This window comes from Callospermophilus lateralis, chromosome 15 (assembly GCF_048772815.1).
Source record: "Callospermophilus lateralis isolate mCalLat2 chromosome 15, mCalLat2.hap1, whole genome shotgun sequence".
Classification (NCBI taxonomy): Eukaryota; Metazoa; Chordata; class Mammalia; order Rodentia; family Sciuridae; genus Callospermophilus; species Callospermophilus lateralis.
In genome coordinates, this window is record NC_135319.1 from 16,581,588 (window position 1) to 16,653,499 (window position 71,912).

At 48.6% G+C, this 71,912-nt stretch overlaps 1 long non-coding RNA gene across 1 annotated transcript; it reads left to right on the forward strand.

The window, feature by feature from the left end:
• The first annotated feature begins 6,499 nt into the window (after nt 1-6,499).
• Nucleotides 6,500-49,327, forward strand: LOC143381602 (uncharacterized). The gene is made up of 4 exons (XR_013088826.1): nt 6,500-6,633; nt 14,545-14,747; nt 41,117-41,325; nt 49,237-49,327. It is a non-coding gene; the product is annotated as an uncharacterized LOC143381602 (long non-coding RNA).
• The last annotated feature ends 22,585 nt before the right edge of the window (nt 49,328-71,912 follow it).

Below are 71,912 nucleotides of genomic sequence, written 5' to 3' on the forward strand. Positions count from 1 at the left end.
CCTACAGGCAGCACTTAGGACCAAAGACAGGCACAGGGGCAAAATCAGCCACCTCTACGGCAAGGGGCTGTGTTCTAAATGCAGCTGCTCTCACCCCTTCAGTGGGGACATCTGTGGCTTGCCTGCTTGGCTTTCATCTCCCTGTCTCATCATTTACCCTTGAATATTTTTGGTGACTCTTTCTTTCTCTCACACAATGATTCAGCCCCTCCAGGCTTGACCACTGAGATCAATCCATCCCACCATGATGGGCAGAAAGACGCAGTGACCCAGGCTGGCCCATGACTTTCACTATCATCATTAGGACACTGTCTTTTCCTCCAATGCCAAACTAGAAGATTGTGTCTCTAAAGATGCTTGGCAACATGCCACCACCCCCAGAGACAGGGTGGGCAAAGAAGGCATTGCAGGGAGATGGAGAGAGGCAGTGTCCTGATGATGACACTGCAACCTCTGGATAAAGCTGTGCCTGAATCTGTTCAGCCCACAATTCCCAAGCATGTGAACCAAAGCAATCCACTTGTCAGCCTTTCTTTCTCCTGTAAATTTATGCTTGTTTACTTATTGATCTAGCTAACATTGTTAGGGTTTATCCAATTTGAAAGGTGGACCACTTTGCTGCTTCATAGCTGTGTGGCCTTGGCTCAAGTCCTTAAACCCTCAAAGCTTCAACTTCCTTGCTAATAAAGAGGAGTTGCTACTTTCACCTACACAAGAGGAAGTCAGCCTTGTAGATTACATGAGACAAGGCAAAGCACTTAGGATTGATGTTTGATGAACTGGAGATTCTATAATTCTAGTCTACTAATTAAGCATAATTTACTGAAGAATAGCTGCAGGGAATGCTTTCAAAGACCCAAGTGTCACTGAGTGTCTGACTCCTAGGGCCTCAGCTATCTGATTTTTCAATGTGGCCTCGGTATGGCAGCAACTGTCACATTCCTAAGAACACCCTCAATCTGAGCTCCTAAAACATCAGGCCCAGAAAAAGCATAAAAATATGAATCTTCCATCTTCTCATATCACTAAAAGAAAATCACAGTGACCCATCTGAATTTAGAACTCTGAAACCCCTCACCCAAGGGCTCAGGACAACTCCATGGCAGGATCAGGAGGCTCCCCCCAAAGAGCTTGTCCCTTTGGACATCAAGAAATACCCCTGCATTCAACATATAGCACAGCTCTGGGGCCTGCAGCACCCCTACCCAGGGCTTATCCAGGTGATCAAGCTCATGCTCTGAGAGCATCTGCAAAGTCATCTGTGAGCACAGGGCAGAAACTGACCCACTGCAGCTGAGTCCATCTTGCTCCCACTGGAGTGAGTGAAGCAGTCCTTTCTGCATACAGATGGCACCACGAGAACAGGTCAGCAACACTGCTGCACAAGGGAAAAGAGACTGTCATTCCAGAGGTTCAGGTGCTACTAAACAGGCAGGACCACAATTTGAACCCAGGACTGTCTGATTCCAAAGTCTGACCCTTTGCCAAATCCAACTCACACTCCCAGCATAGGTCACAACTACCTATGGGCTGTTGGTTGCAGCTGCAGAGCATTGTAAAGCACGGTTTGCAGCCAGATCCCTGGGTGAACCACTCACTATCTCTGTGGCCTTAGGCAAGAATCCTGCCATGTCCTTGTCCCAGTTTTCTAATGCACCAGTGGAAGGTGTGTTGTTCACTCCACAGAGCATGGGTGTGGTTAAATGAGATTGGCTATTGAACAGCTAAGTATCATATGGTAATTTTTTGTTTTGTTTCTTTTTATGCCTTTATTTATTCAGGGTGTCTTTAATTGAATTCTGGGCTTCCTGGAAGGGAGCAAACCTTATTAGCTGTTGTTTTATTATATCTTAAGTACAGCCTTGGCAAATTCCAGGGAGGGCCCGGTCACAGAGCGTGGTGCCAGCTGGTGGCTAGAACCTAGGGCTCCCCAGAGGTGGTGGTCAGCTCTAGAACCTCCTGTGCTTAGAAAGCAGGAACAGGGGGATGTGATCCAGGACTCTTTTGGAATCACATGGTTGTTAGGGATAGAGGCCTGGGGAAAAGGACTCAGGCCATGTCCTGTTGCATCAGGTGCCTGAAGCCTTAGCAATTTTGCAGGCCCATGGGGGTGACAAAAGTGCCCTTTCCTACTTGTTAGCCGATGACAAAATGCTCCCAAAAGCTACTACAGCACCTCATGAGGCTTCTGCAGGGAGACCCAACAGCATGGCACAGGAGACACAAGCAAACAAGAAAGCCAGGGCCCTCTTGCCACTCTCACTACAGATAACCAGGGAGATCAAGGCTACCAGACACCCAACACTATCCAAAGCTCCCAGGAGCTGTGCTGTCAGAGTCCTGAAACAGCCTCAAAACACATCATGTGGGTGGGACTGCATTATTCATGAGAAGTTCTGCCCCCATGAGCCTACACACAGGCTCAACTGAGTCAATCCTACAGGACTCAGGGGACCCAGAAATGTCCTTCTTGGAAGTTCTGTGCCCATTCAATGAACAAGGATTCTGCAACCCCTACTCTGAATGCTGAAAAGTAGAGGCTGAGCCTGGGGTTCCCAGCCCAGAGGCAAAATTCTGAAAAGAATAGGCCGAAGTTTCTTCTTTGGCCTGACACCCTAGTGACTGTGCTTCCTTACTACTGGTCCCTGATACTTCCATGTTCCTCCTCTGGTCCAAACTCCCCCAGGGCTCCCATCTTACCCAGAGTAAGGGCCAAAGACCTCAGCAGCCACGAGACTCTGGAAGGTGGACCCTGTTCTTTCTCTGACCTCATCATCACTCTCCTTCACTCTGCTCTGGTTTCATTGGCCACCTTGCTACTCTGTCTTCCCAGCTCAAGTTCTTGCAGGTGTTGATAATTCTGCCAGGAACACCCTTCCTGAAGAATTGTATGTCCTCCCTTCCTTCAATGCTCTGCTCAAACATTATCCCCTCAGCGAGGCCAAGCTGACCACCACCTCTGGTGGGCCCTTTCCCTGTCTTTCTGACCTTTATTTCTGCCATGGAACTTATTATTTATCTACCTGTCCTCAGGCTGGATTGTACTCTCAATGAAAGCATGTGAGTAAGTGCTCAATCTGCATCTGCATGGGGAGGGGAGCCTCAGTGGTGCTCAGTTTGTCCACCACATGATGCCACCCTTAACACACACACACACACACACACACACACACACACACACACACACAGACCAGGCTGGGCCAAAATGTCTACACCATGCAAGATCTCGAGCTGACAGCTCACAAGATGCAAACATGGCTGCAAAGGGGTGCCAGGCTGAGCAATGGTGGGGGGTGACAAGACAGGGGCAAATCTCACACACACATACACACACACACACACACAAAAAAAAAAAAAATCATAGTCTTATTTATTCATATATACTCATGCATTACACAAAACAGACTCACAAAAACAGTTCACACCGATTCACATGCAATGTCTGGAAATGCACTTGGACATCTGCAGACAGATGCACATACATTCTCATACTCACACGCTGCAGCCCAAACTCCACACATATACACACCACACACACACACACACACACACACACACACACACACACACAAACACATACACACACAGCCATGTGTGCACCCATGCACACTCAGTCCAGACCTGCAGATGCCATCCTTAGCCCCGCCAGTATACATGTTCCGCACCTCTACAGGGACCTCAGAGGTGACTAGCTATAAATCCAGAGACTGGACTAATCTCCACCATGGCCTAAGGGACAGTAAATGGGCAGCAGGGCAGCAGAAGTCTGTTTGTCATTCTCCTTTGGCAGGCTCCCTGCCTGCCAAAGGAGCAGTTCACAGAACTGAGACCCCCAAGAAGTGGCCTCTGTCTCCTGGTGGTGGTGGCTCTGGGGACTGCAAATGTGTGGGTGCAGGAGGGAGTCTTTTTGTCCCCAAACTGAACCTCTCCTTTGCTGAACACTGGGCCCTCTTTGGCAGGCCCACTCAACATGGACCTCCCCAAACAGGCCTACCTGTCCCCAGAAGCTTGTCTCTCCTTTAAGGCCCCCTCACTGAGACCCACACAACTGTTCCTGCACAACAGGGGGTCCCAACCAGACACCTCAAGCTATGCCCCCAACCTGGAGGATCTTCACACTGCATCCACCCCTGCACACAGCTTAAAGACACCACAGGTACCCCATACCTCCAGCCCCAGAACCCTAAACATATGGGTCACCCCTTCAGCCCTCCAGAGGTAGATGCTCATCCTGGGTGAGCCTGCCTACAATGTGGCAGCTCCTGTCACAAGGGAGCACCCCTCCAGGAACCATTGCCCCCCACCCAAGTTGGCTGTGCCTTCCCAGATGTGCGTCCTGCACCTACCTTCTTCCTCAAGGTCAGCAGCAGCTTCAATACTCTGCAGCAGCTTCTGCCTTATGCCAGGTCTTCATCTCTAGGGAACAAGCTGGTGGGCATGGGTGACCACATGGTAGGAGCATCCACGGCTGTCCACTCCCCAGCCCACCTGGACCTTCCTTACCTGAGGGAGCAGCAGCCATGGCTCTCACAGCATCCTCTGAACAGAAAGGGATGGGGGACCCTTGGGAATATGTGCCTGCTAAGGGCAGTGTGTTTGGTGTGCTACAACTCAGGTGGGCATGGGTAGAGCCAGGAATTACCAAGTTCTGAACTCAGAGCCAGGTGCCTCCCACTACAGTTGGACCATTCACTAGGAGGGCACCATCACCTAAGTTCAGCTTGGAAAGTGTTGGGAAATTTTCCTGGAGACCAAAGCCTTTCTCAGGATCTGAGGATCTCCTCGCCTGATCCACACTGCCCTCACATGGACTCATACCAGCATCACAGAGCAATGGTGCAGTAGCTTAACCAAAAAGAGGCCTCTGCTTCCTGCAGTGTCACTTCAGCGCCCTCTACTGAGGAAGCCGACATCATGCACTGTGTACATGGGAAATGGTGTAAAAGCCAGGCTATGGTGGAGGAGCAAACACTGAAGGAAGGAGGGAAATAAAATGGGAGCCAATATTAAGGAACTTGACAACAAACATAACAACACTAAGGACCAATGAAACAGTTGTTTCTTTAAAAGGGTAAACAAGATTGATAAGCCCCCATGCTAAAATAACCAAGAGAAAAGGAGAGAAAAGCCAAGTGTATAAAATTAGAGATTAAAAAGGTGAAATCATCATAGATATCACAGAAATCCAGCGGATCATTAGAGACTAGTTTGAAAACTTGTACTCCAATACATTGGAAAACCTAGAAGAAATGAATACATTTCTAGATAAATAGGATCTACCAAAACTGAATCCAGAGCAAAAGAAAACCCAAACATACCAATGACTTGTAATGAGATGGAAGGCTTTTCGTTACTGTCTCTAACAAAGAAAAACTCAGGGCTGGATGGACTCCCAGCTGAGGTCTACCAAAAATCTTTGAAGAAGAAGTGATGCCAAAACTCCTCAAATTACTCCATGAAATACAAAGGGATGGAACACATTCCAAATTTATAAAGCCAGCATCACACACATACCCAAACCAGATAAGGACACATCAAGGAAAAAAACCTACACATCAACATCCCCAAAGCACTTAGATGCACAAATATTGGATGTACGTTTTCTCTGGTATGCAAAATATAAAGAACAAAAAGGAAAAGAAATGTGGGAAAGATGAGTAGAGAAAAGGGACCAAGGGGTAGGGGTAGGGGAGCTGAGCCATACTGCATCAGTAAAAATATGGGGAAAATGATAAAGATTTCTAGGAAATCTTGATACTAACGCCAACAACTGAGACAACCAGTCATTAAGAGAATGGAACAGCTCTCAAAAACTGAGAGGTATCACATTTCACATAAAACCACTGTTTGCTTGTTCTGGGGGGTTGGGAGAGAGGGGACTTGTCAATTAGCCTACCCTTTAGTATAGAAAAAATGCCACAAGATATTTGTTTGATGACATCGGAGGAAGCCCAAAAAGGAACACCAACACAAGTCTTCACAGGTGTCAGCCTTCTGAGGCAGGCAACATGGCTCTCAGTAAATTAAGTGTCCTGGTAGAAATGTGAAGTGATCCAAATCAAGCTAAATGAGAGCTGGAATCCTAGAGGTGATGACCCAACCAAGAGCTGCTCCTGGATACTACATTCCCCCACTCCCACTTTTGGTAGTAGTTATGACCGTTTCATTTTCCCTCATGAAATTTATAAAATAGGTGCAGAATAACCATCTTAGTGTATTCTACTGTGATTAAGTTTTTTGTTCACACACAAAACACTCTACTATCATCCCAATTCCAGAAAGTGGGAAGATGTACTCAGGGGGCACTCTTTCTCTGTCAAAGCAGAATGACACCAATGCCTCAAGAATACGTTACACCCTTGAAGTAATTTTTCCCTAGGTTCAAAAAAAAGTGAGTTTTCTTTTCTTGTTCTTCCTGGCCCAGGTGTTCTGATGCCAGGCCTGCACTCTCTGTGGAAGATGTTCGTGATGGTGATTGGCCCAAGACTCACAAACTGCACAAAAGATCAAAAAGAAGAGGCCACCTCAGAAAGGGCAAAGTGTGGACAGTGGGGCCCCTAGTGGATGTGACAGATGATGCAGACCCTTCAAGACCAAGGAAGTGGGTGACAGGTGGCAGCTCGTACAGCAAGTGTGAGTCTTCCCTTTACACTTATAGTTGGGGCACTAGATCAGGGGCCAGCATCCCTTCAACTCAAGAAATATTTTGAATAGGCCAGAAAGGGGGATGCTTTATTTTGCAAGAATGCATCTATAGGCCAAGGCACATGGTCTCCTTTGGAGTGATGGTTGCATTCCACATCTTTGGGGAGCCCAATCTACTCGGTGGAGAGTCCCACAAAAGTCATGTAGTGTACCAATACATGAGGTGGATCTCTCACCCATTCAGCTTCTCCTGCCAGTAGCCATCTGGCTCCATTACCTACTCCATTGCCTTTGTCTGGAGTGGTGTCGAATACTTCTCTTTCTAGAAGAGACATATTTTCTCTTCTCAGCCTTGATTTTTAACATCTCAGAATTCTCCTGGTTAGAAGGAGGAAGGAGGCATTTTCGGTTGAGCATGGCAGCATTCCCCCCTGATCTGAGCCAGTTAGGAAACTGCTGCCAGGTACTTTGAATCGCTGCCTGAATGTTCCAAGTTAGTCAGTGTCCAGCAGAGGGAGCTCTCTGAAGTCCCAGCCATCTACCTGATGGTAGAGATCAGAAACTGAGAGCCCAATCTGTAACCAGGTGGAAAGGAATCTGACCTGGATTGAGGGAGGGAGAGAGAAGGTCAAGTGGAACAGTAATTGAACACATGAAAGCTTGGTATGTTCCATCTGGGGCTTGTCTCCTGAACAGACATGTGAGATTTGTAGAGGGGTTGTCAGCTAACCAGGGACTGTGGATTCCCAGGATGAGCAGGACAATCATCTTCTGGTGGTGTCCTTCCTCTTCAGATGTGGTGAATGAGGGTTAGAAATGTATGAGTGCGTGGTTAGGAGAAATTCATGAGGGCCTGTCCACTTATCCATGAGTTGCACTTCTGATCTCTGGCTTTTCTATGTCTTAAGTAGGATTGAGTCTCCTGCCTAGAATGTATGAGAAGGGTCCTGAGGAGTGGGTGTTGTCCTAGAAGAAGGAAATTCCTGCATGGAGGTCAGAATTAGTTTCAGCAGCTGTGAAGAATATTGAGTGCTGTCTTCATATTTTCAAAATGGAGAATGCATTCTTCTTAGTGAGGTCTGAATGACCTCATAAGGGTTCAACTGCAGCCCCACTCTGGGGACAGACAGGATGTGGAGCTGGGCAGTAGGTAATATCATTTCCCATATCAATCTAGACAATTATTCAAGTTTATTTAAAATTAAATTCAGAAGATAGGCTTCTGTTATAAAGATTACTATATTCCTAAAGTAAACAAAAACACTATATATAAATAAGTAAATGCTTCAAATTATGAAAAAAGATATTCCTTAATTTATAACTATTATAAAATTAAATCTTTTACTCTTATTCGTTTTATATTGTATTATCCTTACAAGTTTTAAAACTATTATCTCGTAAAGCCTTATGCAAGTACAAATTTTAATGTAACAACTGAAGGTAATTTATAATAATAAGGTGATTACTTATAAGACAAACAAGTTGTAATACTGTATTTTGGTAGCTGACCTTGGGATTGCTCCCATGGGCTGTTGTCTTTGCAGGTATGGCCCTGCTTCACTGGGTGGATGCCCTGGCCAAATTGAGTGCCCTCACAAGTCTTCAAGGCCTACAGCATGCCAGACTCACCATCCTATGGTGGAAGTGATAGGATGCCCAGTGGCCCCATGGAGTGGAGGCAGGGCCAGCTGAGGCCCAGCTGAGGGCAGTGGAGGACTGTTGGGATCTAGGCAGTGTCAGTCCTTAGAGAAGTTAGCATCATCCTATCTGGGTAGGGGGGCTGAAGGTGTTAAAGCCCAAGTGTGTTCTTAGCGCTTTTTTGCGCTTCTTGTTTCTCCACGTGGGCTGATGACCATGGCTCCAAAAGCAGAGATCAGATCTGGGAGCCAGTCTGGGCTCCCAGGGCTCATAGATGGACTATGGGTAGAGGTCCAAGTAGAGGTTGATTTTGAGGATGTGGTGTTGGTTCCCCCAGGAGAGCTTAAGCCTTTCTGTGTGGGCAGGCTTTGGGGGATGGCAGTAACTGTGGCCACACCAGAGGTTGCTTTCCCTGGGGTGTGCCTTGCTTTCTGTCCCTTGGTCCCCATGGTGGTGCTCTGGCTAGGGGCACTGGAGGTGTTCTGTTCTAACTGTGCCCCATGTTGCTGCCTGTTGCTTGGGGTACCTCCTCTTTTGGAGGAGATACACAAGGCCTCAAAAGCTATAATGAGTTCAGGGAGCATGTCATGGCTCCCAGATCCTCTCGATGTCATTGGGACCAAAGGATAACTAGAGTTATCCTTACTGGCTGCACTGCTTGTCCCGCAAGGTGAGCTTGGGTGTTTCTGGGTGGGCAGGCTTTGAGGGATGGCAGTCAGGGTAGGAACACGAGTGTTTCCTTGTCCCTTTGTTCCCTTTTCTGTGTGTTTCCCCAGTGCCACGCTGGTACTCTGGCTAGGGGCACTGGAGGTCTTCTGTGCCCCATGTTGCTGCCTGTTGCTTGGGGTACCTCCTCTTTGGGAGGAGATACACAAGGCTCCAAAAGCTGTAATGAGTTCAGGGAGCCAGTCTTGGCTCCCTGATCCTGTTGATGTCAATGGGACCAAAGAGAAACTAGAGACACCCTTTGTAGTGCTTGTCTCCTGAGGTGAGTTGTGGTGTTCCTGGGTGAGCAGGCTTTGAGGGATGGCACTCAGGGTAGAAATTCTACTGTTTTCTTGCCCCTTTTTACCCTCTTTTGTGTTTTCCTTGGGTGCCATGGTGGTACTCTGGCTAGGGGCACTGGAGGTTTTCCGTTCCAACCTTGCCCCATGTTGCTGCCTGTTGCTTGGGGATTCTCCTGTTGGGGAGGAGCTACACCAGGCCCCAAAGGCTGCCATCATTTCAGGGAGCAAGTCTGGGCTCTCTGATCTCCTTGATGTCACAGGGGCCATAGGGAGACTAGAGATACCCTTTTCAGTGTTAGTGCTTGTCCCCTGAGGTAAACTTTGATGTTTCTGGGTGGGCAGGCTTTGAGGGATGGTACTCGGGGTAGGAACTCCACTCTTTCCTTGCCCTTTTTTACCCTTTTCTGTGTGTTTTCTGGGTGCCATGGTGGTGCTCTGGCTAGGGGCACTGGAGGTGTTCTGTCCCAACATTGTTCCTTCTTGCTGCCTGTTGCTTGGGGTTTCTCCTCTTTGGGAGGAGCTACACCAGGCCCCAAAGGCTGACATCATTTCAGGGAGCAAGTCTGGGCTCTCTGATCTCCTTGATGTCACAGGGGCCATAGGGAGACTAGAGATACCCTTTTCAATGTTAGTGCTTGTCCCCTGAGGTAAACTTTGATGTTTCTGGGTGGGCAGGCTTTGAGGAATGGCACTCGGGGTAGGAACTCCACTCTTTCCTTGCCCTTTTTTACCCTTGTCTGTGTGTTTTCTGGGTGCCATGGTGGTGCTCTGGCTAGGGGCACTGGAGGTGTTCTGTCCCAACATTGCTCCTTCTTGCTGCCTGTTGCTTGGGGTTTCTCCTCTTTGGGAGGAGCTACACCAGGCCCCAAAGGCTGACATCATTTCAGGGAGCAAGTCTGGGCTCTCTGATCTCCTTGATGTCCCAGGGACTGAAGGGCAACTAGAGATACCCTTTGTAGTACTTGTCCTTTGAGGTGAGCTTTGGTGTTTCTGGATGGGCAGGCTTTGAGGAATGGCACTCGGGGTGGGAACTCCACTCTTTCCTTGCCCTTTTTTACCCTTGTCTGTGTGTTTTCTGGGTGCCATGGTGGTGCTCTGGCTAGGGGCAGTGTAGGTGTCATTTCCCGAACTTGCCCCACAGTGCTCTCTAGTTTTGGGGGTTTCTCTACTTTCTGAGCTGGATATTTGCTTGTGTGATGTCTGACCCAAGGACAAATCTCTCCTCCCAGCTGCCTTTGAGGTCACTGAATGTGTCTGGGTGCTGCCACGAGGACCCACGGTGGAGTTTCTGTGTTTGTCAGACCCAAGGGCTGAGTAGTTTAGGCTGCCCAAGGTTGTTGGGCCCACAGTCAAGGGTGGCATCGGAGCTGCACCTGGACCTGGAGCTCCCACCTGTCCAAGCTGATGAAAGCTGGCAAAGCTAGGGGCTCCAGGCTTCATCCCACCAGGAACCCCAGAACTTGGTGGGACGGTGGCTCCAGGGGTGAGAGGCTGCTTACCCTGCGGAATGTGTCCTTGTACCCTTTGAGCTGGAGAGCTGGAGCTTGCTACAGGTGAGGGCCTGTGAGTACAGTAGGGCTTTGGGTCCTGGTGAGAGCACTGGAAGCTCCTACCCAAGGTGGAGGGAGGCCCCAGATGTGGGGGCTGTGAAGGCATAGTGGTGTTCAAGGGTGTGACCCCAAAGGGGGCCACTGGCTGTGCAGCCAAGCCTGCCAATGTGCTGAGAGAGGGCCTGGGAGGAAGGGCCAAAGCAGCAATTGGCAGGCTGGGGGAGAGCGGTCCTGTAAGATTGGTGATGGGAGGATGGCTCTGGGAAGAGACAGCAGAGCTGACCCACACTGGGGTGTGGGCCACCATGGTTGTGCTGCTGGGGGGATGGGGAAAGCTCTGGCTGAGGCCCACTGATGCCAGAGGCCTGGCCCCTCCCAGTGGAGCGGGGACCCCCCCATGGGCTTGTGGGGCCATGGCACAGCTGTTCCCAATGGCCTGGGTCTCACCCATCAGAAGACGGTTGATGCGCTGCAGAGCTTTCTTCTTCTCCCTGTCTAGGTCCTCAGCAGTCACTGCACAGGCCAGTAACAGAGGCGGTGGCAGCTTCAGAGGTTCCCGTCGGCGGCATTGCAGGAGAGGAAACTTGCGTTTCCGTGGCCTGCTGGTGTCTCCCGTGGGTGAGATCTTCCTCTTGGGCAATGGGTGTCCCGCCCTGCCTTCTGCCACCTTCTCACTCTTCTTTGGGGGAATCCCTGGGGATGAAGAACATCCCAGGGGCGGCTCCCCATTGGATGGGTCTGGAGCCCTCCTCTTCAGGGCTCGGAGACCTCGCGTGGAGCTGTAGGAGCTGCTGATGGGGTTTCTTTTGCGGCAGGAGCTCATGCAGATGGCCCGGGAGCTCTCAGCTCTGTCTTGGGAGCTCTGGGTGCAGAGGTTTCTGCACAGAGGCCCAGGCCTGGGCACAAAGGCAGGCACACAGCTATGGGCCCCGAGGGGCCTAAAAGCAGATGCTCTTGCAGTGACCTGAGGGCGCCCCCTCTGATGTTCTCTATCTACAGGGTGCTCTGCTTGCTCAGCCACCACTTGGCCACTGTCTCCAGGGGCTGTGATCACAGTCCTCCCTGGGCAGGGTTCTTGGGGTGCTGGAAGCTGGCAAGGAGCCACTTCCTGCCCCTGCACCCTACAAGGCGGCTGTCTGAGTCTGCGGCCTGGGATGCAGGAATTCATGAAAGCTGCAGTTGACAGCAGCGTCCTCTTCAGGAGACCTGGCATGCGGAGGGAGGAGGCAATATCCAAGTCTCCGAGAAAAGATCGAAGGGTCCGCAGGACCCTGGAAAAGCACCGAGCAGGCACTTTTCCCAACCGCTGAGGAGCAGTTGCAGGATGGCGGCAAGATGACCTGCGAGTGGTGCCACCAGCCCAGGAAGCCCTTAGTGGCCAACCAGTATAGGGAAGTCTGCGCGGCCCATGACCGGGCTTCTTGTGGGACCCTTCTGGCAGGTCTCTGCCCCTCAGCGCCGGGGGCAGGGGTGAGCGACAACACTTGCTGTGGGACGTCTCCATGGCAGTCTTAGCGAAGTCGCTAGTGGGCGCTAGATGGTCTAGCGTCCATGGCAGAAGGCCTTCTTCCGCTGCTCACGCAGCTTCAGGCGAAATGGCTGTCAGACCTGTTGCCGGGCGCAGCTGAGGAAGGAATGAATGAAGAACAGGCGAGCACGTGAGGAAAACCGTCAATACTGGGCAAGAGGCAGGCTTGCGCCAGGAACGGACACGCGCGTGCAAATTCCGCGTGCATGTGCAAAGTCTGCATGCACGTGCAAAGTGCACGTGCTTGCACCAGATGCGGGAGAAATAGGCAAGGGAACTGCGTGCCTGGTGCGTGCGTGGGTCCTGGGGGGACTGTTGAGTGCTGACACTGGGATGTGATTCAGATCCCGCTGGTCCACCCACCTCCTGACCCAGTGACGTTTCGGGATCATCTCGGAAGGGTTGTAGATGCTGGGTTTGAGGGGTGGCAGCTATGGCAAGGCCAGGGATCTCTCCCCTCAGACTGGTGCAACGACCCTGCCCCTGCCCAGAGGCAGCCAGGATGGCAGCACAGATGGGCTGTACTCCAATGGACGTGGGGGCAGTCAGAGGGCTGAGAAGGCTCTTGCTGCAGGTTGAGGGTAGCTCTTGGGGCGTGGAGCACGTGCGGACTAGGGTGATGAGCGGGTGTTTGGCTGGCAGTACCTGCACCTCCGGTACAGGGACAGGTCGGTGCCTCTTCAGGAGTGCTCTTCTCGGAAAAGGCGGGAAGTGGCATGGCCCCAATATAAGCGCTCCCCATACCTCCAAGCTTGGAGCAGGGGGTAGCCTCCCTGGGCCTCTGAAGGGGAAAGCAATGTCATTAGATAGGCGGTGCACCAGCAGGTGAGCAAGTGTTGGTGGCATCTCCAGGATCTCGCTTGCTAGGGCCGGCAAGGACACCTTGTCCTCCCTTGAAGGTGTGAGCTAGTGTTTGTATCTAGCCTTGCTCTGCTGAGAGTGGGCGGGGCTTAGTTTGACAGCCAGGAGCTCTTGCAATGGCAAGAATCCCTCAGCTCATGCCCCGCCCCTGAGCTGTCAGAGTTCTGTCTGCTGTCCTGCCTGGGCCTGGACAGTCAGAAGGGGAACTGCTGGGGGGCAAGTTTCTTGGCTGAGCAGCATTTTCAGGTGGTGGCAGCTTTGGAATCATGGCCTGTTTGTCTCCCTGCACTTTCTCTGGGAACAGTGGAGGGAACAGCTGCTGAGAATGCATTTAAGGCATCCCCCAGAGTCTGGCTGAGGGGTTCAGCAGGGCAGGCTGGGAGGGAATGCTACCCTCTGTGCACAGTCCTTTCTCTTTGTGTGGAAACCAGAAAAACCCAGCTGTGTACTCACAAAATCGAGTTTTATTCATATTTGGGTTGCTTTCTTTGAACTTTAGTTATCAAGATTCTCCAATTTTTATTTTTTTAGTTGTCCACAGGCCTTGATTCATTTCTGTGCAGTACTGAGAATTGAACCCAGTGCCTCCCACGTGCTAGGCAAGCACTCTGCAACTGAGCCACAACCCCAGCTCTCCAATTGTTTGACTGTCTTCATTGCTTAGCTGTTCTGGGGACAATACTAGGCCTCCTACTGTTCCTACAGTGTAAGATATGCTACCTTTCACCAGTCCAATCCAACACAGACACCTACAGACCCAGAGATCCACTCAGCATTCACTCTTGGGAGGTTCCAGTTGTCATGGGTCTTGGCTTTTTCTGGATGGAAGGGCACCCTGCCAGAGTTAGCTGTGAGGTTTCAAGCTCAAGCTTCCCATTAACCCACTAAGCAGCCCTGCATGCTCCTCCATGCTCAGCTATTAAGAACTGTCCCTCCTCCTTACTGGTGGAATTCTGGGCTTGCTTCTGAACTGGGCAAAATGTCAGTGAGTGGGGACCTGGAGGAGTGAGGTTGGAGGGAGCCTCACCTGGGACTGTTGTCCCAAGTGGGTGCTCCTTGGGCCCCTTCCATTGCCCGTGGCCTTTTCTGAGTCCGCTGGACCTACAGTAATCAGTGAAGGCCACTGGGTGAGGTTGTGGCAGTGCTCATCTCTCCTCATAGTTATGGGATGGAATGTGATTCTATACCGTCTGCTTTCTTAGAATCCAATAGTCACTTAATAGACACTAGTTTCTCAGTGCTCCACCTTGAGATGGTTTTCAGTTCTCTTATCGTTACTCGGTCTTAAAGATACTGATGTCTGCTTACTTTCCAGGTGGTTTGTATACTGTCCAAAGGTGGGAAAAACAGGTGTGATGAAATTAAAAAATATATACTTATGTGTTCAATGCCTGAATCGAATCCAGTGTGTGGTACTACATCCCATGGACAGAACCTGGTCATTACTGACTGTGGCCACAAAGGTTTCCTAGCAGATGATTTGCAAGATGGGAGGAGCTTTCTTGAAGGTGGAGACAGGTATGTAGGAATTTCATTAACTTCTCTTCTATTTGTGCATAGTGAAGTTTAAAAGTCTACTTTTTAATCTAATAATTAAGTTTTGTTCATATTTCTGTTCTGAATTTACTTTTTTTCTGAAAAAAAAGTTGGAAAAACAACGTTCATTGGTATTGATTGTTTCTATGGTATTGTAAATCAGTGGAAGTCAATAGCAGGATTTGTGGCAAGCATGGATGAGGGATTAACCAAGTAAGTAAGCCTTGGCAGACATTTAGTTGTCAGCTGCTTGGGTACCAAACAGAAGAGGTGTACCTGACTCATATTTGTTGGGGGTTCATTCAAGTAGTTCTTAGACATGAACTGTCCCAAATTTCTGGCAAAGTTATACTCTCTACTTCAAAAATATTTTGCAGGAATGATTGGGTCCATGTTTGTTTTTGTTATTGCTGTGTGTTTTTTTTCTTTTCCATCAGAGTGCAAAAGTAGCAGCTGACAACTCCTACTTTTGTGTAGTTCTTTGTGTGACACAGTTGTTACCAGGGCTCTCAGAACATCATGAAATAGAAATGAAGATGTCAGGCAAGCCACAATCTCTTCTAGAGGCTTGTGGTTCTCTTCCAGGCTCTTCTGGGTGTGGCAGAAGCCATTTCCTTATGGAAGTAGCACAGAGGTCCCAATGCTTTGCTCTCTGTCAGCTGCAGACCAATCTCAGCTCTTAGGTGTTGTCCAAGTTCCTTTCCACACAACCTAAGACAGGAGGCTGATGCCTAAAGGTCAGTTTTCCGATGACGGGTAAGTACCATATGTTGAATTGGAACGGTCCTTAAGCCACATTACTTGTTGTTTAATTAATCAGAAGGGGGGAGATGCTGGGATCCATTAGCCAAGTAGGTATGACAATTTCCTTGCCAGCGTACCCCCATGTTGCTTAGTGGAAGGTGACCTTGCTCAAGGACCAGGGCGGATCCGTGTTTAGGGTGTTCCTGGTTTAGGATAATCCGAGTTTAGGGTGTTCCCGGTTTAAGGTTATTCCTGCTGGGAATAGGGCGTATCCTGCTGCCTGAGTTCCCCTTGAGTTCTCACAGGATTCAGAATATATTTGGGAGACAGAAGCCCAGTGGAGTGTGGATTTGGGCAGAGAATGTGGCTTTCCCCAGAACGTGTTTGTAGACGGCTGGTGTGAGATCGGGAATAAAGAATTGCTGCTTGAATCTACAAAGCTGTGAGTGGCTCGTGATTTGTGCCCAGCCAGACTGCGGCAAAAACTAAAAATGAGGAGAAATAAACAAGGGTGTATATGTATAGGACTTCTTGAGTCACTTAGTACACAAATAATATACAAAAAAAGAAAAGCAAAATAAAAAATCAAAACAAAACAACAAAAGCAAAAAAAAAGGTGAGAAAACTTGGTGAAATGTTAATGAATTAAGGAGTCCTTTCCACCATGGTGGATAAGACAATCAGTGAGCATGGGATTGTCCCTTCTTGGGTGATGGGCATGGGTGGGCTGGGGGCTGTGGCTGGGTGGTGACACAGCTGGCTATGTCCAGTGGGCCTGGCTGGCCTGAGCTTGTGGATCAGGGCTGGTCGATGGGCCTTGCTGGCCACTGATGAAGCAGGGCTGGGCAGGCCAGGCAGCAAAGTGGTAGCCAGGCAGCCTGGGTGATGGGCTGGTGGCAAATCTCCAGGCCTAGTAAGAAGATCAGTGGTCTAGGTAGGGGCCCTGGATGTTAGGGGAATTGAATATGGGTGGCCAAGGGGCTTGGTTGTATGCTGGACTGATGCTAGATCTGGTGTTCACCATGGACCTGGGAAACTGGTGGGTGATGGACCAGGTGGGACAGGCAAGTGCTAGCGACCTGTTGGGTATCAGAAACCAGGCAGCTGTTGGACCTGGTGGGTTCTACAGACCCAGGGAGCTTGGATGGCTCTGGGGACTGGGCTGGTGCTGGGACCCAGCAGGGACCGGCCTGAGTGGGCCCCAGGAACTCAGATGGTGCTGGACTGGCAGTCTCTGGGGCCCACTGGTCTGACTGCTATAGCTGGCCTTGTTATTCTTTGTGAGCCACAGAACTCACAGGGTTAAGTAGAGTTGGGGGTCTCTCTAGCATTTCCAACTTGTGTCCTTCTGGACAAAATGCTCTCCGTTTCTGATTTCCATGGTTTGGAAGGCTATTTAAGCCTTTGCTAGGCTCACATAGGCTCATGTGGACCTTGCTCTGAAGTCACAGGACTGGGTTTCCAGGCCCATTGGTTCCTCCACAGTCAGTCTCAATATGGCTCTTAGGTTGGCTGACCATGGGTGATTGATAAACTCAGGTGACGTCTTTTTAGAACCTTTTATTGAGTCGATGAGTCTTTGATTCTCCAGGGAAAACTGGGGAGAAGCTGTATCCCACTGCTCTAGTTCTGGGTTACTGAGCTCAGGGATAGTCTGCCTCACTCGAATCTGCAATCTTGTTCTCCTATCAACCTTATATATTTTTCAAAGTACCAACTTTTCCTTGGGTCGATTTCTTCTTATTTTTATGCAGCACCTGGAGCACCCTGGGTCTTCCTGCACGCTAGGCATGTGCTGGGCCACAGAGTCCATCGCTGGCCCCTGCTGCTCAAGACTTGCAGTGTTTCTCCTGGGAAAACACCTGGCAGGTCCTAAACCTGCATTTTGCTGACATAATTTGGTGACATTTAAACCTTGGTATCCCATGGTTGGTTGAGGAAAAAACACCATTAGCTGGCTGCAGTGTTGGACACATTTGCCTCTGGGGTCTTGTCATGGATAAAAGATTCCGGATTTATTTTTTTGTGGGTACCACTGAATGTGTCTTCCTGTTTGTTGCTCAGTCTGTCTTTTAGCAACCACACAAAAAAAATGTGCCACATCCCTGATTAAAGAATGTAAGGTAAGCCCTGGGTGGGAGACCCACTATGTCACGGCCTGGGTGAGCCCCACTGTGTGGACACCTGGGTTCTGGATGGCATTCTTCGTTAAGGCCATAAACTCAATGTTCTGTATTTAGTTTCACTAGATATTTAAATTGTCTTGAGCATGTAATTTTCCTTTTTAAAAGCTTCTTTGAATAGACAGAACTATGTGTCACTTTACAGTTCATTCCTAATTCATGTAGAGATTATCGAGAGTTGTTCATCTTGTCTCATGTCACTGCTTTCACAGTATGTCCAGGGAGCCCCCTGGTCCCATATGAGTGGCCCATGAAGGTTAATTTCTCTTTATTCTTGCCCTGGATGGAGAGTCTCCTTCCGCACTCACAGAATGAGAAGATTTCTGATTCTTAGAGGAGATGTGTGTCCCCTCTCAGGAACCCGTGGTCATCCAACGGGAGTGGCTGTACCTTGAAATGCATTTAGTGACACTAGCTATTACTGGAGAATGAAAATAAATTGACTTTATTAAGAATGTTGTTTTGCTTCCTTTGACCACGGCCAACATGGACACTTGAGTGTGTTTCTTAACTTGAAACAGAAATACAAACCTGAAGACCGGTTTGCAAATCCTAGGAGACACAATACCCCAAACCACGTGGTCACAGTGAGAGTGGACCAGGGACAATGGTCTCACATTTTAGGGATAGGACCCTCAGAGTCCTGGGAAACCCACGGGAGGTGCCAGTAACCACTGTCCCCAGAGTAGAAGCATTGCAATATATGAAGTGTGTTTGCACTAATTTGAACATAGGTTAGAAAAAAGGAGAAAATGGGTGTGGTCTGCATGATTGGGAGCCTTCAGAGCCTCACGCAGGTGTTTCCAGGGAGTTTAAAGAAAACTTTTGAGGTCAACTGCCCCCAAGTTGCTACTGTACATCAGAGACTAAAGTAAGAGTCAGGTGACATGTTCCACTGGGGGAAGCCATGTTTCTGTGATCTCCAGTGGGATCTTGTCACCTTCTTGCAGAAGCTAAAATTAAATCACCACAGAGAGTGAGTTAAAGACATCCTTTGAATAAAAAGGGTGCAGGATCTGCTCAGGTCCCCTGACTCCCCATGCATCCCGCCCATGTAAGTGCCTTTCTGTTCCTCAGATACAGCACTAGTGTGTGAGTGGGCTTCTGTGACTGTGATGAAGAATCAATATAACCAAATTGTATGTTAGGTTCTTTGGTAGCTTTGAATTACGTATCTACACTCAAGAGCTCAGAGGATTATTCTCTCTAGGTTTGCAAAGGGAAATTTTCTTTGTAAAACTGTTTTGTTTTTTCTGGAAGGTGCTGGGGATTGAACCCAGGACCTTGTGCATGACAGGCAAGCACTCTACCAATTGAGCACTGTCCCCAGCTCTTCTTTGTAATAGATTTATCCCTTTAATTTGGTGTCTCTTGAACATTCATTAATTTTTAAATTAAAAAAAAAAACTTGTTTCAAGTAAATCATTTTAAGCTCCCATCTGTTTTTATAGTGAGTTTAATTCATGGCTTTCCCAGTCCTCAGAGTATGTATTATTGAGTTGTCTTGTTATTTTCTGCTTCAACCTCATGAGTTTCTATTTATCTTCACCAAAAAAGAGATAAGTTCTAACCCAAGAATTTTATTTCACATCCTTGATTTTCCTTCTCTTGTCTCCATGAATCAATTCAATTTTTTTTTAGCATTTACTTCTCTGATCTGAGATCATGAGAAAGAATCTATACACTGAAATACTTTTCAATTATTCAGAAGGATCTGCTGATTCTTCACATTGCATAATTATGAAGAGAGTTCAAACTCACATTTCTAGTAAATGTCTAATAGAGTTTTTTTAATATACAGATATACTTTGTCTCAGTTTTGATCTCCCAAAAGTAAACCAGTGGTGCTCTGGCTATGCGGGGTGGGGAGTGGGTATCTCAAGCTGGATCAGAGACCAGCTGGCAGGTCGCATGGCAGATGAACAAAATCCCCCTGCCTTTCACATAGACTGTGAAGGAAAGCAGGTAGAGGGTAGGGGTCAGTCACAGAGGTACCTTTGTCAGGATGTCCCTCCTCACACTGTACAGCAACCAGGCATCCTAAAACTTGGTGAATTTCTTCACTGATTTTCAACAGTCCCATGGGCAGATTGGACACAAGTCCTCACAGAGAAGAAATTAAAGCAGAGCACAGCTGTCCAAGTGGCCCAAACATAAGCACTAAGGGGGTTGGAATTCAGGTCCCACCACCCTCATTCAGGGCTCATATCTATTGGGTGGCAAAGAGCCAGGCACACATGGGCACTGGCCTGGGCAGGCACCAAGATGTGGTTTCACCAGACTGAGGTTCTGATGGAGTTGGTGTCTGGTGCAAACCTTTAATTCAACTATTAGCTCTAAAAGCAGGAAAGCATATGTTCTAATCAATAAAATTTTCCCTTTATGACAATATTATGGTACAAAATTCTGATGTCTTTTTCAGATTTAAAAATGTAATAATAAAATCTAATATTATTACAGCATAGAATTTAAAACAACACAAAATGCAAGCATGGCTTTAGATTTCTCACAAAACATATTTTCCCCCAGATTTAATTTTTTTTCAAGTATATCATTTATATATCTTTAGGAGGTATATTATGGCAACTCAATAGATGTATACAAGTTTTATCATGCAACTTTGATATTACATCCAGGAAGTCCCTATAATGAAACCTGAATTTAGTTTCATTGTGATGAATTACTTTTCCTAGAATTCATACTGTGACAAGAGTCTGAGAGACTGTCTCTTCAGGCCCTTCAAGAATTAGGACATTCTAGCATTTCAAGCAGGCATTGATGTAAGAAAGATGAGTCTGGACACCTGAGGAATTTGGAGGAAGCAGATATATTTAAGCTGCAGCAATCCAGAGGGGCTAACACCAAACAAGCTCTGAACCCCAGGTCTGGAAATTCTCTAAGATTTCAATGGGTGGTTACACAGCACAATGTTTAATATAACTTAATTTTGTTCCACATTCATAGGTTGGACAGATGTTTCACAATTTTTTACACAGAAAACAGAAATTTTTGCACATCAACAATCTTGATTGGAGATTTTTTTAGGTTGTAGATGAGCACAATACCTCTATTTTTATGTGGTGCTGACAATTGAACACCAGGCCTCACATGTGCTAGGCAAGTGCTCTATCACTGAGCCACAACCCCAGCCCTGCAGGCCTAACTCTTACAAGAAAGAGAAACCTGGCCTTTACAACAAAAAGGAGCTCAAACACAATGAGTGCTCTGGAAATTTTGCTGACTTTTTAAAATAATCTCTTCTTGATTAAGAGAGAGTTGTGTGTTACAATTAAGGTGGGAGTCTTTTGGGAACTACAGCATTACCCTCTTTGAGGCTCATTATTTAATCCTCTAAGTCAAACGGCATTATTTCTTCTTGACTTAAAGCTTTATATAATGTAATATCATAGTTGTTGTTTCTCTTTTAAAAAAAAAAAACCTGCTTCAATTGTAGAACCACTAGTTTTAATGTAAAGAGGAAACAAACATGAAAGCAATAAACAAGTTCATAGCATAATCCATTCTATATCAATTAAGATTTTGAACCCACCAAGAAAAGGAAACCATCCTCCAAATAGTGAGCTTGGATTTCAACTGCAAAGCCCTTTCAGGATTGAACTGATACATGTGTGTGTGGTTTTTTTTCTGATATTATTAACTATGTGTTTGATTGTTATCAGTCCTAGAGTCAAGACAAAACAAAGGACTCTGTATATGACAGAAGTAAGGGGTGGCAATGACAGTATAAGAGCTGTCTTAAGGAGTGAAACAGTCCATTTTCCTTTTGCTTAGTATATCTTTCACCTTGTACATCCAAACCAGAGTGACTGAAGCAGGGCTGAAGTTTCCTCAAGCTTTGGGCACATTCAGGCTAGTCAGCTTCCAGAGTGACTTGAGCAGGGTTGGTGTCCTTTGGATCTTTGAGTTTCTCTGGTGTTCCCTTCTTCCTGATGCTCAGCTCTAGGGGTACAAATTAAGGAGGGAAAGCTGCAAAAGAATGTACGTAAGAATAAGAGATTTTATTTTCAAGAGGTTCCAAAGCAGGCTAAAAGGAACAAAGTATTACATAATGTATATCTCTGCATGTGTACATACATGTATTGACATATTTGGTGACACTCTAAAAAGAGTAAGGGATTGTAGATAGTGCTCTATGTGGGGGTGTGACAAGAGGTGAAGGATATCCCAGGAGGCTTGAATTATGTAAATTTAACTCAATGTAACTTTAAACAAATTTGAAAACAGCATATAATTTCACAAGCCTAACCCAACATTGGCTTATGATCTTCCATATATTATTATTTCATCTAAAAATGAAGTAAATTCAACCACCTGCTCACAGGTCAGTTGCCTTCCAAAGGTGCACATCTAAGTGGGTTGACTTTAATCTCAGAATATATTTCTGCATGGAAATCATGTCAAATGCCTTCCTGGCTCCCAAAGTTTAGGTACTGCTCAACAGCTTAATTTTACCCCTGGCTTATCCTCCTCACCAACTTTACTTTACCAGATGAAAACCCAAGGTTGTACCTAGTTCTGCAACCTGGTCAAGGTCACCCATTTAAGAGGGATTTAAATCCAGCTCTACCCAATCTGAAGTCTTTACTTCTCACACTACCCCTTAGCCAGACAAACTTGCTTACTTATATTTTTCCTTTCTTGATAATCTCTTGGAAGAAGCCAGTGTTAGGCTCAATTTGGTAGGTCTAGGAGGGTATTTTAACAATAGGCTATTTTTCCTACAAGTCCAGGTATGGCCAGTCTGGCTGTTCCCAGCCTGCTGCAATGTACTGGGGCCTCACACCACTGCCCAGAGACCCTATGCCCTGATGACCCTTTGTCCAAGACACAGAGTCTCCTCAGGGAAGAGTGGAGGAGTAGGGGAAGGAGACACCATGGAAAGTTCAACAAAAAGGACCAGAAGGTTCTTCCAGGGCTAGACTCCAAGAGCAGCCAGAGATCCCCCCCTATCTTGCCCTACAGGATCAGGTCTAGAGCTGGCCAGCAGCTCCCAGGCTCTAACCCCACCCTCTCACCAGTGAGCTGGACCCACCTAGCCCCACCCACTGCCTGCTATGAGGACTGCCGCCTTTATTTATTTAAAGTGCTCACTTGTTTATTTGGATGAGTTCCCTGAGTTAGAGCCACAACTCCTCAAGGGTCCTGAAAACTGGTGGCTGGTCCTGGGGTGACAAAAGGCAGGCAGCATGCAGTGGAATTTGGTGAGGTGACTGTAATGGAGAATGATCAGTTTCCCAGCTCCTATACATCTTGAGCAGAGAAGCATCCTTGGGGTCAATTCACTGCAATGGCACCATCATGAAATGGTGGCATATGGTGGCAAGAGCAGCATCCAGCTGTTTGGGGCATAAGGCATCAGGTGTCCAAAGTCAGGAGTTGAGTATTGGCGTGGGGTGGGGGTGACTGTGGTGGTGTCAGCATGCAGCTGTGATTTGAGAGTTCCTTGCTTCCTACTCATGGTGGCGGTGACAGTGGAAGAATCCAGAAACAGTGGTTGTAACAACAGATGCATCCAGCCATGAGTGTTTTCATCTGCCATAGTGACAAGGGTCTTCCTGCAGTTGCAATGAAGTTGGCCCCAGTACCGAGTGTCACTGACTAGTATCCATGTTAAAGTCTGGTGGCAGCAGGGTGGAGCTCCAGAGTCCGGCAGGGGCAGGAGCAACATGCAGCTGCATCAGGGGTCCAGCCTCAGTATAGCGGTTGGGCACCAGGTGTGGGGTGGGCAGTGTTGGAGTCCATCTGGAGTTTGGAAGTTTGAGTGCTGCACAATGGTGGTGGCACCATAAGAGTTCAGAAGCAGGGGCAGCAACAACAGGCAGTGTCCAGCAGTAAGCATCTTCATCCTGCAGAAGTAACTGGGGTCCGGCTGCAGGGCAGTGAAGGTGGCATCCAGTGGCCATGTGGGGAGTCTGGTTGGCTGCAGCAAAGAGCTCCAGGCTGGCATGGCAGCAAGGGCATGGGATAGTGGGTGTCAGAGTGAGAAGGTAACCAGTAGCTGGGATGTCCTCTGTGGTGGAGGCTCCAGGCCCTGGTCTTGCTCCTGGTCGACTGGCCTGCTCAGGAAGAAGCACGCGGGAGGCGGTAGTACCCAGGCAGCTGCCCAGGACCTTATGCTGCCCACAGCTGCCATGTCTTGCTCTGGCCATGTGCCCACTGGATGTCTGCTCACCCCATCACCTGATATAGCCTCTCTACTGAGGAACTAGGCTGTCTGCTAGGTTGGGGCGGTCTTAGGAGAGAACCTCACCATCCCCAGCCACATCCTGAATGGAGTGTGGGTGCAGAAAACAGAGGTCCTAGGGCATCGTCACCCACAAAGTGCATTTCTGTGGCTGGGGGTGGCAGAAGACCAAGACAGAGAACTTGTTGCCCTTAGACTCCCACTGCCTCCTGTGCCCTCCACCCTTGTCCTGCCCCAGGGATGCACTTGGAGGGTGAGGATTTTCTAGGCCCCCCCACCTCCCACCTCTGCACTCTGCTACCACAGCCCAGGGGAGATGTAGCTGGGGAGGGTGGGTATCTTCTCCCAAGGTTGCCCCAGCTGGCAGCAGGCCTACTCATCCCTCAGAGGCTGCAACTCAGGGAGGGGCAGGGTGAACTCAAGGATTAGGTGAGCAGCCTGGTGGACTCAAGGCCAATGCCAGGCATTGCTGGAATGGGCAGCATAAGGTCCTCAGCAGGTGTCTGGGTACCACCAGCTCCTGGGCCCTGCTTCATGAGCAGGCAGGCCCTACCAGGAGCAATACCAGTTGCCTGGAGGAGCCACTGCAGAGGCCATCACAGCCTCTAGTCGTCCTCTGACTCTGAGTCCTGCTGTCACAAGCTTTCACCATCACCGCTGACAGAGCTCCACACTGCGGCCACTGGAGTCCCCACAGGGCCACCAGTGATGCCGCAGCCACCATCAGTGCACTGGGACCAGACTGCTGCCACTGCCAGAGGATGAGAATGCTCCTCTCTGGATGCCTGGCTTGACGTTGCCACCTACAGACTCCTTGGTTGCCTTTGCCACCGCTGCCATAACTGAACTTCAGACACCAATACCTCCACAGATTCCAAACGCCAAGGCTTCACTGTCCAGGCTCCTGCCCATGGCTGTCCTCCAAGCCTGAGGCCAATTCTCCATCCTGCACTGATACATCTGGGCTCCTCAAACTGCCTTAAGACACCTTGGCTCGCTGTTTCACATTCTCCCCACAGATGGATGGGGACACTGCTCCTGGTCACTGGGAACCTCCAATGTGAAACCCTGCTGTGGATCACTGAGATTGGCTTCTATATGCTTCAGTCCCAGAAACCAGACTTCTTTCACAGCCACTAGATGCCTTGCAGGTGCCACCTATACCTCCAGGCTTGGGAAGGGTCCAGCACATGCCCTTTCATGCCTGCTGCCTGTTCATATCTGTCGGTGGAATAAACCATTGATTGGGTTACAGCTCTCAGAACTGAATCATTTCACTGATAATCCTTGTATTGGCTCACCCATGAGCTTCTGGGGACACCTACTACCTAAAGCACCACACATCTTCATCGAATAGCTTAGCAAGACCTTCTAGATGACTTGCAAGAGCTAATACATCAGCACTTGTTTATTTGCCTTGCACTTTCATTTTATGGAGAAGGGCCTTTTGCCAAAAACATAGTGGGCCACACTCTGGCACCTTCAAACTTCTTCTGCAGCTTTCTCACTTCTCTTGTCAGTATAACAATCTAAAGTGATGGCCTTATCTGGATTTGGCTTCATCTTCATAGAACGTGGGTTGTTTCTTCTTTTCTTCAGAATATAAAAAGTTTTTCCAGTTCAGCAATAAGGCTGTTTTTGCTTTCTAGTCATTTACATATGCCCTGGAGCAGCACTTTAATTTCCTTCTTGAACTTTTCCTTTGCATTCTCAGTGTGACAAAGTAGTGTAAGATGCACAGCTTTTTATTTGAAGTGCAAAACGTAAGACTCTTCTTTTTATTTAAACAGTACAGACCATTGCTGAGTCATTAATGGTTCTAACTTCAATTTTGTGTCTTGAAGAATAAGTGGATGGTGAGCCATGATCTGTGGAGCAATAAGAATGTACATATTAAGGTTTTTATCTTATATGAGTGGGATTGGTAGTGCCACATGACAGTTAAAATAGATCATAGTATGAGTTATAATGGCCTAAATTCTTCAACACTCATTAGGCAGTCCCTTCTGCTCCATAACAGGGGCATCTATCTCACCTCCTCCTGGATGGCCTGTTTGCATCCTCTCTCACAGCACCTATGAGTTCTACATGGGCTCCATCAGCAGCTACGCAGTACTGGTGGTGGCACAGCCTGGTGAATGGATTAAGCACTTTTAGGTCAACATAAAAGAATGCCACTAAAAATACTTACAATGCCATAAGAATTAGCATCACAAAAAATTAAATAGATAATCTCAGAGGGGATGGGAAGGATAGCTGTGCTGGGGGTTCTGGTACTAGGTAATGCTCAGGAGCTCACATGTGGGAGATGCCATTGAAAAGTTTAGAACTAGGGAAGTGAAGATACATTCTAGTAGATGTGGAGGGCTGTGGCCTAATAGTTTCTTGACCTCCTGCCTCTGTTGTTTTGGACCCTGAATTTATATTGCTGCCAGGAAAGGTGGCTCTCTTTCAAAGGATGGGATGGCAGCTTGGAGCACCATATGTACCATATATATATACACCAAGTGGAGGATAATGTTCAATATCCACTGACTTGCTTATTGGCAACTAAGCTTCCTCCTCTTCTTGAAGGCTCAGCGGCCACTGGTGGCTCCATATCTTCCTGTGTGGTCATTGCTGGTGTAGGACCAACCTCTGATTTTGAGGGCTATTTCTCCTCCTTCACAGGGAATGTGATAATATGCTCCCCCAAATGTAAGCAAGTAAATTGGGCCACAGCTGCTGGAGGCAATTATATCACTTGATATGGTGCTAGAGCTGCAGGAGAAAACACCAACATGACTGAATTTCCTTGGGTATTTCCCAACTCACACTAGAACCCTGCCTCTGAGAATAGTCCTGGCCCTCCTCCACAATTGGCCATCTTCCCAGGCTAGGTTCCACCAGCTGAAGGATGTTAGCGTTGTGTGTCTTGGGAACATATGGCAGATCCCAGGGGCACCAGCTGAGATTCCTCTGCACACACCTTCAGTCATCCACCCCAGACCCCATCATCAGAGGGCTCAGACTTACAGGATCTGTGTTCTTCAGCTGTGGAAGGACATGAAAGTTCCCCTCTGATTCCGGCATAATGACATACAGGAAGGTCCTGGAAAGCTTCAGGTTGTCCAAGTCTTGGGACCTCAAAAATCTTCTGGATAGAGGTATTGATGATGGAGCAGAGGGTGCTGTGGAATGTGGAGTGAAACAGGGAGTCATGATGGACAGGGCCTCTCTTTTAACTGGAACCTCCCACGGTCCCTGCATCATGGGTTCCCAAAGAGTAGCCAGGCAGGTCCATGCACCAGATCAAAAGGGCAACCTGTGAGGTACATGTGTGGGTAAGGGGCTCCCCAGACTTGCTCTCCTGTCTCTGCACAAGAGTGGAGGAGTAGGGGAAGGAGACACCATGGAAAGTTCAACAAAAGGACCAGAAGGTTCTTCCAGGGCTAGACTCCAAGAGCAGCCAGAGATCCCTCCCTATCTTGCCCTACAGGATCAGGTCTAGAGCTGGCCAGCAGCTCCCAGGCTCTAACCCCACCCTCTCACCAGTGAGCTGGACCCACCTAGCCCCACACACTGCCTGCTGTGAGGACTGCAGCCTTTATTTAAAGTGCTCACTTGTTTATTTGGATGAGTTCCCTGAGTTAGAGCCACAACTCCTCAAGGGTCCTGAAAACTGATGGTTGGTCCTGGGGTGACAAAAGGCAGGCAGCATGCAGTGGAATTTGGTGAGGTGACTGTAATGGAGAATGATCAGTTTCCCAGCTCCTATACATCTTGAGCAGAGAAGCATCCTTGGGGTCAATTCACTGCAATGGCACCATCATGAAATGGTGGCATATGGTGGCAAGAGCAGCATCCAGCTGTTTGGGGCATAAGGCATCAGGCGTCCAAAGTCAGGAGTTGAGTGTTAGCGTGGGGTGGGGGTGACTGTGGTTGTGTCAGCATGCAGCTGTGATTTGAGAGTTCCTTGCTTCCTACTCATGGTGGCGGTGACAGTGGAAGAATCCAGAAACAGTGGTTGTAACAACAGATGCATCCAGCCATGAGTGTTTTCATCTGCCATAGTGACAAGGATCTTCCTGCAGTTGCAATGAAGTTGGCCCCAGTACCGAGTGTCACTGACTAGTATCCATGTTAAAGTCTGGTGGCAGCAGGGTGGAGCTCCAGAGTCTGGCAGGGGCAGGAGCAACATGCAGCTGCATCAGGGGTCCAGCCTCAGTATAGCGGTTGGGCACCAGGTGTGGGGTGGGCAGTGTTGGAGTCCATCTGGAATTTGGAAGTTTGAGTGCTGCACAATGGTGGTGGCACCATAAGAGTTCAGAAGCAGGGGCAGCAACAACAGGCAGTGTCCAGCAGTAAGCATCTTCATCCTGCAGAAGTAACTGGGGTTCGGCTGCAGGGCAGTGAAGGTGGCATCCAGTGGCCATGTGGGGAGTCTGGTTGGCTGCAGCAAAGAGCTCCAGGCTGGCATGGCAGCAAGGGCATGGGATAGTGGGTGTCAGAGTGAGAAGGTAACCAGTAGCTGGGATGTCCTCTGTGGTGGAGGCTCCAGGCCCTGGTCTTGCTCCTGGTCGACTGGCCTGCTCAGGAAGAAGCACGCGGGAGGCGGTGGTACCCAGGCAGCTGCCCAGGACCTTATGCTGCCCACAGCTGCCATGTCTTGCTCTGGCCATGTGCCCAATGGATGTCTGCTCACCCCATCACCTGATATAGCCTCTCTACTGAGGAACTAGGCTGTCTGCTAGGTTGGGGCGGTCTTAGGAGAGAACCTCACCATCCCCAGCCACATCCTGCATGGACTGTGGGTGCAGAAAGCAGAGGTCCTAGGGCATCGTCACCCACAAAGTGCATTTCTGTGGCTGGGGGTGGCAGAAGACCAAGACAGAGAACTTGTTGCCCTTAGACTCCCACTGCCTCCTGTGCCCTCCACCCTTGTCCTGCCCCAGGGATGCACTTGGAGGGTGAGGATTTTCTAGGCCCCCCCACCTCCCACCTCTGCACTCTGCTACCACAGCCCAGGGGAGATGTAGCTGGGGAGGGTGGGTGTCTTCTCCCAAGGTTGCCCCAGCTGGCAGCAGGCCTACTCATCCCTCAGAGGCTGCAACTCAGAGAGGGGCAGGGTGAACTCAAGGATTAGGTGAGCAGCCTGGTGGACTCAAGGCCAATGCCAGGCATTGCTGGAATGGGCAGCATAAGGTCCTCAGCAGGTGTCTGGGTACCACCAGCTCCTGCGCCCTGCTTCATGAGCAGGCAGGCCCTACCAGGAGCAATACCAGTTGCCTGGAGGAGCCACTGCAGAGGCCATCACAGCCTCTAGTCGTCCTCTGACTCTGAGGCCTGCTGTCCCAAGCTTTCACCATCACCGCTAAAAGAGCTCCACACTGCGGCCACTGGAGTCCCCACAGGGCCACCAGTGATGCCGCAGCCACCATCAGTGCACTGGGACCAGACTCCTGCCACTGCCAGAGGATGAGAATGCTCCTCTCTGGATGCCTGGCTTGACGTTGCCACCTACAGACTCCTTGGTTGCCTTTGCCACCGCTGCCATAACTGAACTTCAGACACCAATACCTCCACAGATTCCAAACGCCAAGGCTTCACTGTCCAGGCTCCTGCCCATGGCTGTCCTCCAAGCCTGAGGCCAATTCTCCATCCTGCCACTGATACATCTGGGCTCCTCAAACTGCCTTAAGACACCTTGGCTCGCTGTTTCACATTCTCCCCACAGATGGATGCTGACACTGCTCCTGGTCACTGGGAACCTCCAATGTGAAACCCTGCTGTGGAACACTGAGATTGGCTTCTATATGCTTCAGTCCCAGAAACCAGACTTCTTTCACAGCCACTAGATGCCTTGCAGGTGCCACCTACACCTCCAGGCTTGGGAAGGATCCAGCACATGCCCTTTCATGCCTGCTGCCTGTTCATATCTGTCGGTGGAATAAACCATTGATTGGGTTACAGCTCTCAGAACTGAATCATTTCACTGATAATCCTTGTATTGGCTCACCCATGAGCTTCTGGGGACACCTACTACCTAAAGCACCACACATCTTCATCGAATAGCTTAGCAAGACCTTCTAGATGACTTGCAAGAGCTAATACATCAGCACTTGTTTCTTTGCCTTGCACTTTCATTTTATGGAGAGGGGCCTGTTGCCAAAAACATAATGGGCCACACTCTGGCACCTTCAAACTTCTTCTGCAGCTTTCTCACTTCTCTTGTCAGTATAACAATCTAAACTGATGGCCTTATCTGGCTTTGGCTTCATCTTCATAGAACGTGGGTTGTTTCTTCTTTTCTTCAGAATATAAAGAGTCTTTCCAGATCAGCAATAAGGCTGTTTTTGCTTTCTAGTCATTTACATATGCCCTGGAGCAGCACTTTAATTTCCTTCTTGAACTTTTCCTTTGCATTCTCAGTGTGACAAAGTAGTGTAAGATGCACAGCTTTTTATTTGAAGTGCAAAACGTAAGACTCTTCTTTTTATTTAAACAGTACAGACCATTGCTGAGTCATTAACGGTTCTAACTTCAATTTTGTGTATTAAAGAATAAGAGGATGGTGAGCCATGATCTGTGGAGCAATAAGAATGTACATATTAAGGTTTTTATCTTATATGAGTGGGATTTTTAGTGCCACATGACAGTTAAAGTAGATCATAGTATGAGTTATAATGGCCTAAATTCTTCAACACTCATTAGGCAGTCCCTTCTGCTCCATAACTGGGGCATCTATCTCACCTTCTCCTGGATGGCCTGTTTGCATCCTCTCTCACAGCACCTATGAGTTCTACATAAGCTCCATCAGCAGCTACGCAGTACTGGTGGTGGCACACCCTGGTGAATGGATTAAGCACTTTTAGGTCAACATAAAAGAATGCCACTAAAAATACTTACAATGCCATAAGAATTAGCATCACAAAAAACTAAATAGATAATCTCAGAGGGGAGGGGAAGAATAGCTGTGCTGGGGGTTCTGGTACTAGGTAATGCTCAGGAGCTCACATGTGGGAGATGCCATTGAAAAGTTTAGAACTAGGGAAGTGAAGATACATTCTAGTAGATCAGGAGGGCTGTGGCCTAATACTTTCTTGACCTCCTGCATCTATTGTTTTGGACCCTGAATTTATATTGTTGCCAGGAAAGGTGGCTCTCTTTCAAAGGATGGGATGGCAGCTTGGAGCACCATATGTACCATATATATACACCAAGTGGAAGATAATGTTCAATATCCACTCACTTGCTTATTGGCAGCTAAGTTTCCTCCTCTTCTTGAAGACTCAGCGGCCACTGGTGGCTCCATATCTTCCTGTGTGGTCAATGCTGGTGTAGGACCAACCTCTGATTTTAAGGGCTATTTCTCCTCCTTCACAGGGAATGTGATAATATGCTCCCCCAAATGTAAGCAAGTAAATTGGGCCACAGCTGCTGGAGGCAATTATATCACTTGATATGGTGCTAGAGCTGCAGGAGAAAACACCAACATGACTGAATTTCCTTGGGTATTTCCCAACTCCCACTAGACCCTGCCTCTGAGAATAGTCCTGGCCCTCCTCCACAATTGGCCATCTTCCCAGGCTAGGTTCCACCAGCTGAAGGATGTTAGCGTTGTGTGTCTTGGGAACATATGTCAGATCCCAGGGGCACCAGCTGAGATTCCTCTGCACACACCTTCAGTCATCCGCCCCAGACCCCATCATCAGAGAGCTCAGACTTACAGGATCTGTGTTCTTCAGCTGTGGAAGGACATGAAAGTTCCCCTCTGATTCTGGCATAATGACAAACAGGAAGGTCCTGGAAAGCTTCAGGTTGTCCAAGTCTTGGGACCTCAAAAATCTTCTGGATAGAGGTATTGATGATGGAGCAGAGGGTGCTGAGGAATGTGGAGTGAAACAGGGAGTCATGATGGACAGGGCCTCTCTTTTAACTGGAACCTCCCACGGTCCCTGCATCATGGGTTCCCAAAGAGTAGCCAGGCAGGTCCATGCACCAGATCAAAAGGGCAACCTGTGAGGCACATGTGTGGGTAAGGGGCTCCCCAGACTTGCTCTCCGGTCTCTGCACAAAAAAGAATTTGCAACTTGGGTTTGGATTGGCTGTGTTGGAAAGGGATCCACACAGGGCTTGGCTCTGTGGCCCCAACCACTACTCTGTTCCTTTGGTGCCCAGAATCAATTGCACCACAATATGTTCTTTCTACACGGTAAACCCCAGAGTTGAGTCCATTGATGGAAATCACACAGGGTGGAAATTGGGGTTTGCCCAGCCATCATTTATAACAGCTCCCCATGAAACAGGAGCCCTCCTGACTGGCCCAAAGACCACTCCCTTCTTTCCTTGAAGCTACTCCTCACAAACATCTGGCTCCAGGTTTCTATACCTAGAGATGGCGAGGAGGCTGACACCTCTAACATCCTGTGCCCCTCATCTGCCAAGATGGCTGGTGGGCTTGACTAACTTCCTGACAATATTGGAACTCCATGAGGACTAGAAGGTTTGTCTGCATTGATTCCTATATAATAGGCCAAATGATGGCCCATGGTGGTGCTACACATACATTTGAGTGATGACTGAGCCAAACCACCTACTGCCTAGCTATTCAGGGCCAGGACTCTATTTGTTTCTCCCCAAGTGTCCCTATTCTGGCTACATGCAGGTTGAAATGCTCCCAGATGCAATCCACAGACTCCTTCCTAAATGTGGAAATTGTTTTTCCTGAAGCCTCAGAGTAGTGAGGCCTGAGGCAGAGAACTTTCTCACAGGGAGGGGATATGCCCACACGGTAAGGCCAGAGCTATAGGCTGCCTAGAGTTACACAGAACCAGGCCTGAGGCAGACACTCTTTGGGCTCATCCTACTCAGTTTTCTAAACATCCAGGCAGGCTGCTTCTCTGAAAACACTACTTTCCCCAGAGCTGACTGAGTTCCCAGAATTCCCAGCACCAAGCAGGAGATGGCCATGTGCCAGGGCTTGGAAGCAATACACATCTTTTACACAGCAGCTCCAGCACCTTCTGAGGAATGTCCAAATTTGGGGAGGAATAAAGTAGCTTTCAAGAATTGAAGACAGTAGCTGCTGCATAGTAAGTGTGCATACATTTGTTTTAGTAGCACCACCTACCACTGTGTTTCTGGCCCATGCTTATGGATATGGTTTCTTCAACTCCTCATGGTAACTCAATGTGATGGATATATCCCCCCTCTATAGATGAGGAAACTGAGTCATGGTCGGATGAAATGACTTGCCACAGAATACTCAGCTACAAGTGCCAGGGTGGGAATTCAAATCCAGGCTGTCCCACACCAAGTCTGGAAGAGAGTACCGTTATTCACTCATTCAACAAACCCCTATGGGTGCCTCCTAGATGTGAGTGCTTCCTGCATAAGCCCAAAGATTCATAGCACCCATGCAATGTAGGTGTCACTTTTACCATTCCCAAGTTTCCAATGAGGCTGCTGACCTAGGAAGGCAAGGCCCATCAGGCCTGTGAGGAGACTGCACTTTGCATCAGTGAAGCTCCACATGGATTCAGGTTGCTCTGTCCTGGTGGCCAATGCACCTGCTTCCTCAGATCACAGCCAGTAAACATCATGGTCATGGCCAAAGGTGGGTTGATGTCATTCTATAACTGTCCATTCCCACAGAATGTGCATCAGCAAGAGTAAAGATTAAGGTAAGCTCCAGACTCTAGGTGACAATGATGTGGGTTTCTAAACTGGAACAAATGTGCCTCTCTGGTGGGTAGTGATGGTGACAAAGGCAGAGGCTGGGCAGGGATGGGAGCATTTGGGAAATCTCTGTTCTTCCCCTCAATTTTGAGCTTAAAAATGCTCTAAAATGTTATCAAGTAAAAAACAAGAGGAGGAAGAAGTGTGCTTTGTCACTCTGCACTGGGAGAGGCTGAGGGCAGGCAACCAGAGGCTGGGGCAAACAGACCGAGCACCTCCTTCCCAACCTGCCTCTCTCCAAGCTCAGCACAGCATGGTCTTCGAGGGGCTTTGGGGTCTTTATAGAGAAGCTGTGTGATGGTGACAGCTCAGAAGCCCTGCCTGACACCTCCTCAGAAGGCCTTGAGGGAAGACTCAGATTTAGGGTGGCCCACCTCTTTCTCTCTGTCCCTGGACTGTCCCTACTTATCTCCATTCCACCCCTGCTCCCTCAGAGTCTGCCAGCTGCTTGCTGCCTGAGCACCTTTAAGCTGTCCTTCCCACTTCTGGGCCCAGCAGCTCCTGTCCATCAATAAGCTCTCAGCTCTCATGACACTTCCTCTGAGAAGCCCATTCTGACTGCCACCGAGGAACACCCTGACCCTCCCTCTCCTCTGTTTCCTCAACCATTTCTGAATTCATCCTATTTCTTCATCAGTTGACTTGTCCTCGCTCGGTCTCTCCTTCTAGGCTGTGGGTTCCAAGAGGGTATAGGCCTTCCTTGTGCTCACTGTGGTCTCCCCAGCTCCCCCAGGATTGGAAAGCAGGGCTTGGAAGCTGTGGAAAAGTCATAGGTGAGGATATAATGAGAAGTGGGTCAGCTGCAACCTGAGGGAGGGCCCTCACCATATCCTGCCATCCTGGCCCCCTGATCTTGGCCTGCCAGCCTTCAGATCTGTGAGAAATCATTTTCTGATGTTTCAAAGCCACACCGTTGATGGTAGTAGTTACAACTGCCTCCACTGATTCAGACCTGGGCAATCTGAGCCAGGCTTGGGTAATGCACTCTGGACACTTGGAGGTACCCAGGAAAGCTGAGCATGCTCTCTCCATGCAGCAAGTTGGTGTCTGTTTGTACAGTATCAGGGTCTTCTCACCTGATCCAGTGGACACCTGGCAAATAGTAAGCCTACAGGCAGCACTTAGGACCAAAGACAGGCACAGGGGCAAAATCAGCCACCTCTACGGCAAGGGGCTGTGTTCTAAAGGCAGCTGCTCTCACCCCTTCAGTGGGGACATCTGTGGCTTGCCTGCTTGGCTTTCATCTCCCTGTCTCATCATTTACCCTTGAATATTTTTGGTGACTCTTTCTTTCTCTCACACAATGATTCAGCCCCTCCAGGCTTGACCACTGAGATCAATCCATCCCACCATGATGGGCAGAAAGACGCAGTGACCCAGGCTGGCCCATGACTTTCACTATCATCATTAGGACACTGTCTTTTCCTCCAATGCCAAACTAGAAGATTGTGTCTCTAAAGATGCTTGGCAACATGCCACCACCCCCAGAGACAGGGTGGGCAAAGAAGGCATTGCAGGGAGATGGAGAGAGGCAGTGTCCTGATGATGACACTGCAACCTCTGGATAAAGCTGTGCCTGAATCTGTTCAGCCCACAATTCCCAAACCTGTGAACCAAAGCAATCCACTTGTCAGCCTTTCTTTCTCCTGTAAAGTTATGCTTGCTTACTTATTGATCTAGCTAACATTGTTAGGGTTTATCCAATTTGAAAGGTGGACCACTTTGCTGCTTCATAGCTGTGTGGCCTTGGCTCAAGTCCTTAAACACTCAAAGCTTCAACTTCCTTGCTAATAAAGAGGAGTTGCTACTTTCACCTACACAAGAGGAAGTCAGCCTTGTAGATTATATGAGACAAGGCAAAGCACTTAGGATTGATGTTTGATGAACTGAATATTCTATAATTCTAGTCTACTAATTAAGCATAATTGACTGAAGAATAGCTGCAGGGAATGCTTTCAAAGACCCAAGTGTCATTGAGTGTCTGACTCCTAGGGCCTCAGCTATCTGATTTTTCAATGTGGCCTCGGTATGGCAGCAACTGTCACATTCCTAAGAACACCCTCAATCTGAGCTCCTAAAACATCAGGCACAGAAAAAGCATAAAAATATGGATCTTCCATCTTCTCATATCACTAAAAGAAAATCACAGTGACCCATCTGAATTTAGAACTCTGAAACCCCTCACCCAAGGGCTCAGGACAACTCCATGGCAGGATCAGGAGGCTCCCCCCAAAGAGCTTGTCCCTTTGGACATCAAGAAATACCCCTGCATTCAACATATAGCACAGCTCTGGGGCCTGCAGCACCCCTACCCAGGGCTTATCCAGGTGATCAAGCTCATGCTCTGAGAGCATCTGCAAAGTCATCTGTGAGCACAGGGCAGAAACTGACCCACTGCAGCTGAGTCCATCTTGCTCCCACTGGAGTGAGCGAAGCAGTCCTTTCTGCATACAGATGGCACCACGAGAACAGGTCAGCAACACTGCTGCACAAGGGAAAAGAGACTGTCATTCCAGAGGTTCAGGTGCTACTAAACAGGCAGGACCACAATTTGAACCCAGGACTGTCTGATTCCAAAGTCTGACCCTTTGCCAAATCCAACTCACACTCCCAGCATAGGTCACAACTACCTATGGGCTGTTGGTTGCAGCTGCAGAGCATTGTAAAGCACGGTTTGCAGCCAGATCCCTGGGTGAACCACTCACTATCTCTGTGGCCTTAGGCAAGAATCCTGCCATGTCCTTGTCCCAGTTTTCTAATGCACCAGTGGAAGGTGTGTTGTTCACTCCACAGAGCATGGGTGTGGTTAAATGAGATTGGCTATTGAACAGCTAAGTATCATATGGTAATTTTTTGTTTTGTTTCTTTTTATGCCTTTATTTATTCAGGGTGTCTTTAATTGAATTCTGGGCTTCCTGGAAGGGAGCAAACCTTATTAGCTGTTGTTTTATTATATCTTAAGTACAGCCTTGGCAAATTCCAGGGAGGGCCCGGTCACAGAGCGTGGTGCCAGCTGGTGGCTAGAACCTAGGGCTCCCCAGAGGTGGTGGTCAGCTCTAGAACCTCCTGTGCTTAGAAAGCAGGAACAGGGGGATGTGATCCAGGACTCTTTTGGAATCACATGGTTGTTAGGGATAGAGGCCTTGGGAAAAGGACTCAGGCCATGTCCTGTTGCATCAGGTGCCTGAAGCCTTAGCAATTTTGCAGGCCCATGGGGGTGACAAAAGTGCCCTTTCCTACTTGTTAGCCGATGACAAAATGCTCCCAAAAGCTACTACAGCACCTCATGAGGCTTCTGCAGGGAGACCCAACAGCATGGCACAGGAGACACAAGCAAACAAGAAAGCCAGGGCCCTCTTGCCACTCTCACTACAGATAACCAGGGAGATCAAGGCTACCAGACACCCAACACTATCCAAAGCTCCCAGGAGCTGTGCTGTCAGAGTCCTGAAACAGCCTCAAAACACATCATGTGGGTGGGACTGCATTATTCATGAGAAGTTCTGCCCCCATGAGCCTACACACAGGCTCAACTGAGTCAATCCTACAGGACTCAGGGGACCCAGAAATGTCCTTCTTGGAAGTTCTGTGCCCATTCAATGAACAAGGATTCTGCAACCCCTACTCTGAATGCTGAAAAGTAGAGGCTGAGCCTGGGGTTCCCAGCCCAGAGGCAAAATTCTGAAAAGAATAGGCCGAATTTTCTTCTTTGGCCTGACACCCTAGTGACCGTGCTTCCTTACTACTGGTCCCTGATACTTCCATGTTCCTCCTCTGGTCCAAACTCCCCCAGGGCACCCATCTTACCCAGAGTAAGGGCCAAAGACCTCAGCAGCCACGAGACTCTGGAAGGTGGACCCTGTTCTTTCTCTGACCTCATCATCACTCTCCTTCACTCTGCTCTGGTTTCATTGGCCACCTTGCTACTCTGTCTTCCCAGCTCAAGTTCTTGCAGGTGTTGATAATTCTGCCAGGAACACCCTTCCTGAAGAAGTGTATGTCCTCCCTTCCTTCAATGCTCTGCTCAAACATTATCCCCTCAGCGAGGCCAAGCTGACCACCACCTCTGGTGAGCCCTTTCCCTGTCTTTCTGACCTTTATTTCTGCCATGGAACTTATTATTTATCTACCTGTCCTCAGGCTGGATTGTACTCTCAATGAAAGCATGTGAGTAAGTGCTCAATCTGCATCTGCATGGGGAGGGGAGCCTCAGTGGTGCTCAGTTCGTCCACCACATGATGCCACCCTTAACACACACACACACACACACACACACAGACCAGGCTGGGCCAAAATGTCTACACCATGCAAGATCTCGAGCTGACAGCTCACAAGATGCAAACATGGCTGCAAAGGGGTGCCAGGCTGAGCAATGGTGGGGGGTGACAAGACAAGGGCAAATCTCACACACACATACACACACACACACACACACACACACAAATCATAGTCTTATTTATTCATATATACTCATGCATTACACAAAACAGACTCACAAAAACAGTTCACACCGATTCACATGCAATGTCTGGAAATGCACTTGGACATCTGCAGACAGATGCACATACATTCTCATACTCACACGCTGCAGCCCAAACTCCACACATATACACACCACACACACACACACACACACACACACACAAACACACACACACACAGCCATGTGTGCACCCATGCACACTCAGTCCAGACCTGCAGATGCCATCCTTAGCCCCGCCAGTATACATGTTCCGCACCTCTACAGGGACCTCAGAGGTGACTAGCTATAAATCCAGAGACTGGACTAATCTCCACCATGGCCTAAGGGACAGTAAATGGGCAGCAGGGCAGCAGAAGTCTGTTTGTCATTCTCCTTTGGCAGGCTCCCTGCCTGCCAAAGGAGCAGTTCACAGAACTGAGACCCCCAAGAAGTGGCCTCTGTCTCCTGGTGGTGGTGGCTCTGGTGACTGCAAATGTGTGGGTGCAGGAGGGAGTCTTTTTGTCCCCAAACTGAACCTCTCCTTTGCTGAACACTGGGCCCTCTTTGGCAGGCCCACTCAACATGGACCTCCCCAAACAGGCCTACCTGTCCCCAGAAGCTTGTCTCTCCTTTTAAGGCCCCCTCACTGAGACCCACACAACTGTTCCTGCACAACAGGGGGTCCCAACCAGACACCTCAAGCTATGCCCCCAACCTGGAGGATCTTCACACTGCATCCACCCCTGCACACAGCTTAAAGACACCACAGGTACCCCATACCTCCAGCCCCAGAACCCTAAACATATGGGTCACCCCTTCAGCCCTCCAGAGGTAGATGCTCATCCTGGGTGAGCCTGCCTACAATGTGGCAGCTCCTGTCACAAGGGAGCACCCCTCCAGGAACCATTGCCCCCCACCCAAGTTGGCTGTGCCTTCCCAGATGTGCGTCCTGCACCTACCTTCTTCCTCAAGGTCAGCAGCAGCTTCAATACTCTGCAGCAGCTTCTGCCTTATGCCAGGTCTTCATCTCTAGGGAACAAGCTGGTGGGCATGGGTGACCACATGGTAGGAGCATCCACGGCTGTCCACTCCCCAGCCCACCTGGACCTTCCTTACCTGAGGGAGCAGCAGCCATGGCTCTCACAGCATCCTCTGAACAGAAAGGGATGGGGGACCCTTGGGAATATGTGCCTGCTAAGGGCAGTGTGTTTGGTGTGCTACAACTCAGGTGGGCATGGGTAGAGCCAGGAATTACCAAGTTCTGAACTCAGAGCCAGGTGCCTCCCACTACAGTTGGACCATTCACTAGGAGGGCACCATCACCTAAGTTCAGCTTGGAAAGTGTTGGGAAATTTTCCTGGAGACCAATGCCTTCCTCAGGATCTGAGGATCTCCTCGCCTGATCCACACTGCCCTCACACGGACTCATACCAGCATCACAGAGCAATGGTGCAGTAGCTTAACCAAAAAGAGGCCTCTGCTTCCTGCAGTGTCGCTTCAGCGCCCTCTACTGAGGAAGCCGACATCATGCACTGTGTACATGGGAAATGGTGTAAAAGCCAGGCTATGGTGGAGGAGCAAACACTGAAGGAAGGAAGGAAATAAAATGGGAGCCAATATTAAGGAACTTGACAACAAACATAACAACACTAAGGACCAATGAAACAGTTGTTTCTTTAAAAGGGTAAACAAGATTGATAAGCCCCCATGCTAAAATAACCAAGAGAAAAGGAGAGAAAAGCCAAGTGTATAAAATTAGAGATTAAAAAGGTGAAATCATCATAGATATCACAGAAATCCAGCGGATCATTAGAGACTAGTTTGAAAACTTGTACTCCAATACATTGGAAAACCTAGAAGAAATGAATACATTTCTAGATAAATAGGATCTACCAAAACTGAATCCAGAGCAAAAGAAAACCCAAACATACCAATGACTTGTAATGAGATGGAAGGCTTTTCGTTACTGTCTCTAACAAAGAAAAACTCAGGGCTGGATGGACTCCCAGCTGAGGTCTACCAAAAATCTTTGAAGAAGAAGTGATGCCAAAACTCCTCAAATTACTTCATGAAATACAAAGGGATGGAACACATTCCAAATTTATAAAGCCAGCATCACACACATACCCAAACCAGATAAGGACACATGAAGGAAAAAAACCTACACATCAACATCCCCAAAGCACTTAGATGCACAAATATTGGATGTACGTTTTCTCTGGTATGCAAAATATAAAGAACAAAAAGGAAAAGAAATGTGGGAAAGATGAGTAGAGAAAAGGGACCAAGGGGTAGGGGTAGGGGAGCTGAGCCATACTGCATCAGTAAAAATATGGGGAAAATGATAAAGATTTCTAGGAAATCTTGATACTAACGCCAACAACTGAGACAACCAGTCATTAAGAGAATGGAACAGCTCTCAAAAACTGAGAGGTATCACATTTCACATAAAACCACTGTTTGCTTGTTCTGGGGGGTTGGGAGAGAGGGGACTTGTCAATTAGCCTACCCTTTAGTATAGAAAAAATGCCACAAGATATTTGTTTGATGACATCGGAGGAAGCCCAAAAAGGAACACCAACACAAGTCTTCACAGGTGTCAGCCTTCTGAGGCAGGCAACATGGCTCTCAGTAAATTAAGTGTCCTGGTAGAAATGTGAAGTGATCCAAATCAAGCTAAATGAGAGCTGGAATCCTAGAGGTGATGACCCAACCAAGAGCTGCTCCTGGATACTACATTCCCCCACTCCCACTTTTGGTAGTAGTTATGACCGTTTCATTTTCCCTCATGAAATTTATAAAATAGGTGCAGAATAACCATCTTAGTGTATTCTACTGTGATTAAGTTTTTTGTTCACACACAAAACACTCTACTATCATCCCAATTCCAGAAAGTGGGAAGATGTACTCAGGGGGCACTCTTTCTCTGTCAAAGCAGAATGACACCAATGCCTCAAGAATATGTTACACCCTTGAAGTAATTTTTCCCTAGGTTCAAAAAAAAGTGAGTTTTCTTTTCTTGTTCTTCCTGGCCCAGGTGTTCTGATGCCAGGCCTGCACTCTCTGTGGAAGATGTTCGTGATGGTGATTGGCCCAAGACTCACAAACTGCACAAAAGATCAAAAAGAAGAGGCCACCTCAGAAAGGGCAAAGTGTGGACAGTGGGGCCCCTAGTGGATGTGACAGATGATGCAGACCCTTCAAGACCAAGGAAGTGGGTGACAGGTGGCAGCTCGTACAGCAAGTGTGAGTCTTCCCTTTACACTTATAGTTGGGGCACTAGATCAGGGGCCAGCATCCCTTCAACTCAAGAAATATTTTGAATAGGCCAGAAAGGGGGATGCTTTATTTTGCAAGAATGCATCTATAGGCCAAGGCACATGGTCTCCTTTGGAGTGATGGTTGCATTCCACATCTTTGGGGAGCCCAATCTACTCGGTGGAGAGTCCCACAAAAGTCATGTAGTGTACCAATACATGAGGTGGATCTCTCACCCATTCAGCTTCTCCTGCCAGTAGCCATCTGGCTCCATTACCTACTCCATTGCCTTTGTCTGGAGTGGTGTCGAATACTTCTCTTTCTAGAAGAGACATATTTTCTCTTCTCAGCCTTGATTTTTAACATCTCAGGATTCTCCTGGTTAGAAGGAGGAAGGAGGCATTTTCGGTTGAGCATGGCAGCATTCCCCCCTGATCTGAGCCAGTTAGGAAACTGCTGCCAGGTACTTTGAATCGCTGCCTGAATTTTCCAAGTTAGTCAGTGTCCAGCAGAGGGAGCTCTCTGAAGTCCCAGCCATCTACCTGATAATAGAGATCAGAAACTGAGAGCCCAATCTGTAACCAGGTGGAAAGGAATCTGACCTGGATTGAGGGAGGGATAGAGAAGGTCAAGTGGAACAGTAATTGAACACATGAAAGCTTGGTATGTTCCATCTGGGGCTTGTCTCCTGAACAGACATGTGAGATTTGTAGAGGGGTTGTCAGCTAACCAGGGACTGTGGATTCCCAGGATGAGCAGGACAATCATCTTCTGGTGGTGTCCTTCCTCTTCAGATGTGGTGAATGAGGGTTAGAAATGTGTGAGTGCGTGGTTAGGAGAAATTCATGAGGGCCTGTCCACTTATCCATGAGTTGCACTTCTGATCTCTGGCTTTTCTATGTCTTAAGTAGGATTGAGTCTCCTGCCTAGAATGTATGAGAAGGGTCCTGAGGAGTGGGTGTTGTCCTAGAAGAAGGAAATTCCTGCATGGAGGTCAGAATTAGTTTCAGCAGCTGTGAAGAATATTGAGTGCTGTCTTCATATTTTCAAAATGGAGAATGCATTCTTCTTAGTGAGGTCTGAATGACCTCATAAGGGTTCAACTGCAGCCCCACTCTGGGGACAGACAGGATGTGGAGCTGGGCAGTAGGTAATATCATTTCCCATATCAATCTAGACAATTATTCAAGTTTATTTAAAATTAAATTCAGAAGATAGGCTTCTGTTATAAAGATTACTATATTCCTAAAGTAAACAAAAACACTATATATAAATAAGTAAATGCTTCAAATTATGAAAAAAGATATTCCTTAATTTATAACTATTATAAAATTAAATCTTTTACTCTTATTCGTTTTATATTGTATTATCCTTACAAGTTTTAAAACTATTATCTCGTAAAGCCTTATGCAAGTACAAATTTTAATGTAACAACTGAAGGTAATTTATAATAATAAGGTGATTACTTATAAGACAAACAAGTTGTAATACTGTATTTTGGTAGCTGACCTTGGGATTGCTCCCATGGGCTGTTGTCTTTGCAGGTATGGCCCTGCTTCACTGGGTGGATGCCCTGGCCAAACTGAGTGCCCTCACAAGTCTTCAAGGCCTACAGCATGCCAGACTCACCATCCTATGGTGGAAGTGATAGGATGCCCAGTGGCCCCATGGAGTGGAGGCAGGGCCAGCTGAGGCCCAGCTGAGGGCAGTGGAGGACTGTTGGGATCTAGGCAGTGTCAGTCCTTAGAGAAGTTAGCATCATCCTATCTGGGTAGGGGGGCTGAAGGTGTTAAAGCCCAAGTGTGTTCTTAGCGCTTTTTTGCGCTTCTTGTTTCTCCACGTGGGCTGATGACCATGGCTCCAAAAGCAGAGATCAGATCTGGGAGCCAGTCTGGGCTCCCAGGGCTCATAGATGGACTATGGGTGGAGGTCCAAGTAGAGGTTGATTTTGAGGATGTGGTGTTGGTTCCCCCAGGAGAGCTTAAGCCTTTCTGTGTGGGCAGGCTTTGGGGGATGGCAGTAACTGTGGCCACACCAGAGGTTGCTTTCCCTGGGGTGTGCCTTGCTTTCTGTCCCTTGGTCCCCATGGTGGTGCTCTGGCTAGGGGCACTGGAGGTGTTCTGTTCTAACTGTGCCCCATGTTGCTGCCTGTTGCTTGGGGTACCTCCTCTTTTGGAGGAGATACACAAGGCCTCAAAAGCTATAATGAGTTCAGGGAGCATGTCATGGCTCCCAGATCCTCTCGATGTCATTGGGACCAAAGGGTAACTAGAGTTATCCTTACTGGCTGCACTGCTTGTCCCGCAAGGTGAGCTTGGGTGTTTCTGGGTGGGCAGGCTTTGAGGGATGGCAGTCAGGGTAGGAACACGAGTGTTTCCTTGTCCCTTTGTTCCCTTTTCTGTGTGTTTCCCCAGTGCCACGCTGGTACTCTGGCTAGGGGCACTGGAGGTCTTCTGTGCCCCATGTTGCTGCCTGTTGCTTGGGGTACCTCCTCTTTGGGAGGAGATACACAAGGCTCCAAAAGCTGTAATGAGTTCAGGGAGCCAGTCTTGGCTCCCTGATCCTGTTGATGTCAATGGGACCAAAGAGAAACTAGAGACACCCTTTGTAGTGCTTGTCTCCTGAGGTGAGTTGTGGTGTTCCTGGGTGAGCAGGCTTTGAGGGATGGCACTCAGGGTAGAAATTCTACTGTTTTCTTGCCCCTTTTTACCCTCTTTTGTGTTTTCCCTGGGTGCCATGGTGGTACTCTGGCTAGGGGCACTGGAGGTTTTCCGTTCCAACCTTGCCCCATGTTGCTGCCTGTTGCTTGGGGATTCTCCTGTTGGGGAGGAGCTACACCAGGCCCCAAAGGCTGCCATCATTTCAGGGAGCAAGTCTGGGCTCTCTGATCTCCTTGATGTCACAGGGGCCATAGGGCGACTAGAGATATCCTTTTCAGTGTTAGTGCTTGTCCCCTGAGGTAAACTTTGATGTTTCTGGGTGGGCAGGCTTTGAGGGATGGTACTTGGGGTAGGAACTCCACTCTTTCCTTGCCCTTTTTTACCCTTTTCTGTGTGTTTTCTGGGTGCCATGGTGGTGCTCTGGCTAGGGGCACTGGAGGTGGTCTGTCCCAACATTGCTCCTTCTTGCTGCCTGTTGCTTGGGGTTTCTCCTCTTTGGGAGGAGCTACACCAGGCCCCAAAGGCTGACATCATTTCAGGGAGCAAGTCTGGGCTCTCTGATCTCCTTGATGTCCCAGGGACTGAAGGCAAACTATAGATACCCTTTTCAGTGGGAGTGCTTGTCCCCTGAGGTAAACTTTGATGTTTCTGGGTGGGCAGGCTTTGAGGAATGGCACTCGGGGTAGGAACTCCACTCTTTCCTTGCCCTTTTTTACCCTTGTCTGTGTGTTTTCTGGGTGCCATGGTGGTGCTCTGGCTAGGGGCACTGGAGGTGTTCTGTCCCAACATTGCTCCTTCTTGCTGCCTGTTGCTTGGGGTTTCTCCTCTTTGGGAGGAGCTACACCAGGCCCCAAAGGCTGACATCATTTCAGGGAGCAAGTCTGGGCTCTCTGATCTCCTTGATGTCCCAGGGACTGAAGGGCAACTAGAGATACCCTTTGTAGTACTTGTCCTTTGAGGTGAGCTTTGGTGTTTCTGGATGGGCAGGCTTTGAGGAATGGCACTCGGGGTGGGAACTCCACTCTTTCCTTGCCCTTTTTTACCCTTGTCTGTGTGTTTTCTGGGTGCCATGGTGGTGCTCTGGCTAGGGGCAGTGTAGGTGTCATTTCCCGAACTTGCCCCACAGTGCTCTCTAGTTTTGGGGGTTTCTCTACTTTCTGAGCTGGATATTTGCTTGTGTGATGTCTGACCCAAGGACAAATCTCTCCTCCCAGCTGCCTTTGAGGTCACTGAATGTGTCTGGGTGCTGCCACGAGGACCCACGGTGGAGTTTCTGTGTTTGTCAGACCCAAGGGCTGAGTAGTTTAGGCTGCCCAAGGTTGTTGGGCCCACAGTCAAGGGTGGCATCGGAGCTGCACCTGGACCTGGAGCTCCCACCTGTCCAAGCTGATGAAAGCTGGCAAAGCTAGGGGCTCCAGGCTTCATCCCACCAGGAACCCCAGAACTTGGTGGGACGGTGGCTCCAGGGGTGAGAGGCTGCTTACCCTGCGGAATGTGTCCTTGTACCCTTTGAGCTGGAGAGCTGGAGCTTGCTACAGGTGAGGGCCTGTGAGTACAGTAGGGCTTTGGGTCCTGGTGAGAGCACTGGAAGCTCCTACCCAAGGTGGAGGGAGGCCCCTGGTGTGGGGGCTGTGAAGGCATAGTGGTGTTCAAGGGTGTGACCCCAAAGGGGGCCACTGGCTGTGCAGCCAAGCCTGCCAATGTGCTGAGAGAGGGCCTGGGAGGAAGGGCCAAAGCAGCAATTGGCAGGCTGGGGGAGAGCGGTCCTGTAAGATTGGTGATGGGAGGATGGCTCTGGGAAGAGACAGCAGAGCTGACCCACACTGGGGTGTGGGCCACCATGGTTGTGCTGCTGGGGGGATGGGGAAAGCTCTGGCTGAGGCCCACTGATGCCAGAGGCCTGGCCCCTCCCAGTGGAGCGGGGACCCCCCCATGGGCTTGTGGGGCCATGGCACAGCTGTTCCCAATGGCCTGGGTCTCACCCATCAGAAGACGGTTGATGCGCTGCAGAGCTTTCTTCTTCTCCCTGTCTAGGTCCTCAGCAGTCACTGCACAGGCCAGTAACAGAGGCGGTGGCAGCTTCAGAGGTTCCCGTCGGCGGCATTGCAGGAGAGGAAACTTGCGTTTCCGTGGCCTGCTGGTGTCTCCCGTGGGTGAGATCTTCCTCTTGGGCAATGGGTGTCCCGCCCTGCCTTCTGCCACCTTCTCACTCTTCTTTGGGGGAATCCCTGGGGATGAAGAACATCCCAGGGGCGGCTCCCCGTTGGATGGGTCTGGAGCCCTCCTCTTCAGGGCTCGGAGACCTCGCGTGGAGCTGTAGGAGCTGCTGATGGGGTTTCTTTTGTGGCAGGAGCTCATGCAGATGGCCCGGGAGCTCTCAGCTCTGTCTTGGGAGCTCTGGGTGCAGAGGTTTCTGCACAGAGGCCCAGGCCTGGGCACAAAGGCAGGCACACAGCTATGGGCCCCGAGGGGCCTAAAAGCAGATGCTCTTGCAGTGACCTGAGGGCGCCCCCTCTGATGTTCTCTATCTACAGGGTGCTCTGCTTGCTCAGCCACCACTTGGCCACTGTCTCCAGGGGCTGTGATCACAGTCCTCCCTGGGCAGGGTTCTTGGGGTGCTGGAAGCTGGCAAGGAGCCACTTCCTGCCCCTGCACCCTACAAGGCGGCTGTCTGAGTCTGCGGCCTGGGATGCAGGAATTCATGAAAGCTGCAGTTGACAGCAGCGTCCTCTTCAGGAGACCTGGCATGCGGAGGGAGGAGGCAATATCCAAGTCTCCGAGAAAAGATCGAAGGGTCCGCAGGACCCTGGAAAAGCACCGAGCAGGCACTTTTCCCAACCGCTGAGGAGCAGTTGCAGGATGGCGGCAAGATGACCTGCGAGTGGTGCCACCAGCCCAGGAAGCCCTTAGTGGCCAACCAGTATAGGGAAGTCTGCGCGGCCCATGACCGGGCTTCTTGTGGGACCCTTCTGGCAGGTCTCTGCCCCTCAGCGCCGGGGGCAGGGGTGAGCGACAACACTTGCTGTGGGACGTCTCCATGGCAGTCTTAGCGAAGTCGCTAGTGGGCGCTAGATGGTCTAGCGTCCATGGCAGAAGGCCTTCTTCCGCTGCTCACGCAGCTTCAGGCGAAATGGCTGTCAGACCTGTTGCCGGGCGCAGCTGAGGAAGGAATGAATGAAGAACAGGCGAGCACGTGAGGAAAACCGTCAATACTGGGCAAGAGGCAGGCTTGCGCCAGGAACGGACACGCGCGTGCAAATTCCGCGTGCATGTGCAAAGTCTGCATGCACGTGCAAAGTGCACGTGCTTGCACCAGATGCGGGAGAAATAGGCAAGGGAACTGCGTGCCTGGTGCGTGCGTGGGTCCTGGGGGGACTGTTGAGTGCTGACACTGGGATGTGATTCAGATCCCGCTGGTCCACCCACCTCCTGACCCAGTGACGTTTCGGGATCATCTCGGAAGGGTTGTAGATGCTGGGTTTGAGGGGTGGCAGCTATGGCAAGGCCAGGGATCTCTCCCCTCAGACTGGTGCAACGACCCTGCCCCTGCCCAGAGGCAGCCAGGATGGCAGCACAGATGGGCTGTACTCCAATGGACGTGGGGGCAGTCAGAGGGCTGAGAAGGCTCTTGCTGCAGGTTGAGGGTAGCTCTTGGGGCGTGGAGCACGTGCGGACTAGGGTGATGAGCGGGTGTTTGGCTGGCAGTACCTGCACCTCCGGTACAGGGACAGGTCGGTGCCTCTTCAGGAGTGCTCTTCTCGGAAAAGGCGGGAAGTGGCATGGCCCCAATATAAGCGCTCCCCATACCTCCAAGCTTGGAGCAGGGGGTAGCCTCCCTGGGCCTCTGAAGGGGAAAGCAATGTCATTAGATAGGCGGTGCACCAGCAGGTGAGCAAGTGTTGGTGGCATCTCCAGGATCTCGCTTGCTAGGGCCGGGCAAGGACACCTTGTCCTCCCTTGAAGGTGTGAGCTAGTGTTTGTATCTAGCCTTGCTCTGCTGAGAGTGGGCGGGGCTTAGTTTGACAGCCAGGAGCTCTTGCAATGGCAAGAATCCCTCAGCTCATGCCCCGCCCCTGAGCTGTCAGAGTTCTGTCTGCTGTCCTGCCTGGGCCTGGACAGTCAGAAGGGGAACTGCTGGGGGGCAAGTTTCTTGGCTGAGCAGCATTTTCAGGTGGTGGCAGCTTTGGAATCATGGCCTGTTTGTCTCCCTGCACTTTCTCTGGGAACAGTGGAGGGAACAGCTGCTGAGAATGCATTTAAGGCATCCCCCAGAGTCTGGCTGAGGGGTTCAGCAGGGCAGGCTGGGAGGGAATGCTACCCTCTGTGCACAGTCCTTTCTCTTTGTGTGGAAACCAGAAAAACCCAGCTGTGTACTCACAAAATCGAGTTTTATTCATATTTCAGTTGCTTTCTTTGAATTTTAGTTATCAAGATTCTCCAATTTTTATTTTTTTAGTTGTCCACAGGCCTTGATTCATTTCTGTGCAGTGCTGAGAATTGAACCCAGTGCCTCCCACGTGCTAGGCAAGCACTCTGCAACTGAGCCACAACCCCAGCTCTCTAATTGTTTGACTGTCTTCATTGCTTAGCTGTTCTGGGGACAATACTAGGCCTCCTACTGTTCCTACAGTGTAAGATATGCTACCTTTCACCAGTCCAATCCAACACAGACACCTACAGACCCAGAGATCCACTCAGCATTCACTCTTGGGAGGTTCCAGTTGTCATGGGTCTTGGCTTTTCCTGGATGGAAGGGCACCCTGCCAGAGTTAGCTGTGAGGTTTCAAGCTCAAGCTTCCCATAACCCACTAAGCAGCCCTGCATGCTCCTCCATGCTCAGCTATTAAGAACTGTCCCTCCTCCTCACTGGTGGAATTCTGGGCTTGCTTCTGAACTGGGCAAAATGTCAGTGAGTGGGGACCTGGAGGAGTGAGGTTGGAGGGAGCCTCACCTGGGACTGTTGTCCCAAGTGGGTGCTCCTTGGGCCCCTTCCATTGCCCGTGGCCTTTTCTGAGTCCGCTGGACCTACAGTAATCAGTGAAGGCCACTGGGTGAGGTTGTGGCAGTGCTCATCTCTCCTCATAGCTATGGGATGGAATGTGATTCTATACCGTCTGCTTTCTTAGAATCCAATAGTCACTTAATAGACACTAGTTTCTCAGTGTTCCACCTTGAGATGGTTTTCAGTTCTCTTATCGTTACTCGGTCTTAATGATATTGATGTCTGCTTACTTTCCAGGTGGTTTGTATACTGTCCAAAGGTGGGAAAAACAGGTGTGATGAAATTAAAAAATATATACTTATGTGTTCAATGCCTGAATCGAATCCAGTGTGTGGTACTACATCCCATGGACAGAACCTGGTCATTACTGACTGTGGCCACAAAGGTTTCCGAGCAGATGATTTGCAAGATGGGAGGAGCTTTCTTGAAGGTGGAGACAGGTATGTAGGAATTTCATTAACTTCTCTTCTATTTGTGCATAGTGAAGTTTAAAAGTCTACTTTTTAATCTAATAATTAAGTTTTGTTCATATTTCTGCTTTGAATTTACTTTTTTTCTGAAAAAAAAGTTGGAAAAACAACGTTCATTGGTATTGATTGTTTCTATGATATTGTAAATCAGTGGAAGTCAATAGCAGGATTTGTGGCAAGCATGGATGTGGGATTAACCAAGTAAGTAAGCCTTGGCAGACATTTAGTTGTCAGCTGCTTGGGTACCAAACAGAAGAGGTGTACCTGACTCATATTTGTTGGGGGTTCATTCAAGTAGTTCTTAGACAGGAACTGCCCCAAATTTCTAAAAAAGTTATACTCTCTACTTCAAAAATATTTTGCAGGAATGATTGGGTCCATGTTTGTTTTTGTTATTGCTGTGTGTTTTTTTTCTTTTCTAACAGAGTGCAAAAGTAGCAGCTGACAACTCCTACTTTTGTGTAGTTCTTTGTGTGACACAGTTGTTACCAGGGCTCTCAGGACATCATGAAATAGAAATGAAGATGTCAGGCAAGCCACAATCTCTTCTAGAGGCTTGTGGTTCTCTTCCAGGCTCTTCTGGGTGTGGCAGAAGCCATTTCCTTATGGAAGTAGCACAGAGGTCCCAATGCTTTGCTCTCTGTCAGCTGCAGACCAATCTCAGCTCTTAGGTGTTGTCCAAGTTCCTTTCCACACAACCTAAGACAGGAGGCTGATGCCTAAATGTCAGTTTTCCGATGACGGGTAAGTACCATATGTTGAATTGGAACGGTCCTTAAGCCACATTACTTGTTGTTTAATTAATCAGAAGGGGGGAGATGCTGGGATCCATTAGCCAAGTAGGTATGACAATTTCCTTGCCAGCGTACCCCCATGTTGCTTAGTGGAAGGTGACCTTGCTCAAGGACCAGGGCGGATCCGTGTTTAGGGTGTTCCTGGTTTAGGATAATCTGAGTTTAGGGTGTTCCCGGTTTAAGGTTATTCCTGCTGGAAATAGGGCGTATCCTGCTGCCTGAGTTCCCCTTGAGTTCTCACAGGATTCAGAATATATTTGGGAGACAGAAGCCCAGTGGAGTGTGGATTTGGGCAGAGAATGTGGATTTCCCCAGAACGTGTTTGTAGACGGCTGGTGTGAGATCGGGAATAAAGAATTGCTGCTTGAATCTACAAAGCTGTGAGTGGCTCGTGATTTGTGCCCAGCCAGACTGCGGCAAAAACTAAAAATGAGGAGAAATAAACAAGGGTGTATATGTATAGGACTTCTTGAGTCACTTAGTACACAAATAATATACAAAAAAAGAAAAGCAAAATAAAAAATCAAAACAAAACAACAAAAGCAAAAAAAAAGGTGAGAAAACTTGGTGAAATGTTAATGAATTAAGGAGTCCTTTCCACCATGGTGGATAAGACAATCAGTGAGCATGGGATTGTCCCTTCTTGGGTGATGGGCATGGGTGGGCTGGGGGCTGTGGCTGGGTGGTGACACAGCTGGCTATGTCCAGTGGGCCTGGCTGGCCTGAGCTTGTGGATCAGGGCTGGTCGATGGGCCTTGCTGGCCACTGATGAAGCAGGGCTGGGCAGGCCAGGCAGCAAAGTGGTAGGCAGGCAGCCTGTGTGATGGGCTGGTGGCAAATCTCCAGGCCTAGTAAGAAGATCAGTGGTCTAGGTAGGGGCCCTGGATGTTAGGGGAATTGAATATGGGTGGCCAAGGGGCTTGGTTGTATGCTGGACTGATGCTAGATCTGGTGTTCACCATGGACCTGGGAAACTGGTGGGTGATGGACCAGGTGAGACAGGCAAGTGCTAGCGACCTGTTGGGTATCAGAAACCGGGCAGCTGTTGGACCTGGTGGGTTCTACAGACCCAGGGAGCTTGGATGGCTCTGGGGACTGGGCTGGTGCTGGGACCCAGCAGGGACCGGCCTGAGTGGGCCCCAGGAACTCAGATGGTGCTGGACTGGCAGTCTCTGGGGCCCACTGGTCTGACTGCTATAGCTGGCCTTGTTATTCTTTGTGAGCCACAGAACTCACAGGGTTAAGTAGAGTTGGGGGTCTCTCTAGCATTTCCAACTTGTGTCCTTCTGGACAAAATGCTCTCCGTTTCTGATTTCCATGGTTTGGAAGGCTATTTAAGCCTTTGCTAGGCTCACATAGGCTCATGTGGACCTTGCTCTGAAGTCACAGGACTGGGTTTCCAGGCCCATTGGTTCCTCCACAGTCAGTCTCAATATGGCTCTTAGGTTGGCTGACCATGGGTGATTGATAAACTCAGGTGACTTCTTTTTAGAACCTTTTATTGAGTCGATGAGTCTTTGATTCTCCAGGGAAAACTGACCACCAACTCATGAGTTTTCTCTCTACACCTTGGGGAGAAGCTGTATCCCACTGCTCTAGTTCTGGGTTACTGAGCTCAGGGATAGTCTGCCTCACTCGAATCTGCAATCTTGTTCTCCTATCAACCTTATATATTTTTCAAAGTACCAACTTTTCCTTGGGTCGATTTCTTCTTATTTTTATGCAGCACCTGGAGCACCCTGGGTCTTCCTGCATGCTAGGCATGTGCTGGGCCACAGAGTCCATCTCTGGCCCCTGCTGCTCAAGACTTGCAGTGTTTCTCCTGGGAAAACACCTGGCAGGTCCTAAACCTGCATTTTGCTGACATAATTTGGTGACATTTAAACCTTGGTATCCCATGGTTGGTTGAGGAAAAAACACCATTAGCTGGCTGCAGTGTTGGACACATTTGCCTCTGGGGTCTTGTCATGGATAAAAGATTCCGGATTTATTTTTTTGTGGGTACCACTGAATGTGTCTTCCTGTTTGTTGCTCAGTCTGTCTTTTAGCAACCACACAAAAAAAATGTGCCACATCCCTGATTAAAGAATGTAAGGTAAGCCCTGGGTGGGAGACCCACTATGTCACGGCCTGGGTGAGCCCCACTGTGTGGACACCTGGGTTCTGGATGGCATGCTTCGTTAAGGCCATAAACTCAATGTTCTGTATTTAGTTTCACTAGATATTTAAATTGTCTTGAGCATGTAATTTTCCTTTTTAAAAGCTTCTTTGAATAGACAGAACTATGTGTCACTTTACAGTTCATTCCTAATTCATGTAGAGATTATCGAGAGTTGTTCATCCTGTCTCATGTCACTGCTTTCACAGTATGTCCAGGGAGCCCCCTGGTCCCATATGAGTGGCCCATGAAGGTTAATTTCTCTTTATTCTTGCCCTGGATGGAGAGTCTCCTTCCGCACTCACAGAATGAGAAGATTTCTGATTCTTAGAGGAGATGTGTGTCCCCTCTCAGGAACCCGTGGTCATCCAACGGGAGTGGCTGTACCTTGAAATGCATTTAGTGACACTAGCTATTACTGGAGAATGAAAATAAATTGACTTTATTAAGAATGTTGTTTTGCTTCCTTTGACCACGGCCAACATGGACACTTGAGTGTGTTTCTTAAGTTGAAACAGAAATACAAACCTGAAGACCGGTTTGCAAATCCTAGGAGACACAATACCCCAAACCACGTGGTCACAGTGAGAGTGGACCAGGGACAATGGTCTCACATTTTAGGGATAGGACCCTCAGAGTCCTGGGAAACCCACGGGAGGTGCCAGTAACCACTGTCCCCAGAGTAGAAGCATTGCAATATATGAAGTGTGTTTGCACTAATTTGAACATAGGTTAGAAAAAAGGAGACAATGGGTGTGGTCTGCATGATTGGGAGCCTTCAGAGCCTCACGCAGGTGTTTCCAGGGAGTTTAAAGAAAACTTTTGAGGTCAACTGCCCCCAAGTTGCTACTGTACATCAGAGACTAAAGTAAGAGTCAGGTGACATGTTCCACTGGGGGAAGCCATGTTTCTGTGATCTCCAGTGGGATCTTGTCACCTTCTTGCAGAAGCTAAAATTAAATCACCACAGAGAGTGAGTTAAAGACATCCTTTGAATAAAAAGGGTGCAGGATCTGCTCAGGTCCCCTGACTCCCCATGCATCCCGCCCATGTAAGTGCCTTTCTGTTCCTCAGATACAGCACTAGTGTGTGAGTGGGCTTCTGTGACTGTGATGAAGAATCAATATAACCAAATTGTATGTTAGGTTCTTTGGTAGCTTTGAATTACGTATCTACACTCAAGAGCTCAGAGGATTATTCTCTCTAGGTTTGCAAAGGGAAATTTTCTTTGTAAAACTGTTTTGTTTTTTCTGGAAGGTGCTGGGGATTGAACCCAGGACCTTGTGCATGACAGGCAAGCACTCTACCAATTGAGCACTGTCCCCAGCTCTTCTTTGTAATAGATTTATCCCTTTAATTTGGTGTCTCTTGAACATTCATTAATTTTTAAATTAAAAAAAAAACTTGTTTCAAGTAAATCATTTTAAGCTCCCATCTGTTTTTATAGTGAGTTTAATTCATGGCTTTCCCAGTCCTCAGAGTATGTATTATTGAGTTGTCTTGTTATTTTCTGCTTCAACCTCATGAGTTTCTATTTATCTTCACCAAAAAAGAGATAAGTTCTAACCCAAGAATTTTATTTCACATCCTTGATTTTCCTTCTCTTGTCTCCATGAATCAATTCAATTTTTTTTTAGCATTTACTTCTCTGATCTGAGATCATGAGAAAGAATCTATACACTGAAATACTTTTCAATTATTCAGAAGGATCTGCTGATTCTTCACATTGCATAATTATGAAGAGAGTTCAAACTCACATTTCTAGTAAATGTCTAATAGAGTTTTTTTAATATACAGATGTACTTTGTCTCAGTTTTGATCTCCCAAAAGTAAACCAGTGGTGCTCTGGCTATGCGGGGTGGGGAGTGGGTATCTCAAGCTGGATCAGAGACCAGCTGGCAGGTCGCATGGCAGATGAACAAAATCCCCCTGCCTTTCACATAGACTGTGAAGGAAAGCAGGTAGAGGGTAGGGGTCAGTCACAGAGGTACCTTTGTCAGGATGTCCCTCCTCACACTGTACAGCAACCAGGCATCCTAAAACTTGGTGAATTTCTTCACTGATTTTCAACAGTCCCATGGGCAGATTGGACACAAGTCCTCACAGAGAAGAAATTAAAGCAGAGCACAGCTGTCCAAGTGGCCCAAACATAAGCACTAAGGGGGTTGGAATTCAGGTCCCACCACCCTCATTCAGGGCTCATATCTATTGGGTGGCAAAGAGCCAGGCACACATGGGCACTGGCCTGGGCAGGCACCAAGATGTGGTTTCACCAGACTGAGGTTCTGATGGAGTTGGTGTCTGGTGCAAACCTTTAATTCAACTATTAGCTCTAAAAGCAGGAAAGCATATGTTCTAATCAATAAAATTTTCCCTTTATGACAATATTATGGTACAAAATTCTGATGTCTTTTTCAGATTTAAAAATGTAATAATAAAATCTAATATTATTACAGCATAGAATTTAAAACAACACAAAATGCAAGCATGGCTTTAGATTTCTCACAAAACATATTTTCCCCCAGATTTAATTTTTTTTCAAGTATATCATTTATATATCTTTAGGAGGTATATTATGGCAACTCAATAGATGTATACAAGTTTTATCATGCAACTTTGATATTACATCCAGGAAGTCCCTATAATGAAACCTGAATTTAGTTTCATTGTGATGAATTACTTTTCCTAGAATTTATACTGTGACAAGAGTCTGAGAGACTGTCTCTTCAGGCCCTTCAAGAATTAGGACATTCTAGCATTTCAAGCAGGCATTGATGTAAGAAAGATGAGTCTGGACACCTGAGGAATTTGGAGGAAGCAGATATATTTAAGCTGCAGCAATCCAGAGGGGCTAACACCAAACAAGCTCTGAACCCCAGGTCTGGAAATTCTCTAAGATTTCAATGGGTGGTTACACAGCACAATGTTTAATATAACTTAATTTTGTTCCACATTCATAGGTTGGACAGATGTTTCACAATTTTTTACACAGAAAACAGAAATTTTTGCACATCAACAAACTTGATTGGAGATTTTTTTAGGTTGTAGATGAGCACAATACCTCTATTTTTATGTGGTGCTGACAATTGAACACCAGGCCTCACATGTGCTAGGCAAGTGCTCTATCACTGAGCCACAACCCCAGCCCTGCAGGCCTAACTCTTACAAGAAAGAGAAACCTGGCCTTTACAACAAAAAGGAGCTCAAACACAATGAGTGCTCTGGAAATTTTGCTGACTTCTTAAAATAATCTCTTCTTGATTAAGAGAGAGTTGTGTGTTATAATTAAGGTGGGAGTCTTTTGGGAACTACAGCATTACCCTCTTTGAGGCTCATTATTTAATCCTCTAAGTCAAACGGCATTATTTCTTCTTGACTTAAAGCTTTATATAATGTAATATCATAGTTGTTGTTTCTCTTTTAAAAAAAAAAACCTGCTTCAATTGTAGAACCACTAGTTTTAATGTAAAGAGGAAATAAACATGAAAGCAATAAACAAGTTCATAGCATAATCCATTCTATATCAATTAAGATTTTGAACCCACCAAGAAAAGGAAACCATCCTCCAAATAGTGAGCTTGGATTTCAACTGCAAAGCCCTTTCAGGATTGAACTGATACATGTGTGTGTGGTATTTTTTCTGATATTATTAACTATGTGTTTGATTGTTATCAGTCCTAGAGTCAAGACAAAACAAAGGACTCTGTATATGACAGAAGTAAGGGGTGGCAATGACAGTATAAGAGCAGTCTTAAGGAGTGAAACAGTCCATTTTCCTTTTGCTTAGTATATCTTTCACCTTGTACATCCAACCAAGAGTGACTGAAGCAGGGCTGAAGTTTCCTCAAGCTTTGGGCACATTCAGGCTAGTCAGCTTCCAGAGTGACTTGAGCAGGGTTGGTGTCCTTTGGATCTTTGAGTTTCTCTGGTGTTCCCTTCTTCCTGATGCTCAGCTCTAGGGGTACAAATTAAGGAGGGAAAGCTGCAAAAGAATGTACGTAAGAATAAGAGATTTTATTTTCAAGAGGTTCCAAAGCAGGCTAAAAGGAACAAAGTATTACATAATGTATATCTCTGCATGTGTACATACATGTATTGACATATTTGGTGACACTCTAAAAAGAGTAAGGGATTGTAGATAGTGCTCTATGTGGGGGTGTGACAAGAGGTGAAGGATATCCCAGGAGGCTTGAATTATGTAAATTTAACTCAATGTAACTTTAAACAAATTTGAAAACAGCATATAATTTCACAAGCCTAACCCAACATTGGCTTATGATCTTCCATATATTATTATTTCATCTAAAAATGAAGTAAATTCAACCACCTGCTCACAGGTCAGTTGCCTTCCAAAGGTGCACATCTAAGTGGGTTGACTTTAATCTCAGAATATATTTCTGCATGGAAATCATGTCAAATGCCTTCCTGGCTCCCAAAGTTTAGGTACTGCTCAACAGCTTAATTTTACCCCTGGCTTATCCTCCTCACCAACTTTACTTTACCAGATGCAAACCCAAGGTTGTACCTAGTTCTGCAACCTGGTCAAGGTCACCCATTTAAGAGGGATTTAAATCCAGCTCTACCCAATCTGAAGTCTTTACTTCTCACACTACCCCTTAGCCAGACAAACTTGCTTACTTATATTTTTCCTTTCTTGATAATCTCTTGGAAGAAGCCAGTGTTAGGCTCAATTTGGTAGGTCTAGGAGGGTATTTTAACAATAGGCTATTTTTCCTACAAGTCCAGGTATGGCCAGTCTGGCTGTTCCCAGCCTGCTGCAATGTACTGGGGCCTCACACCACTGCCCAGAGACCCTATGCCCTGATGACCCTTTGTCCAAGACACAGAGTCTCCTCAGGGAAGAATGGAGGAGTAGGGGAAGGAGACACCATGGAAAGTTCAACAAAAAGGACCAGAAGGTTCTTCCAGGGCTAGACTCCAAGAGCAGCCACAGATCCCCCCCTATCTTGCCCTACAGGATCAGGTCTAGAGCTGGCCAGCAGCTCCCAGGCTCTAACCCCACCCTCTCACCAGTGAGCTGGACCCACCTAGCCCCACCCACTGCCTGCTATGAGGACTGCCGCCTTTATTTATTTAAAGTGCTCACTTGTTTATTTGGATGAGTTCCCTGAGTTAGAGCCACAACTCCTCAAGGGTCCTGAAAACTGGTGGCTGGTCCTGGGGTGACAAAAGGCAGGCAGCATGCAGTGGAATTTGGTGAGGTGACTGTAATGGAGAATGATCAGTTTCCCAGCTCCTATACATCTTGAGCAGAGAAGCATCCTTGGGGTCAATTCACTGCAATGGCACCATCATGAAATGGTGGCATATGGTGGCAAGAGCAGCATCCAGCTGTTTGGGGCATAAGGCATCAGGTGTCCAAAGTCAGGAGTTGAGTATTGGCGTGGGGTGGGGGTGACTGTGGTGGTGTCAGCATGCAGCTGTGATTTGAGAGTTCCTTGCTTCCTACTCATGGTGGCGGTGACAGTGGAAGAATCCAGAAACAGTGGTTGTAACAACAGATGCATCCAGCCATGAGTGTTTTCATCTGCCATAGTGACAAGGGTCTTCCTGCAGTTGCAATGAAGTTGGCCCCAGTACCGAGTGTCACTGTCTAGTATCCATGTTAAAGTCTGGTGGCAGCAGGGTGGAGCTCCAGAGTCCGGCAGGGGCAGGAGCAACATGCAGCTGCATCAGGGGTCCAGCCTCAGTATAGGGGTTGGGCACCAGGTGTGGGGTGGGCAGTGTTGCAGTCCATCTGGAGTTTGGAAGTTTGAGTGCTGCACAATGGTGGTGGCACCATAAGAGTTCAGAAGCAGGGGCAGCAACAACAGGCAGTGTCCAGCAGTAAGCATCTTCATCCTGCAGAAGTAACTGGGGTCCGGCTGCAGGGCAGTGAAGGTGGCATCCAGTGTCCATGTGGGGAGTCTGGTTGGCTGCAGCAAAGAGCTCCAGGCTGGCATGGCAGCAAGGGCATGGGATAGTGGGTGTCAGAGTGAGAAGGTAAACAGTAGCTGGGATGTCCTCTGTGGTGGAGGCTCCAGGCCCTGGTCTTGCTCCTGGTCGACTGGCCTGCTCAGGAAGAAGCACGCGGGAGGCGGTAGTACCCAGGCAGCTGCCCAGGACCTTATGCTGCCCACAGCTGCCATGTCTTGCTCTGGCCATGTGCCCACTGGATGTCTGCTCACCCCATCACCTGATATAGCCTCTCTACTGAGGAACTAGGCTGTCTGCTAGGTTGGGGCGGTCTTAGGAGAGAACCTCACCATCCCCAGCCACATCCTGCATGGACTGTGGGTGCAGAAAGCAGAGGTCCTAGGGCATCGTCACCCACAAAGTGCATTTCTGTGGCTGGGGGTGGCAGAAGACCAAGACAGAGAACTTGTTGCCCTTAGACTCCCACTGCCTCCTGTGCCCTCCACCCTTGTCCTGCCCCAGGGATGCACTTGGAGGGTGAGGATTTTCTAGGCCCCCCCACCTCCCACCTCTGCACTCTGCTACCAGAGCCCAGGGGAGATGTAGCTGGGGAGGGTGGGTGTCTTCTCCCAAGGTTGCCCCAGCTGGCAGCAGGCCTACTCATCCCTCAGAGGCTGCAACTCAGGGAGGGGCAGGGTGAACTCAAGGATTAGGTGAGCAGCCTGGTGGACTCAAGGCCAATGCCAGGCATTGCTAGAATGGGCAGCATAAGGTCCTCAGCAGGTGTCTGGGTACCACCAGCTCCTGGGCCCTGCTTCATGAGCAGGCAGGCCCTACCAGGAGCAATACCAGTTGCCTGGAGGAGCCACTGCAGAGGTCATCACAGCCTCTAGTCGTCCTCTGACTCTGAGGCCTGCTGTCCCAAGCTTTCACCATCACCGCTGACAGAGCTCCACACTGCGGCCACTGGAGTCCCCACAGGGCCACCAGTGATGCCGCAGCCACCATCAGTGCACTGGGACCAGACTGCTGCCACTGCCAGAGGATGAGAATGCTCCTCTCTGGATGCCTGGCTTGACGTTGCCACCTACAGACTCCTTGGTTGCCTTTGCCACCGCTGCCATAACTGAACTTCAGACACCAATACCTCCACAGATTCCAAACGCCAAGGCTTCACTGTCCAGGCTCCTGCCCATGGCTGTCCTCCAAGCCTGAGGCCAATTCTCCATCCTGCACTGATACATCTGGGCTCCTCAAACTGCCTTAAGACACCTTGGCTCGCTGTTTGACATTCTCCCCACAGATGGATGGGGACACTGCTCCTGGTCACTGGGAACCTCCAATGTGAAACCCTGCTGTGGATCACTGAGATTGGCTTCTATATGCTTCAGTCCCAGAAACCAGACTTCTTTCACAGCCACTAGATGCCTTGCAGGTGCCACCTATACCTCCAGGCTTGGGAAGGGTCCAGCACATGCCCTTTCATGCCTGCTGCCTGTTCATATCTGTCGGTGGAATAAACCATTGATTGGGTTACAGCTCTCAGAACTGAATCATTTCACTGATAATCCTTGTATTGGCTCACCCATGAGCTTCTGGGGACACCTACTACCTAAAGCACCACACATCTTCATCGAATAGCTTAGCAAGACCTTCTAGATGACTTGCAAGAGCTAATACATCAGCACTTGTTTCTTTGCCTTGCACTTTCATTTTATGGAGAAGGGCCTGTTGCCAAAAACATAGTGGGCCACACTCTGGCACCTTCAAACTTCTTCTGCAGCTTTCTCACTTCTCTTGTCAGTATAACAATCTAAAGTGATGGCCTTATCTGGATTTGGCTTCATCTTCATAGAACGTGGGTTGTTTCTTCTTTTCTTCAGAATATAAAAAGTTTTTCCAGTTCAGCAATAAGGCTGTTTTTGCTTTCTAGTCATTTACATATGCCCTGGAGCAGCACTTTAATTTCCTTCTTGAACTTTTCCTTTGCATTCTCAGTGTGACAAAGTAGTGTAAGATGCACAGCTTTTTATTTGAAGTGCAAAACGTAAGACTCTTCTTTTTATTTAAACAGTACAGACCATTGCTGAGTCATTAATGGTTCTAACTTCAATTTTGTGTCTTGAAGAATAAGTGGATGGTGAGCCATGATCTGTGGAGCAATAAAAATGTACATATTAAGGTTTTTATCTTATATGAGTGGGATTTTTAGTGCCACATGACAGTTAAAATAGATCATAGTATGAGTTATAATGGCCTAAATTCTTCAACACTCATTAGGCAGTCCCTTCTGCTCCATAACTGGGGCATCTATCTCACCTTCTCCTGGATGGCCTGTTTGCATCCTCTCTCACAGCACCTATGAGTTCTACATGGGCTCCATCAGCAGCTACGCAGTACTGGTGGTGGCACAGCCTGGTGAATGGATTAAGCACTTTTAGGTCAACATAAAAGAATGCCACTAAAAATACTTACAATGCCATAAGAATTAGCATCACAAAAAATTAAATAGATAATCTCAGAGGGGATGGGAAGGATAGCTGTGCTGGGGGTTCTGGTACTAGGTAATGCTCAGGAGCTCACATGTGGGAGATGCCATTGAAAAGTTTAGAACTAGGGAAGTGAAGATACATTCTAGTAGATGTGGAGGGCTGTGGCCTAATAGTTTCTTGACCTCCTGCCTCTGTTGTTTTGGACCCTGAATTTATATTGCTGCCAGGAAAGGTGGCTCTCTTTCAAAGGATGGGATGGCAGCTTGGAGCACCATATGTACCATATATATACACCAAGTGGAGGATAATGTTCAATATCCACTGACTTGCTTATTGGCAACTAAGCTTCCTCCTCTTCTTGAAGGCTCAGCGGCCACTGGTGGCTCCATATCTTCCTGTGTGGTCATTGCTGGTGTAGGACCAACCTCTGATTTTGAGGGCTATTTCTCCTCCTTCACAGGGAATGTGATAATATGCTCCCCCAAATGTAAGCAAGTAAATTGGGCCACAGCTGCTGGAGGCAATTATATCACTTGATATGGTGCTAGAGCTGCAGGAGAAAACACCAACATGACTGAATTTCCTTGGGTATTTCCCAACTCACACTAGAACCCTGCCTCTGAGAATAGTCCTGGCCCTCCTCCACAATTGGCCATCTTCCCAGGCTAGGTTCCACCAGCTGAAGGATGTTAGCGTTGTGTGTCTTGGGAACATATGGCAGATCCCAGGGGCACCAGCTGAGATTCCTCTGCACACACCTTCAGTCATCCACCCCAGACCCCATCATCAGAGGGCTCAGACTTACAGGATCTGTGTTCTTCAGCTGTGGAAGGACATGAAAGTTCCCCTCTGATTCCGGCATAATGACATACAGGAAGGTCCTGGAAAGCTTCAGGTTGTCCAAGTCTTGGGACCTCAAAAATCTTCTGGATAGAGGTATTGATGATGGAGCAGAGGGTGCTGTGGAATGTGGAGTGAAACAGGGAGTCATGATGGACAGGGCCTCTCTTTTAACTGGAACCTCCCACGGTCCCTGCATCATGGGTTCCCAAAGAGTAGCCAGGCAGGTCCATGCACCAGATCAAAAGGGCAACCTGTGAGGTACATGTGTGGGTAAGGGGCTCCCCAGACTTGCTCTCCTGTCTCTGCACAAGAGTGGAGGAGTAGGGGAAGGAGACACCATGGAAAGTTCAACAAAAGGACCAGAAGGTTCTTCCAGGGCTAGACTCCAAGAGCAGCCAGAGATCCCTCCCTATCTTGCCCTACAGGATCAGGTCTAGAGCTGGCCAGCAGCTCCCAGGCTCTAACCCCACCCTCTCACCAGTGAGCTGGACCCACCTAGCCCCACACACTGCCTGCTGTGAGGACTGCAGCCTTTATTTAAAGTGCTCACTTGTTTATTTGGATGAGTTCCCTGAGTTAGAGCCACAACTCCTCAAGGGTCCTTAAAACTGGTGGCTGGTCCTGGGGTGACAAAAGGCAGGCAGCATGCAGTGGAATTTGGTGAGGTGACTGTAATGGAGAATGATCAGTTTCCCAGCTCCTATACATCTTGAGCAGAGAAGCATCCTTGGGGTCAATTCACTGCAATGGCACCATCATGAAATGGTGGCATATGGTGGCAAGAGCAGCATCCAGCTGTTTGGGGCATAAGGCATCAGGCGTCCAAAGTCAGGAGTTGAGTGTTAGCGTGGGGTGGGGGTGACTGTGGTTGTGTCAGCATGCAGCTGTGATTTGAGAGTTCCTTGCTTCCTACTCATGGTGGCGGTGACAGTGGAAGAATCCAGAAACAGTGGTTGTAACAACAGATGCATCCAGCCATGAGTGTTTTCATCTGCCATAGTGACAAGGGTCTTCCTGCAGTTGCAATGAAGTTGGCCCCAGTACCGAGTGTCACTGTCTAGTATCCATGTTAAAGTCTGGTGGCAGCAGGGTGGAGCTCCAGAGTCCGGCAGGGGCAGGAGCAACATGTAGCTGCATCAGGGGTCCAGCCTCAGTATAGGGATTGGGCACCAGGTGTGGGGTGGGCAGTGTTGCAGTCCATCTGGAGTTTGGAAGTTTGAGTGCTGCACAATGGTGGTGGCACCATAAGAGTTGAGAAGCAGGGGCAGCAACAACAGGCAGTGTCCAGCAGTAAGCATCTTCATGCTGCAGAAGTAACTGGGGTCCGGCTGCAGGGCAGTGAAGGTGGCATCCAGTGGCCATGTGGGGAATCTGGTTGGCTGCAGCAAAGAGCTCCAGGCTGGCATGGCAGCAAGGGCATGGGATAGTGGGTGTCAGAGTGAGAAGGTAACCAGTAGCTGGGATGTCCTCTGTGGTGGAGGCTCCAGGCCCTGGTCTTGCTCCTGGTCGACTGGCCTGCTCAGGAAGAAGCACGCAGGAGGCGGTGGTACCCAGGCAGCTGCCCAGGACCTTATGCTGCCCACAACTGCCATGTCTTGCTCTGGCCATGTGCCCACTGGATGTCTGCTCACCCCATCACCTGATATAGCCTCTCTACTGAGGAACTAGGCTGTCTGCTAGGTTGGGGCGGTCTTAGGAGAGAACCTCACCATCCCCAGCCACATCCTGCATGGACTGTGGGTGCAGAAAGCAGAGGTCCTAGGGCATCGTCACCCACAAAGTGCATTTCTGTGGCTGGGGGTGGCAGAAGACCAAGACAGAGAACTTGTTGCCCTTAGACTCCCACTGCCTCCTGTGCCCTCCACCCTTGTCCTGCCCCAGGGATGCACTTGGAGGGTGAGGATTTTCTAGGCCCCCCCACCTCCCACCTCTGCACTCTGCTACCACAGCCCAGGGGAGATGTAGCTGGGGAGGGTGGGTGTCTTCTCCCAAGGTTGCCCCAGCTGGCAGCAGGCCTACTCATCCCTCAGAGGCTGCAACTCAGAGAGGGGCAGGGTGAACTCAAGGATTAGGTGAGCAGCCTGGTGGACTCAAGGCCAATGCCAGGCATTGCTGGAATGGGCAGCATAAGGTCCTCAGCAGGTGTCTGGGTACCACCAGCTCCTGCGCCCTGCTTCATGAGCAGGCAGGCCCTACCAGGAGCAATACCAGTTGCCTGGAGGAGCCACTGCAGAGGCCATCACAGCCTCTAGTCGTCCTCTGACTCTGAGTCCTGCTGTCCCAAGCTTTCACCATCACCGCTAACAGAGCTCCACACTGCGGCCCCTGGAGTCCCCACAGGGCCACCAGTGATGCCGCAGCCACCATCAGTGCACTGGGACCAGACTGCTGCCACTGCCAGAGGATGAGAATGCTCCTCTCTGGATGCCTGGCTTGACGTTGCCACCTACAGATTCCTTGGTTGCCTTTGCCACCGCTGCCATAACTGAACTTCAGACACCAATACCTCCACAGATTTCAAACGCCAAGGCTTCACTGTCCAGGCTCCTGCCCATGGCTGTCCTCCAAGCCTGAGGCCAATTCTCCATCCTGCCACTGATACATCTGGGCTCCTCAAACTGCCTTAAGACACCTTGGCTCGCTGTTTCACATTCTCCCCACAGATGGATGCTGACACTGCTCCTGGTCACTGGGAACCTCCAATGTGAAACCCTGCTGTGGAACACTGAGATTGGCTTCTATATGCTTCAGTCCCAGAAACCAGACTTCTTTCACAGCCACTAGATGCCTTGCAGGTGCCACCTACACCTCCAGGCTTGGGAAGGGTCCAGCACATGCCCTTTCATGCCTGCTGCCTGTTCATATCTGTCGGTGGAATAAACCATTGATTGGGTTACAGCTCTCAGAACTGAATCATTTCACTGATAATCCTTGTATTGGCTCACCCATGAGCTTCTGGGGACACCTACTACCTAAAGCACCACACATCTTCATCGAATAGCTTAGCAAGACCTTCTAGATGACTTGCAAGAGCTAATACATCAGCACTTGTTTCTTTGCCTTGCACTTTCATTTTATGGAGAGGGGCCTGTTGCCAAAAACATAATGGGCCACACTCTGGCACCTTCAAACTTCTTCTGCAGCTTTCTCACTTCTCTTGTCAGTATAACAATCTAAAGTGATGGCCTTATCTGGATTTGGCTTCATCTTCATAGAACGTGGGTTGTTTCTTCTTTTCTTCAGAATATAAAGAGTCTTTCCAGATCAGCAATAAGGCTGTTTTTGCTTTCTAGTCATTTACATATGCCCTGGAGCAGCACTTTAATTTCCTTCTTGAACTTTTCCTTTGCATTCTCAGTGTGACAAAGTAGTGTAAGATGCACAGCTTTTTATTTGAAGTGCAAAACGTAAGACTCTTCTTTTTATTTAAACAGTACAGACCATTGCTGAGTCATTAACGGTTCTAACTTCAATTTTGTGTATTAAAGAATAAGAGGATGCTGAGCCATGATCTGTGGAGCAATAAGAATGTACATATTAAGGTTTTTATCTTATATGAGTGCGATTTTTAGTGCCACATGACAGTTAAAATAGATCATAGTATGAGTTATAATGGCCTAAATTCTTCAACACTCATTAGGCAGTCCCTTCTGCTCCATAACTGGGGCATCTATCTCACCTTCTCCTGGATGGCCTGTTTGCATCCTCTCTCACAGCACCTATGAGTTCTACATGGGCTCCATCAGCAGCTACGCAGTACTGGTGGTGGCACAGCCTGGTGAATGGATTAAGCACTTTTAGGTCAACATAAAAGAATGCCACTAAAAATACTTACAATGCCATAAGAATTAGCATCACAAAAAATTAAATAGATAATCTCAGAGGGGATGGGAAGGATAGCTGTGCTGGGGGTTCTGGTACTAGGTAATGCTCAGGAGCTCACATGTGGGAGATGCCATTGAAAAGTTTAGAACTAGGGAAGTGAAGATACATTCTAGTAGATCAGGAGGGCTGTGGCCTAATAGTTTCTTGACCTCCTGCCTCTATTGTTTTGGACCCTGAATTTATATTGCTGCCAGGAAAGGTGGCTCTCTTTCAAAGGATGGGATGGCAGCTTGGAGCACCATATGTACCATATATATACACCAAGTGGAAGATAATGTTCAATATCCACTCACTTGCTTATTGGCAGCTAAGATTCCTCCTCTTCTTGAAGGCTCAGCGGCCACTGGTGGCTCCATATCTTCCTGTGTGGTCAATGCTGGTGTAGGACCAACCTCTGATTTTAAGGGCTATTTCTCCTCCTTCACAGGGAATGTGATAATATGCTCCCCCAAATGTAAGCAAGTAAATTGGGCCACAGCTGCTGGAGGCAATTATATCACTTGATATGGTGCTAGAGCTGCAGGAGAAAACACCAACATGACTGAATTTCCTTGGGTATTTCCCAACTCCCACTAGACCCTGCCTCTGAGAATAGTCCTGGCCCTCCTCCACAATTGGCCATCTTCCCAGGCTAGGTTCCACCAGCTGAAGGATGTTAGCGTTGTGTGTCTTGGGAACATATGTCAGATCCCAGGGGCACCAGCTGAGATTCCTCTGCACACACCTTCAGTCATCCGCCCCAGACCCCATCATCAGAGAGCTCAGACTTACAGGATCTGTGTTCTTCAGCTGTGGAAGGACATGAAAGTTCCCCTCTGATTCTGGCATAATGACAAACAGGAAGGTCCTGGAAAGCTTCAGGTTGTCCAAGTCTTGGGACCTCAAAAATCTTCTGGATAGAGGTATTGATGATGGAGCAGAGGGTGCTGAGGAATGTGGAGTGAAACAGGGAGTCATGATGGACAGGGCCTCTCTTTTAACTGGAACCTCCCACGGTCCCTGCATCATGGGTTCCCAAAGAGTAGCCAGGCAGGTCCATGCACCAGATCAAAAGGGCAACCTGTGAGGCACATGTGTGGGTAAGGGGCTCCCCAGACTTGCTCTCCGGTCTCTGCACAAAAAAGAATTTGCAACTTGGGTTTGGATTGGCTGTGTTGGAAAGGGATCCACACAGGGCTTGGCTCTGTGGCCCCAACCACTACTCTGTTCCTTTGGTGCCCAGAATCAATTGCACCACAATATGTTCTTTCTACACGGTAAACCCCAGAGTTGAGTCCATTGATGGAAATCACACAGGGTGGAAATTGGGGTTTGCCCAGCCATCATTTATAACAGCTCCCCATGAAACAGGAGCCCTCCTGACTGGCCCAAAGACCACTCCCTTCTTTCCTTGAAGCTACTCCTCACAAACATCTGGCTCCAGGTTTCTATACCTAGAGATGGCGAGGAGGCTGACACCTCTAACATCCTGTGCCCCTCATCTGCCAAGATGGCTGGTGGGCTTGACTAACTTCCTGACAATATTGGAACTCCATGAGGACTAGAAGGTTTGTCTGCATTGATTCCTATATAATAGGCCAAATGATGGCCCATGGTGGTGCTACACATACATTTGAGTGATGACTGAGCCAAACCACCTACTGCCTAGCTATTCAGGGCCAGGACTCTATTTGTTTCTCCCCAAGTGTCCCTATTCTGGCTACATGCAGGTTGAAATGCTCCCAGATGCAATCCACAGACTCCTTCCTAAATGTGGAAATTGTTTTTCCTGAAGCCTCAGAGTAGTGAGGCCTGAGGCAGAGAACTTTCTCACAGGGAGGGGATATGCCCACACGGTAAGGCCAGAGCTATAGGCTGCCTAGAGTTACACAGAACCAGGCCTGAGGCAGACACTCTTTGGGCTCATCCTACTCAGTTTTCTAAACATCCAGGCAGGCTGCTTCTCTGAAAACACTACTTTCCCCAGAGCTGACTGAGTTCCCAGAATTCCCAGCACCAAGCAGGAGATGGCCATGTGCCAGGGCTTGGAAGCAATACACATCTTTTACACAGCAGCTCCAGCACCTTCTGAGGAATGTCCAAATTTGGGGAGGAATAAAGTAGCTTTCAAGAATTGAAGACAGTAGCTGCTGCATAGTAAGTGTGCATACATTTGTTTTAGTAGCACCACCTACCACTGTGTTTCTGGCCCATGCTTATGGATATGGTTTCTTCAACTCCTCATGGTAACTCAATGTGATGGATATATCCCCCCTCTATTGATGAGGAAACTGAGTCATGGTCAGATGAAATGACTTGCCACAGAATACTCAGCTACAAGTGCCAGGGTGGGAATTCAAATCCAGGCTGTCCCACACCAAGTCTGGAAGAGAGTACCGTTATTCACTCATTCAACAAACCCCTATGGGTGCCTCCTAGATGTGAGTGCTTCCTGCGTAAGCCCAAAGATTCATAGCACCCATGCAATGTAGGTGTCACTTTTACCATTCCCAAGTTTCCAATGAGGCTGCTGACCTAGGAAGGCAAGGCCCATCAGGCCTGTGAGGAGACTGCACTTTGCATCAGTGAAGCTCCACATGGATTCAGGTTGCTCTGTCCTGGTGGCCAATGCACCTGCTTCCTCAGATCACAGCCAGTAAACATCATGGTCATGGCCAAAGGTGGGTTGATGTCATTCTATAACTGTCCATTCCCACAGAATGTGCATCAGCAAGAGTAAAGATTAAGGTAAGCTCCAGACTCTAGGTGACAATGATGTGGGTTTCTAAACTGGAACAAATGTGCCTCTCTGGTGGGTAGTGATGGTGACAAAGGCAGAGGCTGGGCAGGGATGGGAGCATTTGGGAAATCTCTGTTCTTCCCCTCAATTTTGAGCTTAAAAATGCTCTAAAATGTTATCAAGTAAAAAACAAGAGGAGGAAGAAGTGTGCTTTGTCACTCTGCACTGGGAGAGGCTGAGGGCAGGCAACCAGAGGCTGGGGCAAACAGACCGAGCACCTCCTTCCCAACCTGCCTCTCTCCAAGCTCAGCACAGCATGGTCTTCGAGGGGCTTTGGGGTCTTTATAGAGAAGCTGTCTGATGGTGACAGCTCAGAAGCCCTGCCTGACACCTCCTCAGAAGGCCTTGAGGGAAGACTCAGATTTAGGGTGGCCCACCTCTTTCTCTCTGTCCCTGGACTGTCCCTACTTATCTCCATTCCACCCCTGCTCCCTCAGAGTCTGCCAGCTGCTTGCTGCCTGAGCACCTTTAAGCTGTCCTTCCCACTTCTTGGCCCAGCAGCTCCTGTCCATCAATAAGCTCTCAGCTCTCATGACACTTCCTCTGAGAAGCCCATTCTGACTGCCACCTAGGAACACCCTGACCCTCCCTCTCCTCTGTTTCCTCAACCATTTCTGAATTCATCCTATTTCTTCATCAGTTGACTTGTCCTTGCTCGGTCTCTCCTTCTAGACTGTGGGTTCCAAGAGGGTATAGGCCTTCCTTGTGCTCACTGTGGTCTCCCCAGCTCCCCCAGGATTGGAAAGCAGGGCTTGGAAGCTGTGGAAAAGTCATAGGTGAGGATATAATGAGAAGTGGGTCAGCTGCAACCTGAGGGAGGGCCCTCACCATATCCTGCCATCCTGGCCCCCTGATCTTGGCCTGCCAGCCTTCAGATCTGTGAGAAATCATTTTCTGATGTTTCAAAGCCACACAGTTAATGGTAGTAGTTACAACTGCCTCCACTGATTCAGACCTGGGCAATCTGAGCCAGGCTTGGGTAATGCACTCTGGACACTTGGAGGTACCCAGGAAAGCTGAGCATGCTCTCTCCATGCAGCAAGTTGGTGTCTGTTTGTACAATAGCAGGGTCTTCTCACCTGATCCAGTGGACACCTGGCAAATAGTAAGCCTGCAGGCAGCACTTAGGACCAAAGACAGGCACAGGGGCAAAATCAGCCACCTCTACGGCAAGGGGCTGTGTTCTAAAGGCAGCTGCTCTCACCCCTTCAGTGGGGACATCTGTGGCTTGCCTGCTTGGCTTTCATCTCCCTGTCTCATCATTTACCCTTGAATATTTTTGGTGACTCTTTCTTTCTCTCACACAATGATTCAGCCCCTCCAGGCTTGACCACTGAGATCAATCCATCCCACCATGATGGGCAGAAAGGCGCAGTGACCCAGGCTGGCCCATGACTTTCACTATCATCATTAGGACACTGTCTTTTCCTCCAATGCCAAACTAGAAGATTTGGTCTCTAAAGATGCTTGGCAACATGCCACCACCCCCAGAGACAGGGTGGGCAAAGAAGGCATTGCAGGGAGATGGAGAGAGTCAGTGTCCTGATGATGACACTGCAACCTCTGAATAAAGCTGTGCCTGAATCTGTTGTGTTCAGCCCACAATTCCCAAACATGTGAACCGAAGCAATCCACTTGTCAGCCTTTCTTTCTCCTGTAAATTTAAGCTTGTTTACTTATTGATCTTGCTAACATTGTTAGGGTTTATCCAATTTGAAAGGTGGACCACTTTGCTGCTTCATAGCTGTGTGGCCTTGGCTCAAGTCCTTAAACACTCAAAGCTTCAACTTCCTTGCTAATAAAGAGGAGTTGCTACTTTCACCTACACAAGAGGAAGTCAGCCTTGTAGATTATATGAGACAAGGCAAAGCACTTAGGATTGATGTTTGATGAACTGGAGATTCTATAATTCTAGTCTACTAATTAAGCATAATTGACTGAAGAATAGCTGCAGGGAATGCTTTCAAAGACCCAAGTGTCACTGAGTGTCTGACTCCTAGGGCCTCAGCTATCTGATTTTTCAATGTGGCCTCGGTATGGCAGCAACTGTCACATTCCTAAGAACACCCTCAATCTGAGCTCCTAAAACATCAGGCACAGAAAAAGCATAAAAATATGGATCTTCCATCTTCTCATATCACTAAAAGAAAATCACAGTGACCCATCTGAATTTAGAACTCTGAAACCCCTCACCCAAGGGCTCAGGACAACTCCATGGCAGGATCAGGAGGCTCCCCCCAAAGAGCTTGTCCCTTTGGACATCAAGAAATACCCCTGCATTCAACATATAGCACAGCTCTGGGGCCTGCAGCACCCCTACCCAGGGCTTATCCAGGTGATCAAGCTCATGCTCTGAGAGCATCTGCAAAGTCATCTGTGAGCACAGGGCAGAAACTGACCCACTGCAGCTGAGTCCATCTTGCTCCCACTGGAGTGAGCGAAGCAGTCCTTTCTGCATACAGATGGCACCACGAGAACAGGTCAGCAACACTGCTGCACAAGGGAAAAGAGACTGTCATTCCAGAGGTTCAGGTGCTACTAAACAGGCAGGACCACAATTTGAACTCAGGACTGTCTGATTCCAAAGTCTGACCCTTTGCCAAATCCAACTCACACTCCCAGCATAGGTCACAACTACCTATGGGCTGTTGGTTGCAGCTGCAGAGCATTGTAAAGCACGGTTTGCAGCCAGATCCCTGGGTGAACCACTCACTATCTCTGTGGCCTTAGGCAAGAATCCTGCCATGTCCTTGTCCCAGTTTTCTAATGCACCAGTGGAAGGTGTGTTGTTCACTCCACAGAGCATGGGTGTGGTTAAATGAGATTGGCTATTGAACAGCTAAGTATCATATGGTAATTTTTTGTTTTGTTTCTTTTTATGCCTTTATTTATTCAGGGTGTCTTTAATTGAATTCTGGGCTTCCTGGAAGGGAGCAAACCTTATTAGCTGTTGTTTTATTATATCTTAAGTACAGCCTTGGCAAATTCCAGGGAGGGCCCGGTCACAGAGCGTGGTGCCAGCTGGTGGCTAGAACCTAGGGCTCCCCAGAGGTGGTGGTCAGCTCTAGAACCTCCTGTGCTTAGAAAGCAGGAACAGGGGGATGTGATCCAGGACTCTTTTGGAATCACATGGTTGTTAGGGATAGAGGCCTTGGGAAAAGGACTCAGGCCATGTCCTGTTGCATCAGGTGCCTGAAGCCTTAGCAATTTTGCAGGCCCATGGGGGTGACAAAAGTGCCCTTTCCTACTTGTTAGCCGATGACAAAATGCTCCCAAAAGCTACTACAGCACCTCATGAGGCTTCTGCAGGGAGACCCAACAGCATGGCACAGGAGACACAAGCAAACAAGAAAGCCAGGGCCCTCTTGCCACTCTCACTACAGATAACCAGGGAGATCAAGGCTACCAGACACCCAACACTATCCAAAGCTCCCAGGAGCTGTGCTGTCAGAGTCCTGAAACAGCCTCAAAACACATCATGTGGGTGGGACTGCATTATTCATGAGAAGTTCTGCCCCCATGAGCCTACACACAGGCTCAACTGAGTCAATCCTACAGGACTCAGGGGACCCAGAA